This window comes from Callithrix jacchus, chromosome 7, assembly GCF_049354715.1.
Source record: "Callithrix jacchus isolate 240 chromosome 7, calJac240_pri, whole genome shotgun sequence".
Classification (NCBI taxonomy): Eukaryota; Metazoa; Chordata; class Mammalia; order Primates; family Cebidae; genus Callithrix; species Callithrix jacchus.
This window is the reverse complement of record NC_133508.1, coordinates 97986792-98058880: the sequence shown is the minus strand read 5'-3', so window position 1 is coordinate 98058880 and position 72089 is coordinate 97986792. Positions and strand designations below refer to the sequence as shown.

Genomic DNA, 72089 nt, shown 5'->3' with positions numbered 1-72089 from the left:
CCAGCTTGGATTCATTCTCTTCATCATATTCAGGTACACCTATCAAATGTAAATTAGGTCTTTTAACATAGTCCCATATTTCTTGGAGACATTGCTCATTCCTTTTTATCCTTTTTTCTCTATTCTTGTCTTCTCGTTTTATTTCATTAAGTTGGTGTTCGACCTCTGATATCCTTTCTTCTGCTTGATCAATTCAGCTGTTAAAACTTGTGCATATTTCGCTAAGTTCTTGTGTTGTGTTTTTCAACTCTGTTAATTCACTTATATTCCTCTCTATATTGTCTATTCTTGTTAGCATTTTGTCAAACCTTTTTTCAAAGTTCTTAGTTTCTTTGCATTGGGTTAGAACAAGTTCTTTTAACTCCCAGAAGTTTCTTATCATCCACCTTCTGAAGCCTACTTCTGTTAATGGAACATAGTCTTTCTCCATTAGGCTTTGTTCCATTGCTGATGATTAACTGTAATCCCCTGTAGAGGGAGAGGCATTCTGATTTTGGGTATTCTCAGCCTTTTTAGGCTGGTTTCTTCCCATTGTTATAAATTTATTCATCTGTCATCTTTGTAATTATCGTTTTTCTAATTAGGTTTCTGAGTGGACGTCCAATTTATTGATTCCCAGCGCCGGAATCTGAGCAACCCACTGCGCTGGCTAAAACAGCGGCATTAAGATTCATGGTGCTTTTATGCCCGGGAATCTCTGGTCTGGCTTCCTTCTTGAGTTCGTCCTTCAATCAGCTGAATAGGCAACTCTGCCTTCCCGGAGCTCCAAACGTCAGCCAAAAGGGGAACCAGTCCCGTTTATTCTGCACCAAGAACTGCCACGCTTGCCACAAGAGTTGCGCTGGTGACCTGTGGGGCTCCTCCACTGGGAATCTCTTGGTCCGTGAGCAACAAAAATTCGTCTGAAAGTGTGGTGTCCTCTCATTCCCTGCACTTTCACTGGGAGTTACAATCCCGACCTGTTAGCGATCAGCCATCTTGGATCGATTTTTTTTTTTTTTTTTAATCTTAGACTAGTCTCTACTTTTCCTAAGACCCCTCTGAAGTTAGGCTATTATCTTCATAGTACAGATGAGGACACTGACGTGTAAGCAACTTTGCTAAGGTTGCAGAGCTACTGAGAAATGGAGACCAAATTTGAACCTGACAGTCTGGCTCTACTGTCTGTGTTCATGATCACTATGCCGTAAGGAATAATAACACAACCCCAAAGACAGTAGTAATGGACATTTACCCTGTGAGGTAGGTACTATTATTTTCCTATCCATTTTGTAGATGAGAAAGCTGAGGCTTACAAGAGGATAGGACTTGCAGAAGATCAGGTGGGTAGCAAGTGGCACGGCTGGAATTTAAACTCAAGCGATGTGACTTAAGAGCTTGTCTTGCTAAATGTGAATGTGGTGAGTGAATCTCTTGTTCTCTTTGGAAAGAAAGTGATAAAAAGAGGGCTGGGAGTGGTGGCTCACCCCTGTAATCCCAGCATTTTGGGAGGCCAAGGCAGGTGAATCACCTGATGTTGGAAGTTTGGGACCAGCCTGACCAACATGGAGAAACCCCATCTCTACTAAAAATATAAAATTAGCTGGGTGTAAAATTGAGTGGAGCATGCCTGTAATCCCAGCTACTCGGGAGGCTGAGGCAGGAGAATCACTTGAACCTGGGAGGTGGAGTTTGCCATGAGTTGAGATCATGCCATTTCACTTTAGCCTGGGCAACAGGAGTGAAACTCCATCTCAAAAAAAAAAAAAAAAGATAAAAAGAGAGAGAAACCTTTAAGGGTAAATGTGGAAATAAACCTAGTTATTTTAGCTCCTGCCATGGGATAGCCCTGTCAGATGCTGTAGGAGGCTCATTTCAGTGAGGTGGGGATGAGGGCTGACCAGGATACTGTGGAAAGTGTTCAATGTCATGGTCGACCAGGCTCCCTGCACTTTGTTCTCTTCAACAGGGGCATTTGGTTTCCTTTCTATCCATTACCTCTTTCTAGCGAAATAGCTCCTTCAGCCACCAGAAATCATTCGTCTTGAAGTCTTCTGTCTTGCCCAACTCTTATCCTCCAGTTACTGTACCTGAGTCCTTGACTTCCTCCTTGTCCTTAATAGTTCAATTTAATGACCTGTCCATGTCCTATTTCCCACAAGACCAGCCCCTGTTTTGCTTTCTCCAGCTTCCCAAATGCTGGAGGTTTGTCTCAGACCTCCAGGCCTGTGAATGTGGCTTGCTGTCAAACTTGCCATGTTGACAGAACACCTGCTTTTATTCCTTCACTCATTTGATGCACATGTATGGAGCCAAGAGAACACCTATCATGTGCCAGGTCCTGCGTTAGATGCTGGGGATACAGACACCCACAAGAATCAGTCCCTGTCAGCAAAGAGCTTGTGATCCAGTGGGAGAAAGGAAATCAGCAATTACAGTATAGTGGATGAAACGGCAGGAATGTTGTAGACACGAAGCACTATAGGAGCAGAGAGGAGGACGATCTTAAATCAGATGGGGTGTATGCAGGTGTGTGTGCCCATGTGTGTATTGTGAGGGAGGGAGCAGGGGGTTGGTGGAGAAGGGTTCAGCCTTGACATAGGTGAGTTTTGAATGTTGAGAGAATGGGTGAAGAAGGAGAAGGGATCAGTGTTTGCGCAAAGGAAGAAGCAAAAGCAAAGGTCCTCAAGTTTGGAACAACATGGTCAGATTGAGTAAATTTTAGCAGCCTGGTACGACTAGAATAAGGAGACAATGAGGGGACATAGGAAGGTGTGGTGGCCAGAGCTGGAGGGGAGATGAGAGAGGAGGATGGGCCTTGTGCACTGAGCTAGGGAATCAGAAGTTTGTTTTGTAGGTGACGGAAAGCCAATAGAAGAAGTTTTTTTTTGAGATGGCGTCTCGCCCTGTCACCCAGGCTGAAGTGCCATGGCGTGATCTTGGCTCACTGCAACCTCTGCCTCCTGCGTTCAAGCAATTCTCCTGCCTCAGCCTCCCAAGTAGCTGAGACTACAGGTGCGCACCACCAAATCCAGCTAATTTTTTGTATCTTTAGTAGACATGAGGTTTCACCCTGGGGCCAGTAGAATATTTTAAACAGTGGCATGCTCATGTTTAAGTCACCTTTTCAGATTGCCCTCTTTACTCAGGCTGTCCACAATTTGCCGAGACATGCAACTTGTGCCCAATCTTTCTGCTCCCACCAAAGGCCCCATATTATTGCTCTCCATCTATTCCAGAGGAACTGGGCTCCACCCACTAGGTTGGATGCCCAGGAGCTGGGTCAGGTGCCTGCTCCATCATAGCCCTTCCCCCAGTCTGGTGACCGTGGTGGACTCCCATACCAGTACTTCTGGGCTGTCTAGGGAATAGCAAGGAAGCCAGTGGGACTGGCACAGAGAGTGGGAGGGGAAGAGTTAAAAATAGCACAAGGTCAAGTCCTGACACTGACCCCATAGTGCCCTTACAGTGTGTTCTTTGTTACCTTCCTAATGGAGATTAGTGGAAGGGCTTGATCTGGTACTTTTACTGAGATGGAGAACCACCCACTGGCGGGTTTAAGCATAGATATGACATGATTTGATTGACATTTCAATAGGATGATGACAGCTACAGTGTTGAGGGAAAAAACTGTAGTGTGGCAAGAATGAAAGCAGAAGCCTAGTTCAGAGGCTGTTGCCTGATCCAGATGAGCGAGGAGGGCAGCTTGGGTGAGGACGGGAGTAGTGAAAATGCTTGGATTCTGGGGACCTTTGGGAGCTAGAGTTAATAGAGTTTCCTGCTGTATTGAATGTGGATTGTGAGAACAGAGAAGTCAAGGGTGACTCCCAGGTTTATGGCCTGTGCAAGTGGGATGATGGGATGCCATCGCCTGAGACGGACAAGACACCGAGTATAAAACCTTTCATTCAGTGTCCCCGACAGATTTTGCATGAGTGTGATGTGACCAGGAGACCAAACGAGAGGCCTTGAAGATCACAGAGGTCTCTCAGAAAGTGACGTCTTGGCTGTGTGGCTTCCACTGCAGGGTCCAAGGTTTGGAATTTCATTATGGGAAATGTTTATTTCTGGAAAATACAAGTAACTTAGTCACTTCAGTCTGTTTTCAATATTGACATATTTCCAGGCACCTGTGTGCTACATCTGCAGTTGCGCCGTGTCCTTCAGAGGTGCTGTCTTCCTTAGCCTCTTGCCAGGTGACAGGATTTATGGTGGCCTCTTGTGTCAGGCTCTGTGATGTCAACTTCGGCCAAGCAGAATGTCCGGTGCAGGGACTCAGACGTGAATGGGTCTTCCCACAAGCCCGGTACATTTAATAACGGCCCAGTTATCCCCAAGTGATTTCCATGGGAGTGAACCAGAAATTGCCTACCAGTCCAAATGAAGAATGCCACCACGTCTTCTACTTTCCAGTTACTCTCTTATTTCCACACCACAGATCCTAGCTCCACCAGGGGAGACTCTGCCAGTATCATCATGAAGGATTTTGTCTTCCTGTGATGTGTAACTCATCGTCTCATGATCCTATCCCAGCTTAGGAGCTAAAAGAAGCACTTGCCAGTGTAGCAGTATCTCTGGCCTGAGACATAAGATGTGCTGCCCCACTTATATCTAGATTTTGGACCCATCGACGGGTCTTGCTCTGTTACCCAAGCTAGAGTGCAGTGGCCACATAATTACTTTGTGTGCATGTATTATGTTTGGCATCAGGGTCAATTCCACCCAGGCAGGTTATGTGGAAAGAAAAGGGGCCTCTGCATCAAAAAGAACTGGGCTCAAATCTTAGCTTTATTACATACTAAGCTGGTGACTTTAGGTAAGTTAATTATGTCAATTATGTGTTTTGGTTTTCTCCAGCAGTAAAATGGCTATGGCATCTGCCTCATAGGATTGTCATGTGGAATAGGAGGGCATAGAGGAGGCATGAGGAAGGGGTGGGCTCATACTACTTCTTAGTTGCCTCATCTGGTCTTACAGGTGGAGTCTCGAGAGTTTCCTTGTCTGCAAATGGAGAGAAGCTAAACATTACTAGAGGTCAAGTGCTTTGGTGCCAGGACACTTAGGTCTGAGTCTTAGTTCTGCCTCTTACTAGTTGTGTGGTGTTCAGAAACTACTTAATCTCATTGTACTCAGCACCTCATTTGAAAAATGGATAATAAGAACATTAGCTTTCAAAGACTGTTGTATGTATTAGGTGAGATAGTTATTTCATGGAAAACTTTTAGAACAGTGCTGGACCCAGAGTAAGATCTCTACAATTGTTAGCTATCCATCATTCTGTAAGGTTCCTTTTCCATTAAGGACATGTTTAGTTTATAGTTAACAAATCCCTTTATCAACTTTGGAGTCAACTCAGATACTTGATTTCATTTGATTCTCATAATCCTGAGATGTAGGAAAAGAACCTCTTTAAAAAAATTTTTTTTAAAGAGGACGCCACACTTTCAGATGAATTTTCATCACTCACGGACCAGCAGATTTCTAGTGGAGGAGCCCCATGGGTCACCAGTGCTACTCTTATGGCTGGCGCAGCAGTTTTGCCGGCGCCTTGGCGCGGCAGCTCTTCATGCAGAGTAAACGGGACTGGTTCCCTTACTGACCAGTGTTTGGAGCTCCAGGAAGGCAGAGCCACTTGTTGCGGACTCAAGAAGGAAGCCAGACTAGACATTCCTGGGCAGAAGAGCACCATCAGTCTTATCGCTGCTATTTTGGCCAGCGCAGTGGGTTGCTTGAATCTCAGCACTGGGAATCAATAAATTGGACATCGACTCAGAAACCTAATTAGAAAGGCGGTAATTGTAAAGATGACAGATGGATAAATTTATAACAAAGGGAAAAAACCAGCCTAAGAAGGCCGAGCATACCCAAAATCAGAACCCCTTCTCCTCTACAGGGGATTGCAGTTCCTCATCAGCAAGGAAACAAGCCCTGAAGGAAAAGGACTGTGTTCCATTATCTGAAGTAGGCTTCAGAAGGCGGATGATAAGAAACTTCTGAGAATTAAAAGAACTTGTTCTAACCCGATGTAAAGAAACTAAGAACTTTGAAAAAAGGTTTGATGAAATGCTGAAAAGAATAGACAATATAGAGAGGAATATAAATGAACTAACGGAGTTGAAAAATACAAGACGAGAACTTAGTGAAATATGCACAAGTTTAAATAGCAGAATGGATCAAGCAGAAGAAAGGATATCAGAGGTCGAAGACCAACTTAATGAAATAAAACAACAAGACAAGAATAGAGAAAAAAGGATGAAAAGGAATGAGCAAAGTCTCCAAGAAATATGGGACTATGTGAAAAGACCCAATCTATGTTTGATTGGTGTACCTGAATGTGATGGAGAGAATGAATCCAAGCTGGAAAATACTTTTCAGGATATTATCCAGGAAAAATTTCCCAATCTAGCAAAGCAGGACACTATTCAACCCCAGGTAATACAGAGAACACCACAAAGATATTCCTCAAGAAGAGCAACCCCAAGGCACATAATCGTTAGATTCACCAGGATTGAAACAAAGGAGAAAATACTAAGGGCAGCCAGAGAGAAAGGCCAGGTTACCTACAAAGGGAAGCCTATTTGACTTACAGCAGATCTCTCAGCGGAAACCCTACAAGCCAGAAGAGAGTGGGGGCCAATATTCAACATACTTAAAGAACAGAACTTTCAGCCTAGAATCTCATATCCTGCCAAACTAAGCTTCACAATTGAAGGAAAAATAAAATCTTTTATGAACAAGCAAGTACTCAGAGATTTTATTACCACCAGGCCTGCTTTACAAGAACTTCTGAAAGAAGCATTATACATAGAAAGGAACAACAAGTATGAGCCTTTCTAAAAATATACCAAAAAGTAAAGAGCATCAACATAAAGAAGAATTTACATCAACGAATGGATAAAATAGCCAGTTAACATCAAATGGCAGTAACCCTAAATTTAAATCAACTAAATCCCCCAATCAAAAGATATAGCCAAAACCTAATGGTATATCCAAAGATACACAAAGACTCAAAACAACGGTTGGAGAAAAATTTGCCAACCAGATGGAGAGCAAAAATAAATAAATAAACAAAAAGCAGGAGTTGCAATTCTCACATTTGATAAAATATATTTCAAAGCAACAAAGATACAGTGGTAAAAGGATCAATGCAACAATGTGAGATCTTAATACCCAGATACATAAGACCCATAATGAGATTTAGACTCAATGAGACAGAAAATTAATAGGGATATCCAGGACTTCAACTCAGATCCGGAACAAGTAAACTCAATAAATATTTATAGAGTTCTCCATTTTAAATACAGAAAATGTTGATCAGCCATTATTAATACCCATTTTTAGAATGAAGCAATATTCCTGTTCTCTCTCCCTCTTTTTCTTCCTCTTTCTTCCTCTCCTTCTCTCCTTTTTTTACTTTTCAACATCCTAGTTCCTCACCTCTACTCAATACATTCCTCTGAACACCTGATTCCTTGTGATTCTCCCGTCTCACTGAAACCTCCAAAAAAAAAAAAAAATTTGAGACAGGGTCTTGCTTTGTTACCCAAGCTAGAGTGCAGTGGCAGAATCACAGCTTACTACAGCCTTCACCCCTGGGGCTCAAGTGATCCTCCCACCTCAGACTCCCAAGTAGCTGGGACTACAGGTGCATGCCACCATGTGTAGCTATATTTTTTCTTTTTGTAGAGGTGGGATCTCACTCTGTGGCTAGGCTAGTCTTGGACTCCTGGGCTCAAGCAATCTTCCCACCTTAGCCTCCCAAAGTGCTGGGATTACAGACATGAGCTCCCATGTAGTTTTTTTTTTTTTTTTTTTTTTTTTTTTAACTGCTATCTAACATACAGATAACTGAAACACAGAGCAAGAAGGTAAATTGCTCCAGGTCACAGACTAAGTTAGTAGCAAAGCCCAAGTTAGAACCTGTTCTCTCAGCCCCTATTCCCAATTCTTCTCCAGTGTGTGGTACTGACTCCCATCAACAGCAGGGTAAAGGGTTGGAGCAGTGTGGGATCTGGTGACCCATGATACTCTTGGATCTGTGACCCTATCCTCCTTTTTAATAAGAACATCATGGTTCATTCATTGAGCATGCCTCTTGTGTCAGGTACTTTACATATATTACCTTGTTAACCCCACATCTATCCAGATTAGGTAATAACATTCCTATTTTATAAAGAGGAAGTGGCGGTCCAAGGGGAATTAGCAACTAGCCCAAGGTGAAGCAGTTGAGTGGCGGCTCTGGGATTTGAACCAGAGTATATCAGGCTATTCCAAAGCCCATGCTTTTTAGAATGTGCCATGCTGCATTCTTCAGTGCCCAAACCAAGCACTTCCGTGGGCCACATGGACCTCCTTCTGCTACCTGTGTCTTTGAGAAATAACACTGGGTCCATTTCCAGATTTAGCACATATTATTAAGTTGGTACAAAAGCAAATGCGTTTTTTGTTGTAGCTACACAATTTTGAGCAAGTCATGTAACCTCTCTGAGCCTAAATTTCTTCATCTTTAGAGTGGGGATTACACATGCCACACCTGATCGGCAAGAGCAAACCTCATAAGACTCCTACATCTATCTGGGGTGCTGGGGGAGGACTAAGTATGACAACTATATAGAAAGATTTCACAGACAGAATCATGATTTTCTATTCTACTTATTTGCAATATAACTCACATACCATAACATTTAGCCTTTGATGCCTTTTTTTGTTGTGATGGGGTCTCACTATGTTGCCCAGGCTGGTCCTGAATTTGGGCTCAAGTGATACTCCTGCCTCAGCCTCCTGAGTAGTAAGGACTACAGGTCACCATGCCTGGCCAAATGTAGCCTTTTAAAATGTATAATTTGGTGATTTTTAGTATATCTGTGAGGTTATGCAACTATTACCAGTATCGAATTCTAGAACATTTTTATCATCCCCTAAAGAAAACCTGTAACTATTAGCAGTCATTCTCAGATTTTGGCAGTCACGAATCTACTTTCTGTCTCTGTGGATATGTCTATTCTGGACATGTTATATGCATAGAATCATTTGTGACTGGCTTCCATCATTTGGAAGAATTGTTCAAGGCTTATCTATATTGTCCAAGTATCAGCACTTCAGTCCTTTTTCTGGCTGAATAATCTCCATTGTATGGATACCACCTTTTCTTTATCCACTCACCAGCTGTTACACATTTGGGTTGTCTCCACATTTTGGTTATTATGAATAATACTGCAATGAACATTCACACGTGTGTGTGTGTGTGTGTTTTAATATGAGTATTTCTTTTTTGAGACAGTCTCACTCTGTCACCCAGGCTGGAGTGCAGTGGCACGATCTCAACTCACTGCAACCTTCACCTCCTAGGTTTAGCGATTCGCATGCCTCAGCCTCTGGAATAGCTGGGATTACAGGCATGTGCCACCACACCTGGCTAATTGTTGTATTTTTTAGTAGAGACAGCGTTTTTCCATGTTGGTCAGGCTGGTCTCAAACTCCTGACCTCAGGTGATCCATCTGCCCCAGCCTCCCAAAGTGCTGGGATTACAGGCATAAGCCACCGTGCCTGGCTGAGTATGTTTTTTAAATTCTCTTGGGTATATACCTAGAGTGGAATTGCTGGGCATTTGATAACTCAATGTTAACTTTTTGAGGAACAGCTAAACTGTTTTCCAAAGTGGCTGAACCAGTATATATTCCCATCAGTAATATATGAGGTTTTGGTTTCTCCACATTCTCACTAACAGTTGTTATTGTCTGTAAGGCATTAATTTTACAAAGGCTATATCTTTATTTTGAATACTTATTTTTTTATCATTTAAAAGACTACACTACTCAGTCAAATAGATGAAAAGATTTTCAAAATTCATGAGTTCAAGAGAAAAAAATAAGTTTGCTTTCTTTTATTTGTAAGATAGCTTTAATGGGAAAGAACATGTAATTATTGGCTTTCATATCCCTCCCTTTTTTTTTTAACCATTTATTACTAACATGTATTCTTATTTACGATTTGTTCTTAACATTTTCTTTATATTCTCTTGTTTTAAGGAATCACTACAAGAATCTTGGAAGAGACTATGTTATATGACCTTAGGTCTGTAAGAGCTGCTGTTGTGCTGGCAGCAGCAGTAGTGAGTATGTATCTCTACTGTGTGTTTGGCAGTGTTCTAAGTGCATTATGCATATTAACACATTTAACCTTTACAACCACCTTATGAGATGGCTACTATTAAAGTCTCCATTATGCACTGAGGAAATTGATGTACAGAGAAATTAAGTGACTTTCTCAAGGACACACAGCAAGTAAGTGGCAGAGTAGAAACCTAAACCTACAGTCCATGCATTTAATCACTTTCTGCAGTGGTACTAATTTTTTTTTTTTGAGACAGAGTCTTGCTCTGTTGCCCAGGCTGGGGTGCAGTGGCACGATCTTGGCTCACTGCAACCTCTGCTTCCTGGGTTCAAGTGATTCGTCTGCCTCAGCCTTCCACATAGCTGGGATTACAGGCACCCACCACCATGCCCAGCTAATTTTTGTATTTTTAGTAGAGACGGGATTTCACCATGTTGGACAGGCCGGTCTCAAACTCCTGACCTCAGGTGATCCACCTGCCTTGGTCTCCCAAAGTGCTGGGATTGCAGGTGTGAGCCACTGTGCCTGACGGTACAAATTTTTATAAACTTTATCTGAGGTTTCAACTTATTCTGGGCTAAAACACTCTCAGATTCCAAGATCTCTTGGCAAAGCCTAGACTTGTTGAAGTAGGGTTTTACAGTACCAAGGTCATACTAAGGGACTATGTGTGTAATACTATGAATAGAAACAGCAAATAGAGAAAATTCCAAGATTCTACATCCTCCTCTTCTAAGATTTCCTCAATCCCCTCATTCAGAATTATCTCTTATTCCTCATTCATTCTTGTTATGACAATTCAATTCAAGAAATATTTTTGTGCCAGACACAGTAATAGATACTGAGATGCAGAGATAATAAGAAACAGTTCCTTTAGCACCTACAATAGTTTGGCTTGTAGTAATTATTTATGCATTTCTCTGTCTCTTCCTTAACTTTCGCTATACTATTCCTTTCCCCAGGTGAATAAAATTGAAAATAAAATCTAAGCTTTAGGGTGAGGCTTTATGAACTTCTTATATTTCTGTGATAAAGATTCCCCTCATTTTTCTAGGAGGAGAAGGTATGTGTTATATGGTCTGACTTTTGTTTTTCCCCCAGATCCGTATGTTGAAATCCTAACACTCAAGGTGATGGTATTGCGGGGAGGGCCCTTGGGAGATGATTAGGGCATAAGGGTGGAGACCTGATGAATGTGCTTAGTGTCCATATACAAGAGGCTTGGAGGAAGCTCTTCACCCCTTCTATCATGTGAGGACTCGGTGAGAAGGTGCCCTCTATGAACCAGGAGGTAGGCTCTCACCAGACACCACATCTGCTGGCACCTTGATCCTGGACTTTCCAGATTCTGGAACTGTGAGGAATAAATTTCTGTTGTTCATAAGCCACCCAGTTTATGGGATTTTTTTTTGTTATAGCAAATGGATGAAGACAGTAAGGGGTCCTCATTTCTTGTCTTCCCTCTCAAAGAGAGATTGACCTGATTGGAAAGATCAAGAGAAGGAAGAGGGCATGCTGGTCTCAGCTTGCTGCTCTCTACCAAGCCTATCATGATGCTCTACAAATCCGGTGCCTCCTCTAGGAAGGCAAGGAAATGGCACCAATATCCACCCACTTGCTCAGGTCCCAGACCTAATAGTGTCCCCGATTCCTCTCTCTTCCTCATTCACAACTTTGAATTATATGTAAATTATGTCATGTCATTCTCCAAAAAATCATCCCACATCTGTCCACCTCCCGCCACCTCCAGTTTCCCCTGGTCCAAGGACTTTCTGCCATCATCTCTCACCTAGACCACTGCCGTTAGCTCCACTCTTGTCTCCTGCAATCCTTTACACAGCAGCCAGGACGATGCTGTTCAAACATAAATCAGATTACAATACCCTGTTGCTCAAAATGGCAATGGCTTTTCATTGCACAGAATAAAATCCAAATTCCTAACCACGGATAAGGCTCTCTGTAATTTTGCTTCTGGCCACATCTCCTACCTCTTTTCCTTCTTGTCTTCCCCTGCTCCCCCTTAATATTCTTTTAATACTTCTTAAATGGCAAGATGATTTTGTCTCGGGCTCTTTGTATTTTCTGTTGCTTCTGCTAAAATGCTTCTAACCACCTCTTCTCCTGAAAACTTGGCGTGGCTCATCCCCTCTCTACATCTGGGCTTCTGTAGAAATGTGACTTCCTGAGTATGGCCTTCCCTGACTCGATCTAACAGTGAACCTTTCTCCCTACTCCCACCTCTGTTATTCTGTAACCCTTCTTATCCTGTTTAGTTTATATAAGCAGCATCTTACATGTTTAATGGACTGTGTCTGTCTCCTTTGTTAGATATATTCACCATGAGTTTTGTTTACAGCCTGAGTGCTTAGAGCAGCCAGCCACATAGTAGATCTCAATACGTATTCCTTGAATGAAAGGAAGAACCAAGCATGTGCAGCTCTGTTCCTTTCCCCCTGCCCATTTCCTTTTTCTGAATGTCCTATTCTCAGAATGCACGCAAGCTTCACTCCTATACAGGTAAGCTGACAGGTAGTTAGCTTATTATTATTATTATTATTATCTTATTATTAGTTATCTTTTTCCTGCCAAGGTCTACCAGGGAGCAAATAGTCATGTGTTAGGTCTCAACTGAAATGTGAATGCTTCAGGAGTGCCTTCTTGGCTACTCTATCCAAAGTAGATCACCTTCAATGAAGTTGTTCTTTTTCAGCATCCTTCGGTTTCTTTCTTCATAGGGCTTATCTTTTATTTACTTCTTACTCTAGCCCCTGCTACAATTACAAAACTTCCTTGGGCCAAGAACCTTGCCAGACTCTTGGAGATACGACATGGTCACTGTATGCAAATAGCCTTCACTCTAGTTGGAAAGCTGAGGAAGCAGAGCAGACAGACATCGTTTTGTCTGCTGCGGAATTCTAAACTGTAGAATACGAGGGCGGGGATGTTTGTTGGGGTTGTTGCTTATAAGCTAAGCCAAATTCACTTGCAATGGAAAGACATGACCCTTCCAAAGACTTACTATGTAATCTGTTTCCTTGCCTATAGTAACACCAGTAACACCCACCCTATTGGAATAAGGGTGAAATGAAACTGTATATACCTATAAAGTGCTGTCAAGATGTAAGATAACATGCTAACTTACAATGCTTGGTGTTGAAAAACAAAAATGCTTGCAACTTCAAACCAAAGACCATTTGATTCCTTCCCTTTCTGTTATTGGCGCTGATAGCTTGGTATGTATTGCAGCAGATTCTCATGTGTGTAAGCCAGTTGGTTATGAAGGCCAGTGGTGCACAGGTTTTTTTCTTTCCTTTCCCGCCAGCACTTGTCCCGTAACTTGCCCTGGTATGTTGGACAGCTGGCCCAACTGTGTCCCTTGGCAGAGCCAGATGTCCCAGGCAGAGCCAATAGAACAATAAAACTGAGACCAAATATGGTGCATGCTATTCTGGAGAGCACGTAGATTGATCAAATCCAGCAAACCACCCAAGCTTGATGCAAGATTTTCCAGAAAAATGATTGGAGAAGTCAGGGAACATTGTTAGTAATTCAGTATCTAAATGGTCGCATCAATGAGAACTCTAGTCAGATAGAAATCGAATTTTCATTCCAGTTTGGCAAATACTGTGTGTGTGCTCCAGGCTGGGCCCTCTTGTAAGAACTGGAGTAAAGAAAAGAGGCTCAAATCCTGTCGTTAAGGACCATACATTCTAGCAGAGGGGAGATGGATGGTAAACATGATGAGTACGTTAGGTGGCCATGATGCAATTTTAAATAGAGCAGACAAGCAAAGTGAGGCCTGAGCAAAAAGTAGAGGAAGATGAGCAAGTCACGTGTGAGTCTAGGTGAAATGCATTCCAGGCCAAGGGCAGGAGTGCGCCCTACAGGTGCGAGGGGCAACAAAGAGACTGGTGTGGCTGGAGGAGACTGGGCAAGGGGCAGAGCAGCAAGGCACAGATGGGCTCCAGGTACTGCAGGGTTGTCTCATAGGTGATCTTGAGATTGGGCTTTTATCCCTGCGAAATGGGGAACCATTGGAGGGTTTTGATCAGAAGAGTGGCCTGACATATTTAAAAGAAACTGGATTATGGAGGAGGAGTCACTCGTGGACAGAAAGACTGATTTGAGGACTATTCCAATAATCCAGGTGAAAGATGATGCTGGATTGGGCCTGGATGGGTGAGAAGTAGACAAGGTCTAGATGTGTTTGGAGCACAGAGCCAACGGATTTTCTTAAAATTATTGTGGACAAATCAAACAGAGTTAATGTGCTTAAGAATGCTGTCTCTTTCTGTAAGTCTGTAAACGTTTCAGTGTATTACCTCATGTGATTCTTATGACAATGTTGCAATGAGGGAGGGGCCAGCAGCCCCATTCCCAGCACAGAGGTGAACTGATTCTCCCAGGTCCACACAGCCTGGAAAGTGGCTGAGGCACTCAGCACCTCAGTCCTCTGACTCCTTTTCTAGTCTTTCCTTCTTGTCCACTTGCTGCCTTTGGACCTGGGCTCTTTTAAGAATCTCACTATTTTCTGAGCTACTGATGAACCATCCACATCTTTAATGGCTTTACTCATATCCATCCAAACCTCAAAACACAGTGATTTAACAAGGACAAATGGGAAAGTCCGCAGTGCTGGAGGGAAGACTTTTCTGGCTCCCAGGCCCTGAACCCCCTCCCTCTGCCTGTCCCCTCCCACTCCACTTCTCTGCTCCCTCCGACCCTGTGAGTCTGGACTGAATTCAATTATTCCTCGCACTCTCATTACAGTCTGACCAAGATTTATGAGTTGATAATTGTCCGAAAGTAAGACCACAAAGTATCATTTGTGTTTGGGGCTAACCTTCCCGGTGACCTTTAGGATTAAAGGCAAAATGAAAAGTGTGATTTCTGCAGAGCCAAACAGGGTAACGTGATCCAACCTGGCTAATAATCCAAAGCCTCGGATTTCCCTGGTTGAGGACATATTAAAGCTGGGCACAAAAGCGAACAACTAATCCTGCAGGTTCATTTCACAAATTAATTTTTTTAAGGCATCACAACCTCCTTCCCTCACTTTAGGGTGCATTCTGAGTGACGTTTTCCAAACAGGATGATGACAACAGCTCACACCTCTGAGGCCTTTATTGGATTATTTTTACAGGCCATTTAAAAACACTTTTTTGAGAGGTCCTAATTGAAAACAGACCTCTCCCCTTGCTTGGGTTAGCGAACAGAGCATCACTGGGGGTGAGAGGAAAATGAATTCATGGAAACTTTCCCAGATTGGTGGGTGAGACTTGACACTCACTTCCCTGAAGCACGGCACAGGCACAATAATGGCCCTTCCTGATAGCTCTTCCTCACGTGCACCAGCTATTCAAAGACAAAACTGCAAAGAAAACACTCACTCCTTGAGACTCAGTATAAAGCTTCCAGCCAGCCTGAAACATTTGTGAGGCATTTGTGGTTCCCTGTTGGGAATGTGTAATACTGTGTCATTCTGAGTTAGAAGGCCACTTCCTAAGGGAAGGGGGGCTGTTGGCCTGTGTCCCATGCAGTGAATCATAAAATGAAAAGGCCTAGTAAATATGAAACTGTGATAATGTCTTCCCTCTGCTCAGGCAGCCTCGATTTTTAGTTTAATACCTATCTATTGCACCAAGCACTGTGCTGGGTCCTCTGGAAAAAAAAAATCCCGTAAAACCTCAAGGAGCTCACGGGCTGGAATGTTTTTTCATAGGGAAGCCAGGACCCAGAGCTGTGCTCAAGCTGGGCTACAGGGGCTAGACCAGGGGCTGGGGTTGGGCGTAGGTTGGGCTGACTTGCAGTTGCTGGCCTTGAAGAAAGGAGAAGCAAAGTTACTGTGATTGGAGGAAGGAGATTCAGGAAGCAAGGATAGCTCTTAATATCAGTTCCAATGAGTTGGATATACGAAAGAGGGAGTCAAAACTGGGGCTTCAAGAAAGCGGGGACTGTATTTGTATTTTCTCCCAGTGTATTCGCAGTGCATCTGGTTCACCAAAGGTAAGATCAACCCTTGCTTAACTCAACAAACTGCTTTCTCCCTTTATAGGTGATTGTAGTGATATCTCTAGATGCATATATTATTTTACACCAACTATTTGAGCATTGCCTGGGAAACATGTATTTATTCCACATTGAAGTATTTCTTCATGTATTGTTTTCCTTCTCTATGACATTTGAAACGAGCCCAACACACACATGTACCTGTACCGCATAGCAGGTACAACCACAGGCTCCTCTGGAGTTAGGCTGCCTGCTGCATCTGTAAAATGGAGCTGCCAGTAGTGAGATCAACTACGTAAAGCACTTAAAACTGCACCTGGTCTACGTTACGTGCTCAATAAACTTGAGCAATTATCGTGATTAGTCACTAACACATGTGAGCAGTGTAGGTCTCACGGATATCTGTGACACATTCCAAAACCCTCTTCACTTGTTCCTGACCTATTCTTTTTTAAAACAGGACCTGGTCCCAGCCCTGTTCTGATCTGCACCTCCTTTGTGAAGTCTACCTTCGGTTCTTTTGGTCTGGTGTTAGGACTTTACCTCCTATGTGTCCGGCTTGCAGCTCTCTGTAAATATTGGCTTGGCCTACTCCTGTATTTCTTACCATTCCAGATGGCTTCAAGTAAGCTGTCAATTCGCATCTGGCCTCTTGAATTGCCACCTGGAATCCCTATTCCGACACTAGTGCACTGGTCAGCCCTCTGTCCAGGTGAGGTCCACCCAGTGGTGCACTGGAGTGGATTGCAATTGCCCATGAGAGCTAACTGTTAAAAGTTGCAGAGATTTTGTAAGCTGGTTGTCAAACATAGCCATTATGAAAAATTAAATGGTGTCAATTCTCAATTAAATAAAATATATTTTAAACAGAGTTAATAAATACACAAAAAACATTGGCTCCAAATTATTTTATTTTATTTTGAGACAGAGTCTTGCTCTGTCACCAGGCTGGAGTCAGTGGTGCGGTCTTGGCTCACTGCAACCTATGCCTCCCAGGTTCAAGCAATCCTCCTGCCTCAGCCTCCAGAGTAGCTGGGAATACAGGGACACACCATCATACCTGGCTAATTTTTGTATTTTTAGCAGAGACAGGGTTTCACCACATTGGCCAGGCTGGTCTCAAATTCCTGACCTTGTGATCCTCCCACCTTGGCCTCCCAGAGTGCTGCGATTACAGGTGTAAGCCGCCGCACCCAGACTGTTTTATTATATTTTACCAGGATCTATACTCTGGAGGTGATTTTATCGATGGCAGCTGTGTGGCAGAAGTACTTCGGAACGGCGAGCTACTTGTGCATCTCTTCCGTTCCGTGAAGTCATGTTGGCAGCTTGAAACTGATCAAGTGGGAAGCGTTTACATCACAGAAATTGGTAAGAACTGCAAATTAGGGCTTCCCCTGAACAGCTGGTTATCAAACACTGAACAGCACACCCCCGGTTCAGCTCTCCCAACGTGGCATAGGAGGCTGCTCAAGCTTCAGACAAACACAGTGGCTGCAATTAGTGGTGTAGCAGAGTGTCCCTTACTGGAATGTGACCAGGTTGAGGGTGGAGGACCAACATTTATTCATCTTGGGTCCAAACTTCCTCTTTCTCTATGCTGCCCTGTCCCCAGCCTATTTGTAGAATAAAACTCTGGATGTGAGTTTACAAAGAAAATGGCCTCTGGTAACCTCTGCCAAGATCCCTTTCTTGGGATCTTAACAGTGTGACAGGTAGAGAAAGGGTGAATGACAGGAAAGACTGTCATCCCATCCTCACCCCTGGAACTGGAGGGAGCTGGTTGGGGTGGAGTTTTCCAGGACATGTAGGGACTAATCTACACCCACACATCTTGTGCCAGGCAATTTCCATCAGCAAGAATTATCTTTTTGAAATGGAGTAGGGGTGAGAGAGAGAGAGAAAAAAAAAGAGAAAGAGAGAGAGAGTGTGTGTTAGTTGCGCAGACAGAAAAAAGACTCATATTGTTGGACTGTAGGAGGGAGAAGGTCAAGGAAGGATAGACTAGCTGTTTAAATATTGCTTAAGGATGCTAAACACGTCTCAAAGTTAGAGTTTTTGGTGATCAGACTATCAATATAAATGTTTGCATTTAAAGCTTTTGCCTGATGCCTGCGTTGGAATGTCTAAATAGTGCACACCAGCTCCTCGTAACTGGAAATTGTAGAGGCGCCTAGGAAATAATAAATAGCCCTGGGTTTGGTGCATTTATAAATTTCATATAATGATAACTAGTTAACACTTTTCAAAAGGTCCGAGGAAACAGCCAGGATGACCCTTCACATTTAAAGCTCAGCTTCCCACATTTTATAATTAAACTGCCTTCCAGGTGACTTATGACCTGGGATTTTTCTTTTTTCCTAATAGACTGCCTTGGCATCTTGTAGGGCTTGACTGTTAACCTGGGTGTCTGCCTTTTGGGAATAATCTCAAGTTCTGGAGAATAAAAAGCCATCGCCTGTGCTTATGCAAAAGCAGACTTTCAAATGGGAGACTCTGGCCACCTCACTCCCCAGTAACCTGAGCTACATCATTAGGAACAGCTCTGTTAGGAATGTCACAGGCTGAAGTTTGTGACTCTGGGCACATTAAGACACCAGCAGAGATGAAACTGCTCTTCAGTTGGAAAGTTGTCTTCTAACATGCAGTTTGGGACAACTGGGATCTTTAGGGCAATTGATCTGAATTTGTTTTAAAAATTGCCTCAAGCATGCTGTTGGCTTTATTTCTAAAATAGTCAATTGAATTATGTAGCTACAGACTGTGGACACATGTCCTGTGTCTGTAGGTTTCCTTGCTAAGTCAGAACTAGGCAGTAAAGTACCTTAATGAAAATTAATGCACATTTACTGTTATTTCTGTTTAAAATAATAATGATGTGAGCAGACATGATTTTGTGTATTATATATATTATATACTTATTATGGTACACTGTTATAAACCAGGCAGCCAGGCATACTCTAAAAATTTAATATGTATAATATCATTTAGTCCTACATAAGCTGAGTGTTGTTACTATCATTCTCTTTTTTTTTTTTTTTTTTCATTTTTATCAGGGAGGAAAACGGAGGCTTAGTGAGGTTGAGTAACTCACCCAAGATCACACAGCTACTAAGTAGCTAAGTCAGTCTTGAAACCATGGCAGGGTGGTGAGGGAAGAGGGTAGATGTGGAAGGAGAAGCAGAAGACACCCAGCACAAAGTACATTGCCTAAAAGAAGAGCAGACACTGTTTTCAGGAAACTTGTGTTTCAATTCTATGTACATACATTTGTATGTATTGGGTTACTACATAAAATGTATTTCTTACTGTGAATAGCAGTAAAAAAAGTTTGAAGAACAATTTTAAAGCCAGCAGGGACTGACAGGGGTGGGGTTGTTTAAGGAGACAAATGACTAGGTGACTAGATCACACCTGCAGATGTGTCATATAGGATGATCAGCTGACTGCTTTGTATAAGTGGGTTGAAGATGGGTATGGGATGGAACCAAGGCCAGGCAGGTGAGTTAGGAGTGGCTGCAGTTGTCCAAATGGTGGTTGATTTCTTTCCAGTCACGAGAATAGCAGCAGCATGTCTGCTGTGCATTTAAAAATTCTGGTCGATTCCAGGCTGGGTGCGGTGGCTCATGACTGTGATCCGAGCACTTTGGGAGGCCAAGGCGGGTAGATTACCTGAGGTCAGGAGTTTGAGGCCAGCCTGGCCATCATGGCAATACGCCATCTCTACTAAAAATACAAAAATGAACTGGGTATGGTTGTGTGCACCTGTAGACTCAGCTGCTTGGGAGGCTGAGGCAAGAGAATTGCTTGAACTTAGGAGGCAGAGGTTGCAATGAGCTGAGATCAAGCCTCTCCACTACTCCAGCTTGGGTGACAAAGTGAGACTCTGTCTTAAGAAAGAAAAATATCTGGCCTACTCTGTTCTGCTGAGAGGCAGGATGGCATGAGGAACAGGTGGTCCTGAGCAAGGTCTCTAACTTCTGCCTGTCCTAGTTTCCTCATCTGCATGATGGGGATAATCATAGTACCTGCTTGTGGGCTTATTGTGAAGATTAATCGAGTCTGAACATTTAAGCCCCTAGACCAGGCTCACTACACATTGCCTAATATAATTTTGAGATTGACAGGAATATGGCCATGTTACAATTATGGATACATCTATTTGTTGCCTATTCAGAAGCTATTTACTGAATGCCCATAGTGAGCCTGGAATTTTGCCAGGCCGGGAGATACAGGCCAATGGAGGAGACAAATGGTGATGCTATAACAATAATAAAACTAAAATAACATAAGGACCACTGATATTTGTGCAGGGTCACTAGATTGTTAGCTCCATGAGGAAGTGGATTTTTACTTGCTGTTTTCATTCATTGCTCTAGTTTTAGCAATTAGAGCAGTGCCTGGCACATGGTAAACATTTATTGTTAGATAAATATGCCAGCCACTATTCTAAACAGATGTATATGTAACAATCACCCCATTTCACAACTACCCTATGCAGTACAGACTGTTATATTCCTATTGTGGAACTGAGATAGGTGAGCCCAAAGTCACTCATTTAGTAAGAGTTGACCCACAGCAGCTGATGGCCAAGATTCCTGCTCTATGCAGAAGAAATACTGCCTTAAATACCTGAAGATGTCCCGTGGCACCTATTTAGGGCACAGCTGTTACACAGAAGGGCTCCACTCTGTGTTACTGTGTTTGGATCTGAGCTACAGCAATTGGGGAGGATCCCAACACACAGTTCCACTCTGGGTTGTCTGCCTTTGAGACAAAATAAACATCTCAGGGCTATCTTTTTGTACACACCTCCTTTCCAAAGCGCTCCAATCAATCAAACGATGTATCAGACATTTACCATGCACCTTGCACTGTGCCAAAAGCTGTGGGAGAACGGGAAGATGAGATGGAGTTTGTGCTTTCCGATTCCACAGAATCTATCTGAGGAGAAAGGGCTCGCCTGCAAGGGGAGACTAAGAAAGACATTAGGGGGTTTGTGAAGAGCTGTAGGAGCTCCGAAGTGGAGAGGCCAGGGCCACCTGGGAGGTAGGTGAAGGTCTGAGACAGAGCTTGGAATCGTAAGTCTTCAATGGGGCCAAGTTATGCATGAAGCTGGGGGCAGTGGCTCACGCCTGTAATCTCAGCACTTTGGGAGGACAAAGCAGGTGGATCATGAGGTCCAGAGTTCAAGACCAGCCTGACCAACATGGTTAAACTCCATCTCTACTAAAAATACAAAAATTAGCTGGGTGTGGTGGCTCATGCCTGTTTAATTCCAGCTACTCGGGAGGCTGAGAGAGAAGAATTGCTTGAACCAGGACCCACAAGGTGGAGGTTGCAATGAGTCAAGATCGCACCACTGCACTCCAGCCTGGGCTACAGAGCAAGACTCCATCTCAAAAAAAAAAAAGAGATGCATGAAACCCCCTCTTTACACAAGCTCATCGAGCAGTTGCCTGTTCTCCTCCTAGCCACTGGTCTCTACTTCCCTGAAATCCTCATGTCATCTCTGCAGGCTTTGCCTCCTCAAAAGTTCTTTCTTACCAGCTGCAACCTGCTCTCTGGTAGGTTTTGGTTGACAGGATGACTTAGAATAGGAATAGAGGAAGAGAAGCTGGCACGGAGGTAGAAGGCTGGAGGGACAGCAGAATTTGATGGCTGTGAACCCTCATTGACTGAGGAGTGGATTTCCCGGATGATAGCAAATGTGAGCTAATGTCTGCACTAAGCCATGTGTCTTTGAAAAAGAACTGTTAAGGATGTTTTCCTTTCTTATTACACACACTAATTTCCTCACCAAAATAACAAGTCCTGATGGCTTGCATCTGCTGGGAAACTATATCCTCTGTGACCGCGTTCTGATGGAAGTTCATCTGGAGTTTGCCCTGCGCTAGGGAAGCCTGCCTCTTCTCAATTCTTTGTGTTTTTCCTGGACAGAGGAGAGACCTGTCTTTGCTCCTTTTTAAGTCTGAGAAGCCCCCCTCATGGCTCAGGCCCCAGCTTGACATTTTGCTGGGTGGGGGACTCACCTGAGATGTCTTCTTCTCCCGTGAACCCTGGGAAGCCCCAGCTGTGCTGAGAGCAAGTTGCTGAGTGGTTTGTTTTGGTTCATGGAGCTGACCCACCAGTCATCGGGCCCTGTGATTGATGTAGGGCCCGAGCTCTGGGTTATGTGAACTCGGAGTGTTTTCAAGGGAAAATTTTGGTCATAAGGCAAAGCCTAGCCAGGTTTGAGATAAGTGTGAAAAACACATTACAAAGGAAACAGACTTGAAGTTTCCTGACAAGGGAAACATTTAACCCTATGTTTAAGGAGTGTGAGAAGCACACACTTAGAAACCACGCACGTCTGTGTGTGCCCATGTCCCTGCGGAGAGAACGGCTGAGTGTGTGTGATGGAAAGTGTGTGAGCCTGTGGTGTGGGTGTGCACGTGTCAGGAAGAGAAAGAGAAAGAGAGAGAACAGACGTGCCTGAGGAAGGCAGGGACATTAATCATGCTAAAAGCAATCTGGCCCCACGGGATTTATAAGGATCTCACTAAAATCAATGGGAAGTTTTATGAGACAATTTTCTTCTCGCTGGCTCTGGGGATTGTTGGAACTCTCATGGAGCTTAGGGCGGCACTGGCTCAGAGCTCCTCCCGTCCTCACACCTTGCACGAGACAATGTGCATTCTCTACATCAGCAGCTCTCAGCCGATCATCTCCAAGGACTGCCATGGAGGGGCCCTGGCCTGCTGACTGCCTGGCTCTCTAGCTCAGACCTGCAGCTTCCAGTTAGAGGTCTGGAGGTCTGTGAGTGAGGGAGAGGGGTGGGGGGCAGTCAGTGCACTTTGTCTGTGTTTTCCTGATAAATGTGAGAGGCCAGAAAGATGCTCACAGGCCTGCAGGCCTTGAATAGCTCTAGTGGTTCCCTGTGAGCGTCAGAATATAGTCCAGAGACCTTGGTATGGCTGCTTCCTACTTAGCCTCTCTTATTCTCTTTTGCGCCCAGGCATCCCGGGTCAAAGCGATGCTATGGGCCACTCCTCAGATGGGGTGCTTTCATAATTCTGTGCTCCTGATGATGTTCCCTAAGCCTGGAAGGCCTGCTCCTCTCCATTTCTCGCTGATGTGAGTCTTCTAGTTTCAACAGCATTAAATTTGAACTCTTTTAAACTTCTGTCCAGAAAAGTACAAAAAATATTTACCAGAAACTCATATAGCCATCACTCGGCTTAAAGAGATGTTGATAATTTGCTAAGGCCCTTTTCCCTTTTCCTTCTCCAGAGGTGAGTCAGGATGTAACCATTGCCAATGCACTTTTACTATATTTAAATATAGTCACAAGCAATACATAGCATTAAGTGCCCTTATATTTCATATAGTGGTGTTAATCAGCCATGGCTCCTGTGGGGAATCCTTTGGCAATGCCTGTCAAGGAACATACACCAGAATTCCACTTGTGATTGTTCATGTTAGTAAAAGATCCTGCATGTGTCTGAAACATGTCCATGGACGGTATCAATCTAACACTGTAAAAGTGGTAACAACTTAATTACCCCTTAGTAGACAAATGAAGATAAGCTGTAGTTTAATAAAATGTGATACTATAGGGTAGTTAAAATAGAGAAGACCTACTTGCATTATAAACATAATATGTGGAAAAAAGCAAGCTGAAAAATTGTCGGCTCATTTTTTATGGCTAAGTTAAAAATGTAATCCTTCTCTTTAATGAAGCATTCTATGAAAAATCTTGCCATCTAAATGTAATTAATTGCTCTTTTTTTCCATAGAATTTTATAACTTTATTTGTTTAAGGATTACTTCTTACTCTTCACTTTCCATCACACATACATTATGAGCTTCTTACATAATGGGTCTCAGTCATATTTGTATCCCCAGTGTCCCAGCCTGAGAGCTTGCTTACAGTTGATACTCAATAAGCAGTTACACAGAGAGAAAAACGCATACGTGTGTGTCTTCAAGTACTCCCGGGTGTCTCAGGTCACGAGAGCTTTATTATCCCCATGTTTCTGATGAGGAAACGGATTGAAGTGCATTACATCAAATGATTTCCCTTCTGTCACTGATGGCAGTTAAGGATGAAATCCAGGTGTCCTGTCTCTTGGTCACTGAGGGCAGTGGGAATATGAGGATCCAGGTGATCTGGCTCTTGTACTGTTGCTCTTGCATGACATTGCCTTGTAATCAATTTCAAGACAGAGGGATGATTTAAATTTTATGTCACTGACCTGATATATTTGGAAAGGATGGTAGAAGACTTCCTGGAAATCAGGAGAGCAATACATGAACAACCTTAGAGATCGAGTGAGAAAACTGAGGCCCAGAGAAGGAGAGTGATTTCATTTCAAGTCAGCATAATTGAATAAATATATTTGAATATGCATTATGTGCCAGGTGATTGCCTAAGCCCATCCAGGTAGAACAAATGGAGAAATCACTGGAAAAGTGCCTAGCAGAGCACTGGAACAGAGTAGGTTTCAATAAATGTTAATTCCCCCCCTTTTTATTCTTTAAGGGCAGAGCCAGGATAAGAACCCAGATTTCCAGATTCCAAGTCCACCATCTTTTCAGCTCTCTCATTGTCATCCAGAGGTACAACCAGAAAAGAGTCTGTAGGGAGATCTTGCCTGTAGTATTCTTGCTGGTTAAAAAGAATATCATGGATTTTCTGACAGCTCTTTTGCTGTGTCACATCAGCTCCCTGTCTGATTTTATGCTCACATGGCCATTACTCTCTATTAGCATACTAATAAATGTTTATGAGATTATGCTGTATAAACTATAAACTTTTACATATTATTAATTAACCTCATACATTGGATTGGGAGCTTCTGAACATTTACTGACTTGTAAAACAGGATAGTGGCGTACAGGGAGCCGTGTCTGCAAAACCGGTCTTATTTGCTCTATCTGGAGGAAAGGTTGCATTTTCATTTGTGTGACTCTTAAGTGCAAGCCACAGACATCATAGTATTTGAAAAGAGAAGACCTGGGGTCTTGCCTCTTCCCAGCTGTGACCTTAGGTAAATTTTGTAAGCTCTCAAAGGCCCAGTTTCCAAAATGGGCATAATAGTTCCTATCTGTGGGGGTCCTTGGCACATGGCAGGTACCTAATAAACTTTGAAATGAAATTAAACCAATGCAGGGCAATGAGTGGAAATGACAGGAAGTCAGTTTGATTTGTTACTGATGAAAAGATCTAAGATAGGGATTTCCAGGAATGGATGGTCTGCATTCCTGTGTGGGAAATAACATGTTCTCACTGGAGGTGTGTAAGAAGTTGGACAAGGGGATTCTGCAAGGAATTGGGAGGGTTTCCTCCATTCCTACAATCTAAGGATTCTATGACTCTTTTTTTAAAAAATTTTTTGAGATGCAGTCTTGCTCTGTTGCCCAGGCTGGAGTCCAGTGGTGTGATCTTGGCTCATTGCAACCTCCACCTCCCGGGTTCAAGCAATTCTCCTACCTCGGCCTCCCAAGTAGCTGGAATTACAGGCACCTGCCACTATGCCTGGCTAATTTTTTGTATTTTTAGTAGAGATGGGGTTTCATCATATTGGCCAGGCTGGTTTTGAACTTTTGACCTCAGGTGATCTGCTCATTTCAGCCTCCCAAAGTGCTGGGGTTACAGGCGTGAGCCACCACGCCCAGCCAACTCTCATTTTTTATGGCCAAAGAGGAGGCAAAGCAAGAGTGGTGCTTCAGAAGTCTTAGATTCTAGTTTTAACTTAGTTGCTGACTAGTTTTACAACTTAGTCTAGACTCTGGACACTTCAATCCTGTCTCTCTCTTTCTCTTTTTTCTTTTTTTTTTTTTGAGGTGGAGTCTCACACTCTGTCATCAGGCTGGAGTGCAGTGGTGTGATGTCAGCTCAGAGCAACCTCTGCCTCCCGGGTTCAAGTGATTCTCCTGCCTCAGCCTCCTGAATACCTGGGACTATAGACATGTGCCATATTCCTTTATCTATAAAAGAGCTACACAAATTTGATGTAGTGATCAGAGGACAGAATAGCTAAGAAAGCACTTTCAATAATACAAGATTGATCTTTAGAAAAATATTAAGTTTAGCAGTTAGGTTCATTTCACCATTTTTGATGTTGATAGCTGAACATTCCTGCATTGAATCTTCTGCAATTAAAATGTTATGGGAAGAACCCAGACCTGGGAGTCAAGCGACCGGGTCTAGGCTCTGTCACTAAGCTATGAGACTTTGGTGGAGTATTTCTGTCCTTTGCATCCCAAGTAACTGATCTCATGTCTGTAAAATGAAACTAACAAATCTGCTGTGCCAACATCACGGGGGTGTCCTGAGAGTCAAATAAGGTAATGGATGTGATTTAGTGCTTTGAAGTCAGCTCTCATTGTAACTATTTCAAATCAGCTGTGTTCTCATTTTCTACCCTACAAGGCTGTAAGACTTGTAAGTAGAAAGCTGTTTTTTTAAGATCTTCATATTTTCCAGTGCCTAGCAAATAATTCATTGATCCTGTACACATTCACAAAATGCCATTTGGGCCTGGGATAGTGGTAAGTTTTGGGGTTAGGGATAAAAAAAGACATGGCCTCTACCCCCAAGGAGCTTGCTTTGCAATAGAGGAGTGAACTATAAACATATCCAAGAATAAAGTTAAAGCAAACTGATACGGAGATCTAGTCTTTAAGGGGGCTCCTGTGCATGAGTGTTGCCACCTCCAGGGCAGGACAAGTTTCGCCCCCTTTCTACTATCTTGCAAAGAACTGACAGGCACCAACTTCTGCATTTTTGTTGGCTGCCTCTGTGTTTCTGATGGCCACGTAGGTTTTGGGTCTGTGTGTTTCCCTGTCCTTGGACACATTCTGATGGAGTACAAAGTGGTAACTGACTCCTGGGGTCTACTCAAGGTGGCTGGATGTAAAAGATTGGTGAAATGATTTAAAGCTTACAGAGATGGGTAAGTCCCCAGGGGCTAGCAGGTACTTTCCAGGGAGGAAGAGGATGCCTCTTATAAATACAATTACTATCGATTACTGTCAGATTCTTTTATCTGATTCCTGCCCATTAGGCCCTCACTTTGTTGCTTGAAGCTCTCACTTGCCCTCTGTCCCATCTTACCTCTAGAAGTGCTTCTTAAATGAGTCCTGCAGAATCCTAGTGATCCTTGAATAGCTCATAGGTGCTAAGAGTGCATTCAGAAGATTACTTCAAAGCTTGACAATAAATAACCATTTTATGATTATGACATAAGTGGAAAGAAGGGCCAGACCATCTCAGAATGATGGCAACAACAGCAAGGTCAGTTAATCTCCATCCAGCTGATTAGCAGCAAGAGGCTTTGAGTGGCACCCTGACAGTGGGAGTGTGCTTAAGGGGCACCTGTAGACTTTGCACCCAAGGTATCTTCCCTTAGCTCTGACAACAGTACCCTATTTTTGCTTTGGGAGAACCGCCACTCCCAGAATACATCATACATCCAAGGAGTTGAGCACTTGACATAGGCATAAAGCAATTTATAAATTTTGGTTTCTGATCATAGGAATAACCGTATATTCCAGTTAAGACCAGTGAGCGAGAGAGAGTGGTGGTCCTAGGCTTATGGAAGAACCTACTGGAAGAGACAGTGCTGCGTAGTGTGATGTGTATCTGAAGCCACTGGGGCAGGGAGGAGCCTACAGCATGAGTCTGAGAATGGGGCCATTTCCCGAAGAGCTGAGTCAAGATTTGGATCCTGGAGACATTAACTGAGCCTGGATCAAGCTGTGTCTGAAGCCAGTCTGCTCACAGATTTTCCAAGATATTCCTTTACCTAGTTTGAGACAGTGCAGGTAGAATTTTCTGTCATTTGCATCCAAAATATTTCTAATATTATACAATATGTGATGGTTTACTTCATTTTTGTAACATGTTTGGCTAAACAATAATATATTACATTATAATGATATGTAATAATATGTTGCATTCCTTTATTTAATCATGATGCAAAGTTAAGAAGTAAAATTTGTGATTGAATGTATACATTAAAATACTGAGTCTCAGAGAGAATGAGTGACTCGCCTGACGGAACACAGCTGATAAGTGATTGAGAAAGGACAAGAGTGTAGGGCTCCTGACCACAATGATTACTAAAGATGCATTTTCCCCAAACCAGCTACTTACGAAAAGCAAATATAAAAGATATGCAAAGTAAACCACAGGTAACGCTGGTTACCACAATATATTTTTCGTTGGGATGTTTCATTCAAAATACATGGTTCCATCCTCAGCCATATTTCCTATGGCCAGAGCCTTGGTCCAGCAGGCCTTCATCATTTCTCACCAAGTTGATGCCAACATTTTTCTAGGTGGTCTTTTTGCCTCCAGTCTCACTCTCCTACTATCCACCCCTCACAGTAGGACAAGCTGGATTACAGCATTATTTGCTTACAACCTTTCAACTGTTCGCATAGCTTTTAAGTACCAATTCAGCTTTGCACGTGAGACGCTTCCTGATCTGACTCTGTTCTCTTCAGCTTCATCTCCTCATTCCTCTAGTAATAATGAATGACCCCAGGTTCTCTGAGACTGATCCATTGCTCTACTTTTGTGCACAGTATTCTAGCTGTGGGGAGCCTGTTCTTTCTTTTGCCCAGCAAACCCCTCTTATCCTTAAAATCTTCATCCTGACTGGGCACAGTGGCTCACGCCTGTAATCCCAGCACTTTGGGAGGCCAAGGCGGGCAGATCATGAAGTCAAGAGATCAAGATCATCATGGCCAACATTGTGAAACTCTGTCTCTACTAAAATACAAAAATTAGCTCAGTGTGGTGGCGTGCGCCTGTAGTCCCAGCTACTTGGGAGGCTGAGGCAGGTGAATTGCTTGAATCCAGGAGGAGGAGGTGGCAGTGAGCCGAGATCATGGCATTGCACTCCAGCCTGGCTCCTGGCGACAGAGCGGGACTCTGTCCCCCCCACCAAAAAAAAATCTCCTTCATCCTTCAGATGTTGTTTTCTCTGGGAAGCCTTTTGTGATTGATTAGATCCTTTTGTGATTTGGATGTTTCTTCTCTGTGCCCGCGCTAGTCTATCTCTTCTTGCACCCTCACACTGTAGAGTAACTGTGTATTCATGGCAATGTCTTCTCTAGATTGTGGGAAGCAACTGCGCCCTACGCCATTTTACATCAAGGAGCCTAGCAGACAGTTAGGCACGTAATAATCAGTGAATGTTTGGTGTATGGATGAAAAAGGAAAGGGAGGAAATAGGCCAGGCATGGTGGCTTATGCCCGTAATCCCAGCGCCTTGAAAGGATGACGCGGAAGGATCACTTGAGGTCAGGAGATTGAGATTGGCCTGAGCAATGTAGCAAGGCACAGTCTCTAAAAAACTAAAACATAATATTTTTTTAAAGGGAGGAAGGAAAGATCAGTACTTTCTCTTTTGTTTGACACTTTTGTTTAAAGTATTATACACTGATGTTATATTTTTTTTATTAAATTCAGATATTATGTTCTTCCTAGCTTTAATATTTGAATAAATTCCTTTGCTTTTTTTTAAAGAAAGACTTCATGGTGTTACAAGTTAAGTAAACAGTGTTTATTTTTTATGACTTTGAAACACTTAGAAAATATTGCATGATGAAGTGAGGAAGAGGGGTGGTGAGGGTTTTGTGAATGGTGAGTGAGAAAGCGGACGTTTGGAAGCTGAGAGCTAGGTCTCCTGGTCCCATTGCTAGCTGAAGTCTCTGGCAGAATGAAAATGATTTATGTTAGGAATCTAAGAGTAGCTAACTTCAGTTTTTGTGGACAGAAACATTCTCTCCCCAACATGTCAAGTAGAGGGTCTTGTATTTACTGAGTCTGACAGTTGGTAAGGAATCTTGTCTCCAAGGACCTTATCTTAAATTTGTCCCTAAAAACTTCCAGGGGAATGCCTTTTGTTCCTTGGGGTTATGCATTAATTAGCGTTCTTTCTAATTAAGTTGCTTACCTGCTGTTTCTGGTGAGTTAAGTGTGTATGTGCTGAGCAGTAATTTTCCATGGTAGGTCTATTATTTTATGAAACTGATCCTTTATTATCAGCTCTCACATATTTGTAGAAAGTTTAGCTTCCATAACTGACTTGACAAATTCATGCTTCACCAGAGCATTTTATACTTGCCCCAATATGTGAAATAAGCTTTTGGCAAGTTGATTTCTTGATTGGGTCACCTAACTGGAACCATCCTTCACTCCATCTATCCCTCTATTTATCCACCCACTTATCCATCCCTCAATCTGTTCGATCCATAACCACTTTCTGAAATGTGATGCTTTTCTCTGTACTTCTTCTGCAGGAATAATGAGAAGGGACACCTAAACCCAGGTGGTGGGTGGGTGGAAGACAGGGCCAGAAAAATCTTCCTGGAGGAATAGGTATCTGAGATGAATGATAAGAGAATGGGCTTAGCTTAGCTAGGTTGGTGGATGGAAAGCAGAAAGGGAGATTATTTCAAGCAGATGGACCAACAAGAGCCAGTGCCCAGAGGTATGAGAGGGCATGATGAGTTCTAGGGACTGCAAGTCATCAAAACAAATACTTACTGAGCACTTTACTTGTGCCAGGTGCTGCACTGAGATCTTCTGGAATGAGCTTTGCTGCATGAATACAACAGTGAAAGCCTAATGCTGAAGCAATTGCTAAGTATTAGGGTGAGTGGAACATGTGCTAAATAAATTTGATCTAGATGGAAAAGGCAATGGAGGAGCACGAGAGACAAGGAACTACATTGTATTTATTGTCTGCTGTATGCTAGAAGCATTACATTCACATTCTCTGTGATGTTCCATGTACCACTGTGGAAAGAATCCCCATTCGAGATGAAAGCCACAGAAATGGCACCTCACAGAAAAAAGCAAACAAACACTGCCAGCTTTGGGGACTAAAAACACCCATAATTTTTCTACTGTACCCATTCTATCTATCATCAAGAAAGGTCTTCCCTTTGACAAATGGCTTCCAGGATTAGAATCTCCCTCATTTTTCCCTATGGCATTTGGAAACAGAGCTTAATCATGCAAGCTATGACAGCAGGGAGTCTTTTCTGAAAGGAGGCCTCCTAGCAGGGAAACGGAATAGAAAGAATAGAAAGCGGATGTCAGGGAGACATTTGAGTTTGGTGCTGTGGACCAAACCATCTTTCAAGACTCATCTTAAATCCTCTTTCCTTTGACAAGACTTCCCTGACCAGCCCAGACTCTGCCCACCTCCCTCTGCTCTGCTCTAATTTAGGAGATAGGACTGTGCAATAGACTTAGCAATTGATCATACCTGCCCTTGTGTCACCTACTGTACTGTTGCCTTAAACTGATACTTCACTCTGGCCTTATCATTCATCTTTGTGCATGTACACTTTCCCCCAACGAGATTATAAGCACCTTGAGGGCAGAGATTTTTGTCAAACATATCTTAAATCTGTAATTCCTCCCCAACACCTCATACAATTCTGTCCACATAGTAAAGGCTCAACAAATGTTTCCTAGTTTCATATAAAAGGCCCTGCGAGGATTTCTGAACCAAAAATATGATAGAAATTAAATAAATTAGTTTGAGGAGCAGGTGATTTAGATTTATTTCTCATGGTAGAATGCAAAAATTCCCACAATAATTGAAAGTAATTCTTATTAAGAGGCAGAGTCTATTTCTTCCTTCCTTGAATCTGGGCTGGCCTTGTGATTTGTTTCGACCAGTTGAATGTAATGAGCATAATGTTGTGTGAGGTCTGAGCCCGGGCCTCAAGAACCCAGCAGAAGAACTGCACAGCCGCGACTAGCCCAAATCACAAACCCACAGGACTGTGAGTTAAACAAATGGTTTTTATTATAAATCACTAAGTTTTGGTATGATATGTTAGGCACCAAAAGCTAACTGATGCATGATCTTCTTTAATTATCAGGATAAGCCCATGAGATGCATGTTAGCCTCTTACTTTATGAGCTAGGAAGCAAGCATTCAGGAGCAATATGTTGTGGAATGATCATAATGAGCATCATTTGGAGCTGTTGTTAGTGTCTTTTAGCAAATGTTACCTGGATGGGGAAACATACCAGGAGGCACATGTCTCAGCAGGCGCTGGTCTGTTTGATGGGGAGGGGGACAAAGGAGTGTTTGTTGGCAGGAGTCAAGAAAAGTTCAGATCATGGAGACTTCAACAATGTGTTGAAGGAACAGGCAAGACAGAGCTTGAGGGCTCTTGGGTCCATGAGTTCAGGCTGAAATGATGTAACTTGGGAGTCTATAAAGAGGGAAATGATAATAACAGTGACTAATAAATTCACTGAACATTTTTCATGTGCCAGAAGCTGTGCTATGTCTCTCATCTTCACATATGTCCTAGGTGAGGCTGAGATAAAATAAATAGATCATATAACTTGTAAGTGATTAAATTGCCATCGAAACGTAAATGTGTCTAGCTCCAAAGGGAAATAACTAACAGCTAAAGAAAAAGTGCCCTTTTCATTATATCGTCTGGTCTGTAACATCAATTTCTTCCTAACTTTCAACAAACTGCGTGGGCACCTATATGTCATTTCAGGCAAAACTCTTCAGATGCCTTGGAACAAAGCCATACAGAGCTGAAAACTCATGACTTGTCCCATATTGGGCACTAAAGGTGGTTTCTCCAGCTTGATCAGATCAGGAGGGCCCCTCTGCAACATGCTTTTGTGATAACATGATCTGGTTTAGCAACAGTTCTACAAATAGGGCCCCTTGGAAGGGAACTGTCCCTTCTGCTTTTGAAGTAGGATGACCACAGCCCTCGAGCAGAGAACTTCAGATATCCTCAGGCAGTGGTTTCATCTAGACTAAACTAGTTATAAACCCTTCCATTTATCTAATAGTTTATGCACTGTGTACACATACATCTTGCTGAATTGAGTAGCACAGCTTTGTGGGATTCACTGGGCAGCATATGCGATTCCCGTTTTATAAAGTGAGAAAACTGAGACTCAGAAGTTAACGGACATGCTCAAGGTCATAAAGTTAATTTGTGTTGAGCTAGGACTGGACTTGGTCTGTTTGACTCCTCCTCCTATGTTCCTGACTGAGTCAATACAAAAGCATTCCCTACGTATGAGGCATAGGGAGTACAGAGATGTTTTAGGCTGGGCTCCTATACCTGGTAACAGCAAATCCCTGCTCTAAATGCTTTACTTTGATAAACTAATTTAATTCTTATAACAACCCTATGAGGGAGTACACTTTTTACTCTCGTTTTGTGCATACGAAACACATACAAGTTGTGTTCACATACAAGTTGTCTATGGGGAGGCTTTTGACTTAGCCACAGCGCTACACTGCTCTATGCTCAGGGAGGCTACTGGGGAGAGGAGTGAGATGCTGAATAACAAGGAGGCCTATGACAGCCCCATAACAATAGGTCATCCCTGTTTGGGTTCAAATACTTGGCCCAGTGCTTAAAGCTGTTTGGCCTTGGATAAGTTATTTGTGTGTGTGTGTGTGTGTGTATCAGTTTTTCATCTGTAAAATGAGATTTTGATATTGCTCACTTCATAGAGAGGTATTATGAGACTGTAACAATTATGTATGTATGTATATGTGTGTATGTGCATGCATATGTTCAAGTGTGTCTGTGTGTGTGTGTAGATAAGAATAATCCCTGGTCCTTCAGTTAGTATGATTTGAGTATTTGCCGTCATCATCATTACAAGGCCATGAAGTGGACTAATTTTCAGACACATAGCATAGACAAGAGTTATTGAGAAGAGGGAGAATTTATTATCAGCAGGAATGCTCAGGACAGGCTTCAATGAGGAGGTAAGATGTTAAGTGGATCTCAAAGGATAGAATCACAGACTTGGGAGTTGGAGGGACTTTAACATTCATGCGATCATATGACTTTACTCAAAGAAGAAATCTAGGACCACAAGAGAGAAGTGATTATGCCACGTTTGTTTATCCAGCTAGTTGGGGTCAAGACCTCAACTGGAACCCTGGTCTCCTCCAAACCACGCCTGTCTGAATTTTCCTAGGCTAGATAAATTAGAAACCCTGCATCTCCAGTGTATACTCGTGCTTCCTCTTGCAGTCCTCACTTCAGTCTGAGGGCCCTTTACCACCTTTCCTCTGCCATCCCTTTGGGAGAGATGCAACTGAGCAATGAATTTGACAGGGATAGGAAAGACCTTCTCCAGACTTGATAATCTACAAACAGTTTCTGGGTCAAGACCATGAATGTGTATTGAGCACCTACTATCAGGTGCTTACTGAATTTTCTCAATCTCCACAGTATTTCATTCTTTGAATAAATAAAAAACCAAAAGTCTTAATTTTGTAGTATCTTAGTTTTGGTAATTTTCCCAAGGTCTCACAAAAATAAAATGTTTGAGCCGGGATCTGAAAAATGGTCTTTAAGATTCTTCCACCCACCCACCCATCCATCTAACCACCCATCCATGCGCACACCTATCCATCCACCCACCCATGCATGCACACACCCATCCATCCACCCATCATCCATCTATCTGTTCATTCATCTTTCCATCCAGGAATCCGTTATTGAGAGTGTGTTCCACGTAAGGCAGTGTGCTAGGTGGTATGGAGCTAAGGAGACACATAAGCCCCCTTTCCTCATAGAGCTGAGTGGGGGCCTCCTCAGGGGATGCTGTTGGGCTAGTGTTAGAGAGGAGAGTGATGAGGAAATGGTTTATTTGGAGACTTGGCACTTGGGAAGACCATGACTAGAGGATCAGCGGGTTGCTCCCCTACTCCTGCTTCTGAGGTTGCAGATGAGTGCCCAGCTGGCCAGCTAGCCACTGGCATCATCTGCCTCTTTGTGTAAAAACTAGTGGAATCACATATGTGCTGCTCCCAGATGCAGCCTCGGCACCAGCACCTTCCAAGCAGGAGGTTCTGTCATGGTACTGCTTGCCAAGCCTTGTCCAGAGGACTGAGGCCACTTGGCCAGTTGCACTGGGCTCTGTGCCTGTGCAGGGACTGCCTCACCACAGTGGCTGGGGCGGCAGAGAAGGGCAAGAGCTGTGTGTGTGTGTGTGTGTGTGTGTGTGTGTGTTTAAGCTGGAACGAAGCCCTTTTTACTGTGCTCTGTACTTGAGATATTTGACTGGGTGGGAGACAAAGAGGCTTTGTGTGCGCTTCAAAGTGCTCTCTGCTGACTGTGATACACATCCAGGAAAAACCCAGACCAAAGCCATGAAGTCACCCCAAGTTCAAACCCAAAATGCAGTTTGCAGGGGTTAGAAATGACAAAAGGATGGGCAGTAGGATCCAGAGTAAAAAACCCAGTGAAACCCAATGGACCTTAAATAGAGCTGAGGGCACTGATTTTCTTATTTTGGGTGAAATCTTTAAGAAAATCTTGTCAGATTCTTCACAGAAAAATTGTCAGAGCCTATATTCCATCGCCTGCCTGGCAAAGGTAAGGCCCACTTTAATTTTCTTTGAAGGTAATTGTTGTTTTTATTCTTGGGGTCTCTGTTAGGGAGAGGAGCAGGGAGGTGGTCTGTCAGATGGTGTTCTTTCCTTGTTAAGCTTCACCTGTTCTTAAGAGCAACTTGCACTTTGTCAGCCACAGAACAGTGCCTGCCGTTCAGGCTAGTGTTTTAGCTATAATTGAATTGCTGGGACACGTTAAACATCACAGGGTTTTTAGCGGAGAAATAATTTAATGATGTGGCCTTTAGGATTGTTAATTAGCACTGTCTGTATGAACATGTAACAATAACACCACCTACCGTAAAAGCGAATGTTCTACACTTCAGAACACTCATTTCTTTAGGGCTTCCCGCAGAGAAGCAGTCATTAACTCTTTTTTTGACAAATGCTTTTAGACATGCTCTGTAGGGCCGTGAATTTACCATTCCCTCCAATCCTGAATCCTTCTCTGCATTTATCCACTAGGCAAGCTGGCAAACAGGGAAACAAGAACTGTGTGCTCAGCCCTCCAGAGTGGAATGGATTATGAGGAGGTGATGGTCCTTCCCTGCCAAGCTCCTGAGACACTGTCACTCCGGAATCCAAAAAGAGATTCAGGCAAGGATGTGGGAAAATTGGAACCCTGCACGCTGTTGGTGGGAATGCCAAATGGTGCAGCTGCTATGGAAAACAGTATGGAGGTTCCTCAAAAAATTAAAAATAGAATTACATATGATCCAGCGATCCCACAGGGTATTTATCCAAAATAACTGAAATGAGGATCTTGAAGAGATATTAGCACGCCCCCGTTCACTGCAGCACTATTCACAATAGCTGAGATGTAGAAACAAATGAAATCTCCAACAACAGATGAATGGATAAAGAAAATGTGGTGAACACACATGCACACACACACGCACACATACACACACGCATGCACACCACCCCCCCCAGATTATTACTTAGCCTTAAAAAAGAAACTCTAAAATATGTGGCAACATGGATGAATCTTGAGGACGTTATACTAAATGAAATAAACCAGTCGGAGAAAGACAAAACTGCATGATTCCACTTATGTGAGGTATCTACAATTACCGAATTCATAGCATCAAAGAGTGGAACGGTGGTTGCCAGGAGCTAGGTGAAGTGGGAAATGAGCAGTTGTGAATCAATGGGCATGCGGCTTTAGTTAAGCAAGATTAATGAGTTGTAGAGATCTGCTGTACAACACTTTACCTATGGTCAATCATCCTGTATTGTGCACTTAAAATTTTGCTAAGAAGGTGGCCCTCATGTTAAGTGTTCTTACAAAGCTGGAAAAGAAAGAAGTAACGGGATTGGCTCACTGGAGGTAGGGCTGTTGGCTTGTATTCTGCCTGCCCCGCTGAAGGGGCTGGTTTCTCTGCCGGAATTCAGGTGGGTCTGTCTGAGCCATGGGGCTGGAGGAGGCCTGCATAGGCAGCATGCCACAGGTTTCTCTGGCTTCTTGAGAACAGAGCCTGATGATGGTGGAGAAATGAGAGCTTCCCATTTCTTCTTCTGTTTACATTAGAACAGCCAAGTGCTTCTTCAACCATCCACCATTCCCTTATGTCATATGTTTTCTGAAGACATTTTACTGCTTCAGTGAGACAAGAGCAGCAGCATGAAGGCATTTGAACACTAGATTGTGCATTGTTCTTCAGCCACGTTCTAGGCCTTGATGTCTCCAGTGAAAATCCAGCTGTGGAAACCGCACCTTCCAACACCTCACTCTCTGGCCACAGCTGCCTGTCCTACCTCTCTTACTCCTCTCCTCTCACAGCTTCATCTGGTCTCTGGTCCAGAGACGGCAAATACCTGGTGTGATTACTGCCACTCTTCCCAGCTCATGAGAACCTCACAGACTGATCACGCCATGCTCTTCTATTAAGCCCAGAGGTTGCTTTGGAATCCTTCTCAGCACACGTGCCATCAACTGGAGCTGACATGTGCGATGAAAACTATCTGCCATTCCAGCTCCAATTCCTTGACTCACTTTCTCTTAGCCCATCAGGCAGGGCAGACCCCACATACTCGCACGTGAACTCTTTATGGCACCCTCCCCTTCCCTTGAATACGCACGTGCCGTGTCTGTCCAATGATGTGTTCTCTCCACTCTCATGCCCAGACCACTAAGGATTGTTGAAGAATTTTACCTTATGATGTGTATTTACTTTTAATGCCACAAAAAATCTACTTTGGTTTCTACTTTGGAAACGTCTTTTACTTGTTCTTTATTAGTATCTTCTTGCATTTCCCAGAGAAGCCTTCCAGAGCCTATCCTGCCTTTCAGTCCCCCAAACCTTCCCTCCTTGTCTGTCAACCTCACCTCTTATTTCCCTGAGAAGACTGGCAGAGGCTCCCTGTGCCTCTGCCCCTGCCTCATCCCCCACCCTCTGCCCACATGCACCCTGTCTCTCCCTTTCAGAATCTTTGTAATCATTCTGCTTAGAGTGCTGTGGCCTCCATCTGCTCCCGAGATGTTCCCTTTTCTTCCACACTCAGCAAAGTGTCATTTCCTTGACAAAACCTTCCTTTGCTAACTGACTCTCAACCCAGGCAGTCTGGGTAGTTCCCTCCTCTCTTCCCTCTGTATCTCATACATACCTATATTAATGTATTAATTCCGGGGAATTGTCATCTATCTCTTTTCTAGTCTACTTTCCATCCCTGACTCTAACAGTATCTGGACTAGGGCAATGATTCAAGTTGTATTTATTGAGTGACTGAATGAATGCATTGAGAAATTGAGGCAGAGAATAGATTTGGCCCATCTCCTGGAATTGGTCATCCTCACATCCTTCCTGTTAAATTTTACTACCTGCACTTCTCTTTTTAAAAAAGGATCTAGAAATAGAAATTCCATTTGACCCAGCAATTCCATTACTGGGTATATACCCAAAGGACTGTAAATCATTCTATTATTAAGACACATGCACATGCATGTTCATCGCACTGTTTACAATAGCAAAGACCTGGAACCAACCCAAATGCCCATCAATGATAGACTGGACAGGGAAAATGTGGCACATATACACCATGGAATACTATGCAGTCATAAAAAATGATAAGTTTGTGTCCTTTGTAGAGACATGGATGAACCTGGAAACCATCATTCTCAGCAAACTGACATAAGAACAGAAAATCAAACACCACGTGTTCTTACTCACAGGTAGTAATTGAACAATGAGAACACTTGGACACAAATAGGGGAGCATCACACACTGGGGTCCATTGAAGGGAGCTATGGGGGGTTAGTGGGAGGGAGGGTGAGGGAGGGATAACATTGGGAGAAATGTCAGGTATAGGTGATGGGGGTATGGTGTCAACAAACCACCTTGCTATGAATGTACCTATGCAACAATCTTGCATGATCTGCACATGTACCCCAGAATCTAAAGTACAAAAAATAAATTAAAAATAAAAATGAAAAAATGGTATTTATCATTTTCTATTATTCATATTGCTTGTCTATATGCACATTTTATCATTCCTACCACACTGCAGCTTCCTTGAGAGCATTATTTAGATCAAAATCAACTATGTTTGTCTCAAACATAGTCACACATATTCTTTTATTAATATAAGTTGGTGAATGATTCTTAAGTTGTCCTTTTATTACTTAGAATAAGGGCCCAATGCAGGCTTGCTGAATTAAATGGAATTTAATCCCTTGTCACAGATATGCTGATGTGGTTTGTGTGTCCCTACCCAGATCTCATCTTGAATTGTAGTTCCCATAATACCCACATGGAGGTTGTGGGAGGGACCCATTGAGATGTGATTGAATCTTGGGGCTGATTAGTCACATGCTGCTGTTCTCGTGATAGTGAGTGAGTTCTCATGAGATCTAGTGGTTTTATAAGGGGCTTTTCCCCATTTTGCTCTACACTTCCCCTTCCTGCCATCATGTGAAGAAGATGCGTTTGCTTCTTCTTCCACCATGACTGTAAGTTTCTTGAGGCCTGCCTGGCCATGCAGAACTGTGAGTCAATTAAACCTCTTTCATTTATAAATTACCCAGTCTCAGGTTGCCCTTTATAGCAGCCTGAGAATGGACTAATACAGTATATTGATACTGTGTATGGGGTGTTGCTGTAAAGATACTTGAAAATGTGGAGGTAACTTTCAAACTGGGTTAACAGCAGATGGTGGAACCATCTGGAGGACTCAGAAGAGGACAGGAAGATGTGGGAAAGTTTAGAACTTCCTAAAGACTGTTGAATGACTTTGACCAAAATGCTGATAGTGATATGGACAATGAAGTCCAGGTTGAGGTGGTCTCAGATGGAGATGAGGAACTTATTGGGAACTTGAACAAAAGTGATTCTTACTATCCTATAGAAAAGAGACTGGTGGCACTTTGCCTCTGCCCTAGAGAGTTGTAAAACATTCAATCTGAGAGAGACAATTTAAGGTATCTGGCAAAAGAGCCCTAACCCCTAAGCAAGGTGTTCAAGAGGTGATTTGGGGCTGGAGATGGTGGCTCATGCCTGTAATCCCAGTACTTTGGAGGGGTCAAGGCAGGCAGATTACTTGAGGTCAGGAGTTCTGAGACCAGCCTGGCCAACAAAGTGAAACCCTGTCTCTACTAAAAATATAAAAATTATCTGGGTGTGGTGGTGCATGTCTGTAATCCCAGCTACTCAGGAGGCTGAGGCAGGAGAATGGCTTGAAACTGGGAGGGAGAGGCTGCAGTGAGCTGAGATCATCCCACTGTACTCCAGCCTAGGTGACAGAGTAAGACTCAAAAAAATAAAATAAATCAATAAATAAACGGTGTGACATGGGTGCTGTTAAAAGCATTCAATTTTATGTATTCACAAATATATTGTTTGGAAATTGAACTTATATTTGAAAGGGAAGCAGAGCATAAAAGTTTGGAAAATTTGCAGGCTGACAATGTGATAGAAAAGATTTTCTGAGGAGAAATTAAAGCCAGCTGCAAAAATTTGCATAGGTTAAGGAGCCAAATGTTAATTGCCAAGACAATGGGGAAAAATGTCCCTAGGACATGTCAGAGACCTTCAAAGCAGTCCCTCCCATCACAGACCAGGAGGCCTAGGAGAAAAATATGGTTTTGTGGGCCAAGCCCAGGGACTTGCTGCTTTGTGTGGTCTTGGGACTTGATGCTATGCATCCCAGCCATGGCTAAAAGGGGTCAAGGTACATCTGGGACTGCGACTTCAGAGGGTGCAAGCTTCTAACCTCAGCAGTTTCTATATGGTGTTTAGCCTGTGGGTGCACAGAAGTCAAGAATTGAGGTTTGGGAACTACTCCCTAGAATTCAGAGGATGTATGGAAATGCCTGTTGTTCAGGCAGAAGTTTGCCGTAGGGATGGAGCCCTCATGGAGAACCTCTGCTAGCACAGTATGGAAGGGAAATGTGGGGTTGGAGCCTCCACACAGAGTCCCTACTGGGGCACTTCCTAGTGGAGCTGTGAGAAGAGGCCACTGTCCTACAGACCCCAGAATGGTAGATCCACCAACAGCTTGAACCACGCACCTGGAAAAGCTTAAGACATTCACTGCCAGCCCATGAAGGAAGCTTGGAGGGGGGGCTGAACCCTGAAAAGCCGCAAGGGCAGAGTTGCCCAAGAGCATGCGAGCCCACCTCTTGCATCAGTGTGACCTCGATGTGAGACATAGAGTCAAAGGAGACCATTTTGCAGCTTTAAGATTTGATGGTCCTGCTGGATTTTGGACTTGCATGGGGCCTGTTTCCCTTCATTTTGGCCAATTTCTCCCATTTGGAACAGGCATATTTACCCAGTGCCTGTACCCCATTGTATGTAGGAAGTAATTAACTTGCTTTCAATTTTACAGGTTCATAGGTGGAAGGATTTGCCTTGTCTCAGATGAGACTTTGGACTTCAACTTTTGGGTTAATGCTGGAATGAGTTAAGACTCTGAGGGACTGTTGGGAAGGCATGATTATGTTTTGAAATGATGTGAGGACATAATATTTGGGAGGGGCTGGAAAGAAATAATATGGTGTGGCTGTGTCCCCACTCAAATCTCACCTTGAGTTGTAGTTCTCATAATCCCCATGTGTCATGGGAGGGACCCAGTAGGAGGTAATTGAATTATGGGGGTGGTTACCACCATGCCACTGTTCTTGTGATTGTGAGTGGGTCTGCATGAGTTCTGACAGTTTTGTAAAGGACCTTCCCCCTTTTGTATGGCACTTCTCCTTCCTGCCATCATGTGAAGAAGGATATGTTTTCTTCCCCTTCTGCCATGATTGTAAGTTTCCTGGGGCCTTACCAGCCATGTGGAACTGTGAGTCATTTAAACCTTTTTCTTTGTAAATTACCCAATCTTGGGCAGTCCTTTATAGCAGTGTGAGAAAAGACTAACACATATGCCTAAATATCTAAAAAGGCCTGAAAGCTGACTGAATTGTTAAGTTCATGAGGGCAGGGATGGTGTGCCTATCTTGTTTAATATTGTTCCTAGCAGAATGACAAATACTAAATAACTATTAGTTGATGAAACAATGGACATCTTTTACCCTACCCTTTGGAAGTAGCAAACTCAAGTAGCTGAGAATAATTTTAGAACCACTTTTTATGAAGTTCTCCAGAGTGGACAGCATTTTTTCCCTGAGTACATCTAACAAACCAAATGTCAGGAGGGGAGGTTGTCATAAGCCATCACTCCTTTCTTTTGTTCATTTGCTGAATAAAATTCCCTTTTATTTAGGATAGACATAGTTTTGTTTTTAATCCTGAGACTCTGACATGGTGTTTGAGTCCCCAGAATCACTAGCTCAGACTGACAGACATGTTATCTTTCCTGCTTAAACACATTCCTTAATAGATGGCATCTGGTGCCCTTAAATGCAAGTGCATTCCCACACGGGAGAGTGGCTGTATTTCAGCTGTAATGATGGGGTGGGCAGTGCTCTGTCAGATCAATTATGTACAAGGCTCATCTTCTCTAAGGTTCTCTCAATTTTTTTTTCTCCTGACAGTTCACCTTGTTCCCAACCTTCTGTCTCCCCGAGTCAGACCTGCAGACAATTGCATGCCACCGGCTGTCTTCCCTCCTGAGAACATGACACAAAGGAACGCTTCCCTGTCAAATTCTTCATTATTCATCTGATGAATTTCCCCTGATTTAAACAAGTTGGTGATAGCCAGATCTTTCTCACATTTTCACAGACATGCCAGGAAGAAACCCAGTGTTTCTCAGTTGCCTTTAAATACAAGAGGTGGTATCTCATTGTGACCTCAGTTTTCTTCTAGTTCACCTCATTTTCTATTTCTTCTGAAGTAGAAATGCCACTTTGACCACAGTGAACAGGGCAAACCACCCCTGGGGTTGTTTATAAGAGCAGGGAGCTCTCTGCCAGTGGCTTCTCTCTTCTGTCTGGGTCATCCAGGGCAGTGGTCAGGGGAGATGTCAGCCTTCCTAGCAGGCATTGTTGTTTGTGAAACTTTATAAAACCCTCTCCTGGTGTGCACAGAGGAGATGATGGCATTGCATTCTGTTATTTCAGTCAAGTTTTTGTAGTCTGACTTGGCAGAAGCTGGTCAAGACATAATGAAAGCAGCTGGCAGGGGGCACCATGTGGGGGTATCAGAATGGCAGCATCTCCTGTCCACTTCCAAGAGTGCAAAATGGCAAGTGAGGGCAGTAATTTCCCCAATTATAGTCAGGATGTGGCCACTTCTTCATATTGCTCACTTATACATGATCTGAGCCAACATTATTGCTCCATCTGATGTCCTGCAGTGGCCTCCCCTCTTGTCTCCCTGCATCCTCTTGTCCCCTCCAAACAGCAGTCAAAATTATGTTTTTAAAATGCAAATCATCAAAAACACTTAAAATGCTTCCATGGCTTCCTCTCCTAATTGGAATGAAACCCAATTTCATGTGATGGCCTGCCAGGCCCCCGGGGCCTTGCTACCCCTCCTTTCAGATCTCCTCTTCCACCATTCCCTCATTCATCACTGCAACCTCCCCCTCTTCTGTGGAGGTATTAAGTCCATCCCTGCCTTACAACCCTGGCACTTGCTGTTTTTCCTGCTTAAAAGGTGTTTCAGCCAAATCTTTGCAAGGTTAGAACCTTCTTGTCCTTGAAGCCTCTGCTTACAGGCAACTTTCCTGGGGGAAACCTACCTGACCACGCAACATAAAGCAGACTCACCCATTTTGCCCTGGTTTATTTTCTTCATTGTACTTATCTCTTGCAGGACTCTTCTTATTTTTATGTTCCTCATTTATTATCTGCTGTCTCCAAAAGAAATTAGTCCCATGACAGCCTTTTTTTTTTTTGAATATTACTCTATCCTCAGGGTTAAAGAAAAATGCTTACGGTACAGTAAGACCTTAATAGATTTTTGTTGACTATTTGAATGAATGGCTCAAGTCTTTGCATTCTCCTGTGTCTTCTTAGCCTGCCACCTATATCTTTCATTTATACTTTCTTTAAGATGTTGTGGATTAGAGATTAGAACCTGGACTCTGACAACTTCGTGTTCAGGGTCCCATTTTGCTTCATATTAACTGAAGAACCCTGGGGCAAGTTCACTCTCCAAACCTCAGTTAATAATGGGGATAATAATCACAGGGCCGACTCCTAAGCTGGTTGTGAAGATCAAATGGTATAATACTTGAGTGGCACCTGACACACAGCAATTACTGATTAAAAATCAAAATTTGGCCAGTTTATGCAGGATAGAGTGGATTCAACTCGAAGCCTTGAGAGGAAAAATAAATGCCAGCAGAAAATTTTTAATCATAGGCCTTGGTGCCAGAGATAACTGGATTCTTTTTTTTTTTTTTTTAATTCATTTTATTACAGGGTTTCACTGTGTCACCCAGGCTGGGGTGTAACCATGGCTCCCTGAAGCCTTGAGCTCTTGGACTGAAGCAATCCTCCCACGTCACCCTCCTGAGCAGCAAGGACTACAGGTGCATGCCGCCATGCCCAGCTAATTTTCTTTTTCTTTGTTGTGGTTTTTGTAGAGACAGGATTTTGCCATGTTGCCCAGGCTGGTCTCGCCCTTCTGGGCTCAAGTGGTCCTCCCACCTCAGCCTCCCAAATTGCTAGGATTACAGGAGTGAGTCACCAGACCCAGCCAAGATCTGAGTTCTAATCCTGGTGCCACTGTTTGAATGTCTTCTTTAGTGTTTGTTTCTTTCTTTGTAAGGCGGAGAAAATTATACACTCCTTGTAGGGTGAGGTGAAGATTAGGGGTAATCCCTACCAAAAGGCCAAGCTGGTGCCTGGTTTTGGGTGCAGTGAGCAGCAGCCACTCTGACTGCGTCCTGTCTTCCTGGGTGGTGAGGTCTGCAGTGTGGTGAGGAAGAGAAGGGAAGCAGACAATCTAGCAATCTGTGGAAAATTCTTTTCGAAGGCTTTGATAAGCTCAGGCCCAGGGGCTGTCTCATTTGACTTCCTGTTACTCACCTTCCTGTCTGGTTGGCAGTCACCAGGCTAGAGGCCATGCCGTGGCCCCTCACTGGTGGGTTAGCATGTTTTATTTCCCCTCAGTCCTCTCTAATGAAAAGCACTCACATCCAGTAAATCTTTCCTTTGCTCTTATTAAAGCACTTGATGTTGGTTATCGAGGTCTGTTCCAAGCTAGGTGAGAATCAATAAGGTGATCCACTTAATCACTTTAGCAATCAACAAGCTATTTTTTTAGCTTGCGCTCTGGCCACTGCCTACAGCAATCCAAGGGCTTATCAGGCCCTTGTAACCCAGGGAGCTGCCTGAAGACTTTCCCTTTCATTTCCCTCCTCCCTGTCAACCTCAGGGAGTCCCAAGTGCTCTGGAACAGCCCTGCTCTCTGCTTGGTCTCAGGGCTGTGTTGGGTAAGATAATGACAACGCTGTGCTTCTGTTTGTATTCCTACAGTAAGGGCTCCGACACTCTGGGCTGTGGGCAGTCAATACCTGATTACAGATAGTCTCATTTTGGTCATTATGCCTTTGCACACTTGGGCAGAGTAACTGCTTAGAATGAGGGTGACCCTGTTTCTTTTTGTTTTGTTTTTTTTTTTTGAAATGGAATCTTGCTCTGTCACCAGGCTAGAGTGCAGTGGTGCAATCTCGGCTCACTGTAACCTCCGCCTCCCGTGTTCAAGCGATTCTTCTGCCTCAGCCTCCCGAGTAGCTGGCACCACAGGCGCGTGCCACAGTACCTGGCTAATTCTTTGCATTTTTAGTAGAGATGGGGTTTCACCGTGTTGGCCAGGATGGTCTCGAGCTCTTGACCTCGTGATCTGCCCTCGGCCTCCCAAAGTGCTGGGATTACAGGTGTGAACCACCGCACCCAGCCAGAGGGTGACCCTATTTCTACTGGGCCAGGCCTTTCTCCCATCTCAATATTCAAATTTCACTTTTGCTGGGAAACCTTTCGCAACTCCCAGAAAAAGGATCAGTTGCTTGCTCCTTGTAATGTTGTGAACATAGGTTTACTCTAAGGCATGTTGTGCCATATTCAGGCTTTGTTCTGTTTTCCAGACAGTCTGTGATCTCCTTAAAGACTGGAGCTGTATCTTAGTCATCTCTGCATTATCAGGACCACCCCAATGCCTGACCTGGAGGAGCTCAGTTGTACTTATTGAAAAGAAAGAAGGAAGGAAGGACAGTAAGAAAGAAAGAAAGAATGAATTATTTTTTTATAGTCCTAGAAAACAGCATGATTTCAAGTCCTGGCATTGCCAATAATTGCTGGGTTCCAGCCTCAATTTCCTTATCCGTCAGTGAATTAGATAATCCCAAAATTCTTTCCAGCTCAAACATTTTGTAATCTTATGCCTGTAAACCTATGGTTGTCAACTCTTTCATGCCCAAAGCCACTTTATATAATAACTATTTTGAAATCGCCTTTTGCCAACATGAAATGAAATGATTCAATATTACAACCTACCTTTATCCAATTAGGAAAAAATGCTCTAACTGTAATTTAAAGGGGAATTAAAAGGAAAACAATTTATGATAAAATAATACATATTCCTGTATGTCAAAGTATGGCTAGTACCAGAAGATATGATGAAGGAGTCAGAGCCTTGCACTACCATGCTGAATCACTCTGAATGATGTGATAGCTACAAATGCAGAGTGATGCAGGTGGGTTACATTGGTGCCTCATATGCCACGAGAAGTACTGATGTCATTAAAGTTCTAAACAAGCAGCACACAGCCTTTCCAGAATTGACACGGTAGTCACATTCCTGGGAAATTCAAGATATGTAAAGCAAAGGTAGATTTTAAGCTTAGATAATTAAAAGCAGGCTTTTCAGCCTTTGGTGGAACATTCCAAAGCTCTCTGGGCAGCAGGAAGATTCTTCACAGTTCAGAACTGTCCCTGCATTGAACATTTCTGGAATCCTTGGCTCCTGCTTACTCTGAATCAGCAGGGCCTCCTTGTACCAACCAAGAACCTGCTCACCTCCCAATATGAAAAATGCTGTCCATGGGATGGTATCATTTCTTCGAGGAGCTAGTGCTCTAAGCTTTAAATGTTCCTTGCAGAGCAGGTTTCATGGACAAACAATCTGTGCAGTCATCAGGGCTCCCTGCTCGTTGAAGGACCCTGTGCTTGAATAGTCTGTTGTCACTCTCCTGAATCTCTTAATGATTTTTACATAAGGGACCTTACATGTTCAGTTTACATCAGGCCATGCAAATTGTGTGGCCGGTCCTGACTAAGTATTATGAGAAGATTGCTCTGTTCCTAAGCTCCTGAGAGAGGTTTAGTGTTGAAATGAGTATTTTGCCTTGCTTAGTAGTGCTCTCTTTTAATTAAATAGGATATCCTTATTTATTTAATTGATTGATTGATTTAATTAATTCGTTCATTTGTTAAACTAATACTTACTGAGCTTCTATTATACATCAGGTCGACTCTGGAGTCAGACCTGAACTGCGATCCCAAAAGAGCTTACAGATTCTTGGATTCTTTGACTTTCACGTGGAATTATTAATAATAAGACTTTACTTACTATATGTAATAACTGTGAATTTAAAAAAGATATAGCATTTGCAAGTAAATTGTACACGATGACATAAATGTCAGTTGCTAATTTTATTATTGTGTTACTCTTCATTTCGGGAGTAAAGTTTTCTCTTTTTTCAGTTAGATATCACGGAACATGATGCTCTTGGCAGGACACCAGCTATCAACTTCTCTACAAAAATCAGAAAACAGAGTAATTGGGTTCAGCAAAATCTTTCAATTTGGTTGTTACAACTTTAGACTCAAATAATTTTATCAAATTTAAAAAAAGATATGTTAAATTGAGTTTGTCATGTAATCATGGAAGTTTTGGGCTGATACAGACTTCAAAAAGTTCTCCAGTGATTAAATCTGTTATACTATCCCTATTGAGTATTTACAGAGCCAGCTTTGGTTAACTCCTGTGATGCATCCTTTGGAAGCATGTGTGCCCTATACTAGGAATGTTTAAAAAGCAATTCAGCAACCTTGGTCTGTGAATTGCAAATTATTCTCATCTACTCATTAAAGCAGGGCTAGGGCAGCATGCCTTCTGCTAGATAATACTTAATTTAGATGTATTTTATCAAAATTTTTCTGAAAAGATATAATTTATAATTCACATTTTTCACAAATTCAGCTCACCCCTAAGCACCTAATTTTTTAATGGTATGGTATTACCATATTAAGAAGAAATAACATGTAGGGACTGACTTTCACAAGTATTAGAATCTACTGGGATATAGTTAATTGGTTCAGGGATTATTAAGCAGCAACAATTTGTGCTTGGGAGGAAGATAAAATCTGGTCTTGCCTTAATTTGTTGGAGTCACAGGCTGAGTCACAGTGAGGTCCAGGCATGGGGTCATGTCAAGGCATGGTCTTAGCTCTGTTATCTACAGGAAGAGAAGGGGCCATTGTACTTAGAGACTGGGGTTCTTTCTTTTGTGGTAGCTTTATGAAGATAGAATTGAGAAGAGTCACATTTTCATGTGGACTGCTGGCTGTATGTAGTTTGTACATGAGAATCTGAAAATTGATATATTTTGACAACATTAAGAAAATGACAGATCGGCTGGGTGTGGTGGCTTACGCCTGTAATTCCAGCACTTTGGGAGGCTCAGGCGGGCAAATTATGAGGTCAGGAGTTCGAGACCAGCCTGGCCAGCATGGTGAAATCCCATCTCTACTAAAAATACAAAAAATTAGCGGGTGTGGTGACACATGCCTGTAGTCCCAGCTACTTGGGAGGCTGAGGCAGAAGAATCACTTGAACCTGGGAGGCAGAGGTTGCAGTGAGCCGAGATTGTGCCATAGCACTCCAGCCTGGGCAACAGAGCAAGACTCCGTCTCAAAAAAAAAAAGAAAATGACCGATTTTATTTAGATAGTTTTATATGCAGACCTACTTACATGCATATGGATGTGTGAGCGAACATATATGTGTTGTAATAGGGGGCATAAAGAGGTAAAACAGTCATGCCCTTTGATAATACCAAGTGGGATGGACTAGTCAATGGTTTCTTGTTGGAAAAGCTCAAGCACCTTGCAAGCAGAAAGTGACTCTCCCTGTCCACAGGGGTGTGAAACTTCTCCCACTGCTAAAGCTCACAGGATAGAGAAATGATACAGCTCTCTGAAAAAGTGGCACAGCAGGGGGTTCAGGTTAGGGAACAGGAGCTATGGGAAAATGCTGATGGTGTTTTTAGAGTATATTGGTGAGAATCAGAGTTTTCCCCAGAAATAAATTATTTAACGCCTGGGACCTAGAGTTTAAAGACTGAGCTCTAAGAAAGTGTGCAGGCAGACTAAGAATTGTGAAGCAAGAAATGAGCATTCCTGTGTGGAAAGCTTAGGACAGGAGACTCGGGGGCCACAGGAAACACAGAGAGACTGTTCTGTAGTCTCATTAGTTGCACGATTCTTCCACCAACCCGAATTGGACTCACCGCGGAGCTCATTAAAAATGCTAATTCCTCAGCCCCACTTCAGGTCTGATGATTTTGGAACACATAGTTTAAACAAGCTTCCTGGATGATTTTTAATCATACTGAAGGCTGACAATGAGGAGGAATGGATTAATTACTGGTATAATGCCTGTCTGCTCTCTATGTCTTCTATAAGAACAAGGACCAGGTCTTGCTCTGCAGTGTTTCTCTGGCACCTCGTTCAGCCCATCGACAATCAAAGCCATCCAATAAATAGTTTTTAAATAATCAGATGAAATGAGTGAATAAAAGGAACTATAAACTGATATGACAGTCCACTCTGTACCTTTTGTAGTTCTTTGTATTTTGATAGTAAAGGCCACAGGTTCTAGTTTGTATTTAAGAACAGGGTTAGACATTTTCAATGAAATCCATTTAATGCTTTAAAAAATCCTGCCTTTAAGAACTTTAAAGTATTGTTATATATAGGCATCTTGATTTGGTGAATTCTTGCTGATTATTACAGTACAGATGCTGGCACTCAGAGCAGAGAACTCCAGGTGTGTGCCATATTAAGAACTCTTTGTTAATTAAATTTGTTTCTGTCTCTGCTGTCTATTGCACACCTAGCTAGAGGGATTTCAGAGAAACATATATGAACTTGTTTAACTTACAGTTAAAATCTGGGAGAAAGAGTTCAAAGACAGAGCACATCATATTGTGGTGCTTTGAACATCTTTCAACACCCTCCCTGTTACGCAACTAAAGGATACAGTGGAGCTGCAACCTAACCCCAAGCCCTTCTTCCCCAGACAGAGGTTTTTTTCATAAAATCCACTCAGGCCCTTCTTCTCAAGTTCTCCATACACTTCTCACCAGAAAAAAGAAATCATTCATATCTAACAAAGGGTCTTGGATTCTTCAGATAGTTTCCATTATAAGTTTTTGGCATCGTTATTACCCTCAGCTCAAGTTACCTTTCTGATCCCTCTTCTTTCATCTGCTGAAAATGGATTATTTCCTTATTAGCTCGAAACCGTTACTGTTCACTGGAAGCAGGCCTGTGGATGAACAATGCTACCCCTGGCATATTCCTGAAGATCCCCAGTTGTTCAGAAACTTGCCCTTACAGCAAGCTTTCCTGAGAGTAGAATGGCAGTGTCTTTTCAGGAAAGAGCTGTTATTGCCAGAAAACTTTCTAGACCCTTGCTTTGAGAAAGCTGAGCACTGCCGACAGTGCTGGGAAATCATAACAAAGTATTTTCTGCAAAGGAGATGTCTTATGGGTTGGCTCCGCTGGGGGGTTTGCGGGTCAAAGAGGCACAATAAGGAGACTTGAGAGTCCATCCTATACAGCTTCAGCCAGAATTCTTCTGCTTTGAACGATTTTCTGCTTCTTGGTTCATTTGGGGGAAAAAAAAAGGATCTCATTCCTAAATATTTTATAAATTACTTTATAGACAGTCTCAAATTTGAAATATTTCCTGAGGTTTTTAACCATAGTTCATGGATACTATCGAGGGATATGTGAATTTGGGTGAGAAAAAAAGTTACACCTTTATGTTTACTAATCTCTAACAGAAATTTGTCATGTCTCCTAATTATGATATACAGCAAGTCACAGTAGCATTAGCAAAAGCCATGACTGTCTTCACTAGAAATCACAGATGTCTAGTGAAGTTGTTAAAGTTGTTGAAGATGAAACATTATTTGCATTTTCCGCTACCTTAAAATTCTGGTACATTTTAGTCCCTCTAATAGAGCTTGCTTTTTGATGCGTGAATACAGAAGCACTTGTCTTGCCATAGCTCAATATTTGAAATCTTTTGATACATAGATATGATAGTGATATATTTGATAATGTGTGTATATTTGATCACAACATACTTAGTAACTTGAGTAGCTCAATGGACTTTCTTTTATGTATTCAAAAACTATTCTGAGAAAAGGTTCATGATTCACCAGACAGTTGAATGGGTCCATAGTGTAAAGAAGTTCAGAACTCCTGAAAGCAACTCAGGGTCTGCATTTTGTGGTTGTAGTAGCTAATGAGTTGTGAGAAGTAAAAAGAGGCCTAGACCTGAAATCAGAAGGCCTATGTTTGAGTCTAAGCTCTGCCACTTATCAGCTAAAGAGCAAGTCCTGGGCTTCTTCCAGCCCCAGTTTCCTTACTGTTATAGGGAAATAGAAACAATAGCTACCTCATGGGGTAATTGGCAGGGTGAGATCAGTAGCACAGGATCTCTCCATCTCTGGTCTTCCCTAACTCAATTTTTAAACATTGTACACATGCACACATTTTTCTTCTAAAATGGAGTCCTGATGATATTATTCCACCCCTTCCTATAGGATATAGTCCAGCTTCTCAGCCCACTACAAAGTTCTGGAACTGTCTCCAACAGTGCTCCCTGCTCAACCACTTCAGCCATGAGGAGCTTTTTTTCATTTCCTTATTACATCATCTTTTTCCTTCCATTAAGAACTTTGTCCATGCAATTGCCTGTCCTTGGAATGACTGTTTCAGCGTTTCCATTCAGAAAATGTCTACTCAAATCGTGCCCTTCTCTCTGCAGCTCTTCCCCCGGTTCTCTCAGCAGACTCCCTCCTCCTCCGCACTCACAGGATGCACTCTGCTTCTCTATTGTAACATTTGACATGTGCTTATATTAATTCATTTTTACCATGTTTGATCTCTCATTCTCATTTATATTATGATGTTTTTCAAGCTTGGGATATGAAGCTGTGTTAGGGAGAAAGCTTGCACAGCTTAAAAAAGAATGTTGATATTATCATCACACTGACTGGATATTGGTCATTGTATTTCTTTTATTTTGGAATTCCAGATACCATGAAAGGATTTGAGTTTTCTTTTTTTTTAATGTGAATCCAAAGGTGGCATTTACAAAAGGTGGAGAAGGAGTTCTCTACTGAGGGACATGGATACAAAAAGCAGATGACAACACAGGTGAGTATTTTCCACGTACATTCTGGGGAGGCACAAGCAGAGGGGCCTAAACGGCGGGTGGGCATCTTCCTTCGGAAATTACGAAAAGCCTTTGTAACAGCCCGTAGAGTTCCCCGGGAGGAATGAGCCCAGATTCTTGACCTGTAGAGGTGGTTTACTGGCTGGAGAAGTCACTGGCTAGTGACTGTCCACCTCGCTGTGGGCTCCGAGATCACCATTGCCATGGGCGGGGGGCTGTGGGTGGGTTTGCTGGGGTGACAGGCTAGCCATGCTCCCATAGCAGAGGTGGGAGAACGGAATCACATCTGGAGAGCTGCTACGTCATGCCAGGCACTGTGATCTCAAACCTTGTGACAAACGTGTAAGGTATTTTTTTGTATTACAAATGAAGGAACCAGGCTCAGAACCAGGCTACATCATTTGCCCAAATTGCAGCAGTAATGCAGGGATTTGAATCCAGGTTAATCTGACTCCACAACTCATTTTATTTTCACTATATTCCCATATCCTTGTTCCCCCTACTGTCTTCACTGGTCAGGGTGAGCTTGGACTTCCACAAACAGGCTAGAAAAGCATGCTTACTTATCTTTAGCTTTATGCTTTTAAGCCAATTCTTAAAAATCTTCTCTGGATAAGTCAAAGACAATGGGAATGTGTATTTCTAATACATTAATTATAATACATTATTGGTTTACACAATGCCGTCACCTTGTCATCTTCTTTGACACCACATCCCCCATCCCCGCTAGTTTATAAATGAGGACGTTGAGGCACTAAGTGGTTAAGTGACTTGCCCAAGGGGGAGATTTGTCGAATCATCAAGATGGGCCTGAACTTTTTCTTCTTTGCGTTCTGACTTGAAAGGCAGGAAACATATGCTCAAGAGAGAGATCTCACAAAATTTCATGTCAGATTGTTCTCTTGCTAATTTAATCCTGTCATTCCTGGTTATATCCCTTTGGAAAAACCACCACCAATGCTTTCTCTTTTGATATATTTACAGTAAAAATATTCCCTCTACAAACCGCCTCACTCTTTCACAAGGAATTGGCTTGGCCCTCTGAAATGGGTTGCGCATTCACCCAGCCCACCCCCAGCTCACTCCAGCTCCCTTCCAGTTAGAATTTATTCAGACCCTCCCTTTTTAGGAGGGAGCAAGGGGGCGGGCGCTTATCTTCATGGACTCATGTCCTCCTGGACGCTTTGTCCTTGTGGTCATGTTCCAAACAGAGTTGAGGGCTCCCCAAAGGGGAAAGATTATTTAAGTTTTGTAAATGCCGCCCTCCAGAAACCACTCCACATAAATGTTTCACGCCTTAGCCTCTGTGAGGCCAGGGCTGGAACATTCAGCTGTGAGGGTGTTTATATTTGTGGAACTCTCTTGAACATTTGCTGCAGGTTTTAAACAGCTGCTATGCTGAAGCTCTGGGGATAGGAAGATCATGAATATTCAGGTGAAGCCACCAGAATGAACAGCCGTTAATAGAATAAATGCCTAAACAGTTGTGTAAGGCTTATTAAGACCTATTGGGGCTGAGATAATAAATTCCCACTCTGACATGTTGCAACTACTGTCGCTTAAACACTTTGGACCACCTCTTCTGAACTGAAGGAAAAAATGATGTTAGTTCTCTGTGCGAACACAAAGAAACACCTGGAAGCCTTGGCAAGGGGATGAGATTTGGCAGAGATCTTGATGTGTACCGATGCGTCCTCAGGAAAATGATGTGCCGTTCATTGTTCCTGTTGTCAAGGTTATCGCAATCGACTCCAGGCTAGAATGGGCTTTGCTCTTGCATTGAAGGAAGTCTTTCCTGACCCCCTCAGATTGCCTCCACATCCTCCAAGAGTCACTGTGAACCTCTGGGGCACTGAGCCTGGCCACCAGCACCCCCACCCCAGCCCGTAGGGCCTGGTCTTTCCCCTTGGTAAGCATCCTCCAACAGGGTGTCAGAGGAGCCAAATACACATTGACACTGGACGCTTGCTTTTCATTCGCTTGCTCCGTAATCCATAGCGGGGAACACAATGCAAAGACTGCAAATGTAAAAGTGACCTTCCCAAGTGGCAACACCTGGTGTGTTAAAAAGTCCATTGCGACTGGGTTTGCAACGTGCATGCTGTAAACACGGGGAATGTGGAAAACAGTGGAGAGGGGCTGTTTTCTCCTTTGGACGTTAGCTGTCACATTGTGTTAGGCTGAGCCAGACTCCTCGGTTCTGGCTTCCACCGTCACAAGGCATTAACCAAGGGTATACAGAGGAACTCACCCAGGTTTACACTTAGAGGAAGACTCAGTAATATTTGATCAGCAACCTGCTGTCAATGCAGATAAACGGCATTTGACTTCAAATAAAGGTGACTAACTCAATGAAGGAAGCCTGTGCACAGAAGGCAATGCCCGCTTCTCCTAAGCTGTTGGGGAGAGTTTGCCCACCCTAGCAGTGGTCGCTTATTTTCCCCATGTCTGAAGACATGATGGGGTCCTACCAAGGACTCTGAGCCATCGGAATTCTGGAAGAAACAAACTCACAACAAAGAAATGCACGTGTCAGTGTGGCTTGGGAGGAATAGCAGATTTTAGAGTGATGCTGACCTTAGTTTGAATTGTGCTCTGCCACTCAAGGTCTGGGTGACCGAAAGCAAGTGATTCCACTTCTCTGTGGTGTAGCTGTCTTGCCTGCAACACAGGCATTATTCTACCTACTCACAAACTTGTTCTGAAAGTTCAAAAACACATAAACCACCTGGTCACGGAGCTGGCTCGTGGTCAGCACTGGATTAGTGTGTTCACTCATTTACTCCACATGAATCAGGAACAGTTAGTCATTTGTTTACTTCTCTTCCCCCTCATTCTTTCTACCAATGACTTGAACAGGGTAAGTTTTTAAAAAATTCCCTTGTGATGCAGAGATTATCTTTTTCTGTATGCAGTTTCAGATGTCTCCCTGCCTTTAATGGACTGGATAAATCAGAGATTTGCCTAAAAGCCAGGTTCACATAGGGGGACAAAACTGATAACTGTCCTTTCCTTCAGCCCGCCATACTCTACTCTCCATCCACTATGGGTGACCTGCTTACCAATATAAGAACCAAATCTGTTTCAGAACGTTTTGTGTCATGGTCAAAGTTCCAGAGGAAAGAACAGATGGAATAAATTAATTAGCCAGAACATGCTTAACTGGAAGGGCACTTATGTCCAAGAGTGGCCAAAGGGTAGCAGGACATGCAAGGGACAAGGAAGCAGAAGTGCCTCCAGGAGCCTGAGGGCATGGACTGGGCATTGTTCTTTATTTTGAATAAAGATGTATGGTTTTTGTTCCCATTAGTGAGTAAGTCAGGAGGGGTCTGATAGTCGTTGTTTTTCCAGAGATGGGTCAGAAAGTGACCCTGAACATCTGTCCAAATGGTAATACTCTTTCAGGAGGGGATGGGCAGGAAAGGCTTTCATGCGATCTCGATGGAGTTGATCAGACAGTCTTCTGTAATGATGCCTCTTGGCAGGAGCTCGCCTGGGGTTGGCTGGACAGCTGCCTTCGGGAAGCTCCTGGCAAAGCCCACTTGCTTGGCTAACAGCAGGGGCTCAGCTGATCAGAGCCCAGATCCTACCGCTTCTCTTTCTCTCCTTTTTTCCTCCTATCATGAGCTAATACTTATTCCATCATGTCCCTTCTCCCCGTACTTGGCACCCTTTGGTGTTGTCTGTCACTCCCTGGGTTCTCATTTGAAGAGTTCCACTCCAGGATGGAGGGCTCTAAGAATGCCATATTGTTATTTTTATCACACAACAGGTGTGTACTCTACTCCACACAGAGTAGAAGGCCCCTCAAAGCCCCAGACTGTGGATTTAATATGTTAAAAATACCTGTCCTCCCACCCAATTCCATCCCAGCTCTCTTTGTCACATGAAGTCACTCTCACCATCTCTCTTTCCCTCTGAACTTGAACAAACAGCAAACAACACATGCTTTTTATTGCTATTCTGGAAAAGAAGAGCTGTTTCCAATGGAAGCCCATGCCAAGCTGAGTCCCTCTTTTTCCAAGAGGTTTTGGGAATGAGTGAATTTATTTTCAGCCAACAAGTAGGAAAATAAGTGCCAAAGGGAGATTGCTTCATAGACAACCAATGCAGGAAGAGACCCGAGAGATATCGCACCTGACCAGCCAATGCCCAGAAGTCAAAAGATTGCCCCAGTGTTAGGGAAGATAGGAGACAGCCAATGCTCCTACTGGGAATAATAATAAGGATACATTACGTTTACTGAAGCCTTTGTTCTAGATTTGGGCTTTCTCTCATTACTCCTCAACAACCCTCTCACATTCAGGCAAGGAAACAGCACCACGGGTGGGAAGTTAGGTAACTTCCCCAGGGCCACACAGACAGCGAGTGGCAGAGCTAGGACACAGGCTTGGGCCAGTTTGGTTTCAAGGCTGATTGCTTCACCACAACTCACCCTCCACCACCTCCCATCACTCCCCACTTGCAAGAAGTCACTGAGTCCAGAATAGAACCAAGGATTCTGTGCCTGCTCTCAAGTGGAAACAATTGGATCAAACTTCCCACGTTCAGTTGCCCAGTTTTCCCGGGTAGAGCCAGAGTAGGGGACGTGGGCATGCAGATCTCCTGTGCTGAACCTTAGCAAGCAAGCCTATGCCACTGGCTTAACCTCCTGCGATCTGACTTTGCAGTTGTGGTTAGAGATAATTTTAAATATGTCCCAGATGTGACTGGGGGGTAGTGAGCAGGTCTCCGGCATGGGAGAGCTGGGCCATGTGTGCACCAGCACCTTGGGCTGGCTCAGGAAGTGGGTCTATCAGCTGAAAGGTAACAAACTTCCTTTTCCCTCTGGCCAGGGGAACCACAAGGTGGAATGGGAGAGGGATCTGCAGCTGGCTTGAGTTGAGTGGCTGGGAGGGGAAGGCAAACTCCCAAAGGAAAAGCAGCCTGATGTTCTGTCTCTGAGTGGTGTGCTGGGTATACATGGGTTTTGGAGTCGGGTAAATTTGGGCCGGCCACTTTATATCTGTAGCTTCTAAGCAGTTTAATTCCTCTAAGCCTCAGCATTCTCATCTGCGAAATAGATCTTTATTTGCCTCATAGGGTGGTTTTGAGCATTAGAGAGAAAGTATGTGAACGAGGAACAGAAAATCTTGACTATTTTGTTAGTATTTTGGGGCAGGAACAACAAATCAACCATGTTTAGATTTTTACTTTTCTCCAGCTCTCTCTCTTTTTGTTCAACCATTCCCAAATTTTAAAGAGAACGGATCCCAAGGAATAGTCTTAGGTTTCCTGAGTAGGGTTGATGGCTAGGGGTACCAGTTGCTTTACCGAAAGAGAGATACAGGGCATGGTAGCGGCGGCCACAGGAGAGGAACGAGTGTAGAGAAGTTGCTGGGAGGAGGAGAGAAGGAGGAGCGGCTATACAGGAAGGGGCTTTGGGAAGCCAGAGAGACCTCCAAGGATGAGTTAGAGGAGGTTTTGCTTTATAATATGAAATGTGAATCTCTCCCTCTGTCTCCATTAAGAAACTTTTGGTAAAACTTGCATTATGCTTCAATACTTTCGGAGTATGCTTTGTGATACCTCTTGCTAACGGGCTCCAGAATACCAGCCCTCAAAGTAACTCAGTTATACTCAAGCTACTTTCAACAGTCTGTGTGCCAGAAAGAGTTACTCTTTAGTCTCTGGCTAGTGCCTGGAGTGATCAGAAGGGGTGACAACATAGGTGCCATTATCAACTGACACTGGGGATGGGTCTTTGGCATTCAAAGAGCTTTTTTCCCCTTGGTAAACTCCGTGAATGGGATGATATTGGTGGTGGTATGTGTAGGTATATATTGATGAAGTTCAGTCTGGGGCACTCGAATCTGGAATTTTTGAAATACTTCAAGGAAGGGTCAGCATCTTTCTTTCTTTCTTTCTTTCTTTCTTTCTTTCTTTCTTTCTTTCTTTCTTTCTTTCTTTCTTTCTTTCCTTCCTTCCTTCCTTCTAGAAAAGTCTCACTCTGTTGCCCAGGCTGGAGTGCAGTGGCAGGAATCTCAGCTCACTGCAACCTCTGCCTCCTGGGTTCAAGCAATTCTCCTGCATTGTTGAAGATGTCTTCCTCAGTGGTATAGACAGGGTGAGGGTGTGTGAAGAAGGAATAACTCATGGGAGCTTTTTTGGTCCTGTAGTAAGTGACAGATAAGAATCCTGGTTGTCTGTGAGTAATGATAATCAATGGATCCTACCCTCTGGGGTCTTGGAAGGAGGCCCGCACAGGGTGGGGAGTGGAGAGAGAGTGCCCAGGCTGGGAGTCTCAGCTCTCCCACTCTCTTGTGACTATTGCCAAGTCATTTAACTTCTCAGGTCACTCTGCAGTATAGGGTATACATAGTGACCACCAAACTGGGTCCTTGGAAAGATTTAGTAGGTTATCGTGAATATGCATTGTTAACTACAAAGTAGTACACGAATATACAGTATACAATGATGAGGCTCTGGACTCAACCTTGGCTCTGACGCTTTCTACTTATGTGACCCTCTGCACCTTCTGTGACCTCTCTGAGCCTCAGTTTCTTTGAAGGAAAGGAGGGGCAGCAGCACAGACTCTGCTGGGTTGTCGTGGGGATTAGAAGAGCAATATTGGCAAATGTGTTTCATAAATGACACAGTACCATAAATGAAAAAGTCTCCTGCAACTGCTTTCACTGCTTACAAATTTTAGTATCAATCTCATGTAGATTAAAGGAAAAATGGAGCCTTTATATTAAATACTGAAGAGGACATAGAGCCCTTTAATGCCCTCTAACACTCATTTCCAGTAAGGGGACGACTGTAAGCCTTTCTGAAATGAAACACTCTTCCACAGCATTTTATTTGAACTTAATTTTACTATGCACCCAGTGTGGACAGACTTCCTCTATGGGTAATACATGACTCACTCCTTAAGCTTTTCCAACAACAGTGAAAAGTTATAGCTATTTGATTTCCCCAATAAAGAATTATTAGCAGTAATAATCTCAGAGAATATTAGGTTAGGCTCTGTGATCTCCACTCCCACGGGAGGCCCAGGCTTGAGTACAGTAAATATTTTATAATAATTCCCTGGCTAAACAAAACAGATGCAGAGACCTGGGACTCTGAGTCTGTATTATAGCTGCCTCAGTGAATCAAGCCTCTTGCCTCTGGCTTGGTCATTCTAGCCCGAGGGCTATGGATCCGAACTTCTAAAGGCTGCAGAACACAAGGCTCTGCAAACCCCCAAATTCAACATACCCCAAATCCAATAAAGCATCTATGCTTCAGACTTGACCCCACCAGCCTTCTAGTTTCTAAATTCAAGATTTCAGTGTCACAACCGATACCACCTTCTCACTGATTAAGGCCCATCAGGACTGGACTACGTCCAGCCAGGCAGATCACCTAGTCAGCATTTGCCATTCGTCATGGCCTTCCACCTTTGCACCCACTGTCCCGTTTCAAGCCTTCATTATTCTCAGGTGAATTGTGGCAGTTTTGCTTGCTTTTAACAATCTAATCTGGGGGCCGGGCACGGTGGCTCATGCCTGTCATCCCAGCACTTTGGGAGGCTGAGGCAGGTGGATCACAAGGTCAGGAGTTCCAGACCACTCTTGCCAATGTGGTGAAACCCCATCTCTACTAAAAATACAGAAATTAGCTAAGTGTGATGGTGGGTACCTGTAGTCTCAGCTGTTCGGGAGGCTGAGGCAGGAGAATCACTTAAACCTGGAGGTGGAGGTTGCAGTTAGCTGAGATCATGCCACTGCACTTCAGCCTGGGCAAAAGAGCAAGACTCTGTCTCAAAAAAAAGAAAGTAATCTCATCTGGATATCATTGTTCTACCCACTTTTAGTGTATGTATCCTTTGTACAATCACTCTCCACTCATGTGACATGATGAGTTTCTAGAGCACCAGTATGAGGATCCCACTACCCTGCTCATAAGCTAACCATGGCTCCCTAGTGCCTGTAGGGTAATTTTTACACTCCTTGGCCTGGCATTCTAAGACCTCCATAATCAGATCCCTATCATACTTTGTTCTTTAGCTATACTCCACTACTTGCTGTTTGCTAGGCACACTTTGCTTTCCTTCCTCTCTTCTTTTGTTCATGCAGTTTTCTTCACATATGAAATCTCTGTCCATCTTCAGGGGAGATATGAAGAAAGACACTTCCCTCAAAAAAGCATCTTTTCCATAAGGAATCCCTTAGCCAGAGGTGAATGTCTTTTTAACTTACATGCCCACAGAACTTCCTGCATTTTACACCAGCCCTTATAACGCACACTATAACATCAAAGAGTCACAGCTAGGAGGCAGCACAAAGGATACTTTCTTGTAAATGTCGCATCTGAACCCTCCCTTTAAAGAACCTTATCCCGTATTATTTTCTTGCATAGAATTTCATACTTTTTCTAGAAAACATGTAACTATGTTCATAATTTATATTTGTTCATATACCCATTATTTAATATTTGCCTTACCTATAGCACTGCAAACTCACTTTGGGAATGGACCATGCCTGTGTGTTTATGTCTGTCACCAGGGCTTAGCAAAAGTGCCTGGCTCATAGCATCTGTTACATAAATACTAGTTAAGTAAATAAACAAAGAGTGAAATGCCCGCAACTCTACCTAGATTGACAACTTCTTGTGGATGTCTTTTCACTTCACTACTTTATCTATCCCAGTCCTTTTGCTAGCAGATGCCCAACAAACGGTAACTGAATTGGATATTAACATTAAGTCTTCACTTCTTTCTATTGAGTGAGGAAATTATTGTGATCAACTTGTGGCCCTTTGGGTTTGTTCCTGAAAGCAAAGTCATCAAAAAGTAGGCAATAAGGTAGTCTTTGCTTGCATTCTGGCAGATTTATGTGTGGGAGGTTCCCAACATGCTTCCCAATAAAAAGCCTTTTCATGGTAACACAGATCTATAAAGCGGATGTTAGTTGCAAAAAGATAATTAACAAATCTCTGACATGAGTCTGTTTATACTGCTACTGTCAAGGGTAATCATGTTCGTTTAAGAAAGATATTTTGCCTTAAATCTAAGCATTCACACATGAAAATGTTGTCAGGTATGGGTTCTGGCTGTGAAATTAACACCTGTAGAAATTCATATATGTGTTCATATTGTGGATGACCCGTAACTTTAATGAGGGCGGAATATAATTCATGTGTGAATAAATTAATCAGGCAAATTGTTCAATCATTCTTCTATTTGCTACTATTTTGTACTTTAATCTTTCATTCATTCGTCTGCTCACTTGACAAGTACCAGAATGGTAATTGTGGGCTTAGTAGAGTGAAAGCTATAAGCTCACACAAGATGTACCAGCCCTCAGTGAGAGCTTAGTGTGCATAAAATGATCACAAAAGGTTTTATGGAGAAGTCAATACATAAAAAAAGCTTCTTCCCTTTAACAAACCAAGGGAAAAATGGGATCTTTGTTCAGTCATTTTATTTTATTTTATTTTGGAGAAGGAGTCTCACTCTGTCATCCAGGCTGGAGTACAGTGGCACTGCCTTGGCTCACTGCAACCTCTGCTTCCTGGTTTTAAGTGATTCTCCCACCTCAGTCTCCTGAATAGCTGGGATTACAAGCTCCCACCACCAAGCCTGGCTAATTTTGTATTTTTGGTAGACATAGAGTTTCGCCATGTTGGTCAGGCTGGTCTTGAACTCCTGACCTCAAGTGATCTGCCTGCCTCGGCCTCCCAAAGTGCTAGGATTACAGGCATGAGCCACCGTACCCGGCCTTTTGTTCAGTAATTATATATTTCTCTTTTCTGTTGGGCGCATTTGGTCATTAACCATATTGTGAGTGTATGTGTATACACTGTGTATGTTTGTATGTATACATTATGCATGTGTGTGTGCATTTAGATAGTAAACTAGCCAGCCTAAATTCTGGCTGTGAAGGAAAAATGGAGGAAATTAAAATTTCTAATTTTCAAAATCCATTATTTATGAAATTCTTTTAAAACTGTAGCACTCATCATTAAAATATCTACTGTGCGGTGAGCCAGTACAGTATATAGTCAGGTGGAAACACTGGTGGGAAATGAGGGTAGGAGGCACAGCGTGGGTCATTCAACTGTCTGCCTCTAGGGAGCGTCCAGGGCTTTGAGTTATGTGATATAAAAATCGCTTGCTTAGATTTATCTCTGTTGCCTTTCTTTCATTGTTTTCCTTTGATTTTCAAAATTTTGGGTTTACTAGATACATGTATTTAGTATACCAAGAAGCAATCAGAATACAATTAGCAGCAGACATTACCCTGCATACATAAAATCCCTTCAGATATACAAGAATCTACCAGCACCCACGTGAAGAAGAAACACTTGTTACTTGCTGACGGGTGTCCTGGAACCTTTGCTCGAGATCACAGTTAGTGAGCAGAGCCCTAAAGGGATCTATGTCTGAAACATTTCTGGCCCATCACACAGTGTATAAAATGGTGAACATTTATGTTCCACCACCAGCAAAGAATAAAACCCCATAATTATAATGGAAGGTCTCTACCATTTCTTTAATTACATTTCTTCTGCCCTCATTGCCCCCAGCCCCTTTGAGGTAACCATTCTTCCAGATTTGCAGACCTGCCCTTATTTTCTGAATGCCATAGAGTGCAATTGGATTTGTATGAACTCTAGATTCAGTTACTCAGCAAGAAGAATTTCCAATTCTTTTCGATTTTCTGGCTTATACTAAATTCATTTTTTATTAGTTGATCTGATCCCCTGAAGATAATTTAAATTTGACTGGGGTATTTAAGTGTGTGGATTCAACTTGAGTAAATTGTTCCACAGAGACCATGGTCAAGCCCTCCATTAATTCAGTTCAGTTATGGTGAACAGCAGTAATACTGGGAGGAACCAGGAGGATGTAAAAATGGAAAATGAAGGGAATTCTAAGGGGAGGTTAATGAGAAATTTTGGGAACATAATTGTCATCTAACTATTTTAGGGACTGTCATTCTCCTTCGTACTCCTGACATGTAATGTGTCATCAAGTGTTCTCTGTTCTACTTCCTAAATATACCTCAGCTCTGTCTCTTCCCCTCCATCTGTGTACACAGTGCCTTAGTGTATCCAGGCCCCTGTCACTGTGGCCCGTTCTACTGTAATAAGTCCTTCTCATTTCCCGACTCTACTCTCTGCCCTCTTCATTCATTCCTTTCACTGAACCCAGTAAGATCTTTCTAAAACACATATCAGAGTAGGTTACACCGTTTTGCTTGACACCTGTCAGTGGCTCCCCATGGAGGTCAGGATATAATCCAGTCTTCATAGTCAAGGTCCCTGCCTACCTCTGCAGCTTCCTGGATCAGTTTTCTCTACTGCTCACCCCTGCTCCAATTATGCTGAGCTCCACTGAGTGTCCTCCTCTCATGTAGATGTGCCTATGGCTGCTGTTAGCTCCTGCTCATCCTTCAAGGCTTAGGTATAGTGTCATTTTTTTCTGGGAAGCTTTCCTTGATCACCTCTTTTCGGGTTCTCATGACACATGCAGATTCTTCCATCTTTGCACTTGATAAACTGCCCTGTGAGGTTTTACTAGTTTGTCTCTTCCCCTTGACTGTAGGTTCCTTAGAAGGTAGGGACTGTGGTGTTTATTTCTGAACCACGGTACCCTCTACCATGCCTGGTCCAATCCCTGCTTGTGAAACAGGTGAATGCATGCATGCATCAGTGAAACTAGTGAAACACAATTGAGGGTTATTCTCCCACTTGCATGTAAGCTCCAAGAAGGAGGAGGTTTTTGACTGTTTCATTCCTTGTTTAGCCTCTGCACCAAGAAGAGTGTATGGCACACAACTGGTACTCGATAAACAGTTAATGAGAGAGTGAACTATGACTTTTTCTGTGTAACTCCAAAACTGTGACTTTTTCTTGGAGACAGTGGATAGCAATTCCAGGGAGACTGTCTGAGACACCCATTCCTGCCCTATTACTCACCACCAGGAGGCTCAGACCTGTGCATGCCTCAAGCTCACTGATCAGGTCTGACGACATGATTGACATTTTCTCTCTCCACTGGACATTTTCAGTAAATCTCTGCTTTCGTTGCTTCATTCTTTCCTTGCTTTGTGCATTTTGTCCAATCCTTTGTTGGTCCAATCTTTGCCAACAGGAATCCTTTGTTCAAGATACTGAATACCCTCCACGGGTAACAAGTATGGCTTTATTTTTAGCAGGACCCTTTAAGTTTTAAGTTAAGAATCTTGAGATGAGATCATCCTGGCATCTCTGGGCAGGGTGAAAGTCCAATGATAAGTGTCCTCATAGGAAGAAAAGATACACAAAGAGGAGAAGGTGGTGTGAAGATGGAAGCCAAGGCTGGTGATACCAGTTGGAGAGCACCGACGACTACCCGCAGCCACCTGAAGCTAGGAGAGAGGCATAGGATTGTTTTCCTTCAGACCCTCTGGAAAGACCAGACCTTCCCACGCCTTGATTTCAGACTTTGGCATCCCACATTGTGAGAGAATAAAATTTTGTTTTTGAAGCCAACCGGTCTGTGGTAATTTGTTACGGCATTCCCAGGAAATGAATACACTGTATTTTGGACCCAGTATCTCCCAGTCACTACCATATCAGTCTCATCAGGCTAGAATTATCCTGAACTTCAGGCCTCCTGCTATAGTGAGAGGGGTTTTACTCCAGACTACGCTGGGCGCCAGGGCCTTTGGGGACAACCACGGTCACCTTCTGATGAAGAAAATGGAAAACTAGCCAACATTTGCTGGTCACTTGTTATTCGTCAGGTGTGCTAAGAGATTTACATGCATTATCTTAATCTTCACAGTAGACCTATGTGTGAAGTCGGGTCTGTGATTTTCTTCCATTTTTGAAATAAGCAAACAGAGCCTCAGGGGATTTCTCATGTATGAATTTAGGTGATCATACCAATAATACTGTGGAGGGTAGGGCTGAATTCCTAACCTGGATCAGCCTCACACCAAAACCTTTTCTCCATATCACAGGAGTTATGGGGAAAACAAAGGGAACCTCTTGAAGTCCAGAGCCATATAAGCAGATCTTTGACATTCATGAATGCGTTCTTAGAGATCCGTGTGACTTCTTAGATGTTAGAAATCTCTTTACTTGAGAAGGGGACAGTGGGCTAACTCATGAAAGAACTCTCAGGATGGATGACTTAAATCTGATTCTTATTTAATCCCCCAAACAGGATTATGTGATAACCATTATTAACACTATTACAAGGTGCTGCAGGTCCTGAGATACAGAGCTTGCTCATGATCGGAAGAAACCACCATCACAGTTCAGAATCCATTTAGTTTGTGAATCACTTTACATTTTAAAATGTACCTTTATCCTAGGAAAAAATGTTGGTGAATATCTCTCTAATCTCTGTGTAAAAAGGAATTTTTTAAATGCTTAAAGTTAATGGAAGGAATCACAAAGTAAAATTTAGATAAGTTTCACTTCATAAAAATTAACTGCCTGGCCGAAAGTATGTTAAACAAAGTTAAAGGGCAGACAAACACCTGGGAGAACACTTGCAGCAAACATAAACAAAGATGTAGTAATAATATAGCATGACTTCATGCATACTGATAGGACAAACAATACTATTCTCCAGTAGATAAACGGAGCAGGATGTTCACTATCTCAATGGTTTTTAGAAAGTGTATTCAGCCACAGAAAGATGCATCATAAAAGGCTAAATCCACAAGGTAAGCTATAAAATCATGTTCAATATACGAATGAAAGGTAACATTTATTCAGGGCTCATCACATACCAAGCACTGCATTGAGTGCTTCCCATGCCTTATCTCCTTGAGTCCCCAAGATAACCTAATGGGATATGCACTGTTAGCATTTCCATTTGATATAGGAGGAACCTGAGGCTCAGAGCAGTGGAGTGACTTACTCAATGTCATCCAACACATTCCTAGCACAGCTGGGACTCCAACTCAGATCTTTCTCTGAAGTTATAACTTCTCGTTTCCAATGGCTTACTATGTTATGTCACCAGGTGCTGGGCCCCTGCCTTTTGCTCTTTATACCTCTTATAGTATCTTGCAAATCGTTCGGCCTTCTGAATTGTGGGAGGCAGAGTACTTTATTGCTTAAGATAATGGTTTTAGGACCAGAAGGCTCTGGGTGGCCCTGGACAATGTAAGTGCTCTCATCTTCAGTTTCTCAAAAGGATTCAGTGAATTTGCGTGCTTGGAGGGCTCAGGACATTTCCTAGGACATAGAAGATGATGAGAGAATGGCAGGGAATACTGATTGGAATGGCATCATACCTCTTTGTGTGTAACAGGGCAAAATTATTCATTCCTTTAACAGTTTGGCACTAACAATATTTTTGTGGGGGGGGGGAGGGGTAGGAAACTGTCTTTGAGGGAAAAAACCCTGATGACTCACTAAAGGTATTGGAGATCTGAGGGTATGAGTGTTGTAAACCCAACCTTCAGAAACCATCATCACTCCTCTCCCACCTCCCTTCCGAAAAAGGGATTGCTTTAAACAGTTGCATCTGAGAATATGAGATATGGTTTTTTTCCTCTTGAGAGGGAAGAGAAAAGTACAAAGGGATAGAGAATGATGTGGGGTGAAGCTGAGCTGGTGGGAAGGAAGGACGTGGGCTAACAGATGTCTGAGTGACGGGCCACTTGCAATCTTCTGCTTTTAAGATGGTGCCACCTTTTACATTTAGTGTTTAACATGATGTGTGGCCACATCATTGCTCCCTCTTTGTGCCTCTGCATCGCAGAGGCATCTGTCAAAGAGCTACTCAACTCACCAATGCTTTGCGGGCTTTGGTATAAATAGTAACGACCTCTCTCATGGACAGGTGGACATGGGCCGAGGCAGAGATGGTACTTAGAAAAGGACCTTGTAAACCTGGCTGAACTTAAGAAGACAAGGATCGTCAGAAATCTTAAGATGTCAGTGGAATAAGTGGGAAGTCACACTGATTAGAAAGAGCAGGGGCACCTCTACTCATATTTGGTTCACCTTTGTTGCCTTCCTGTTCTTTGCACATATTAAATGCTCAGCAGAGTTTCTTGAATAATGGAGAACAACAAAAAAGCATATCTATGTGGCCCAGACTCTAATGACACTGGAGTTCGCAGACAGGAGAGGCTCATGTGCTAGTGGAAGCAGGGAAACCTTTGTTCAGAAGGTGTCACTCCTGACACCATGGAGAGCTGACCCAACAGTGAGTTTTTCTGTTGTCTCTGTGTCATTAGGAGCAGATGAATGGAGAGTACTGGTGAAGCCAGCCAGCTCTGTCCCTGGTTATAATCCGGTATTGGCTATTTTGAACATCTCTGGAGGATACTTGGATATAGTAAGTGTGGTCGGGAGTGGATGGTGCTGTTGCCATCACAAAGGAAAAAGGACCAGTGAGTCCATTTTGGATGGGAGCAGACAACTCCAGGATCCCGTGCACGTAGTGTGGGCACAACGGAAGAGGCGGAGGATTGCCCTTGCACATAGACAGGACAGAATTTAGCCACAGAACGGTCACCTTGCCCGTTGCCTAGGAAAGGGCACTTCGGCTGCCTCTCAGTTGGAAGATATTATCTCCAGATGGAGTCCTCTGCCTGCTGGCAAAGTCAACAGCATTATTTGGTAATATTTTGATGTGCTATTTATGTGGAAAGGGGGCTTATTGGCATATCTTCCACATCATGCACAAATAGCTTTAACTTTTCCTTCTGAAAGGGACTGTTGCAATGAAGATGATAAATCTCAGAAGAGCATGGGGGAGCAGCAAACATGGGTAGGGCATGGGCTTGTGCCCGACACCATGTGTCCTGCCTGGCCAGAGTGTCCAGGGCCCAGGTTTGATTTGCATTCAGGCTGCATCTCTGGTTGGTGAAGCTGGACTCGCCTGTCATTCTGACGAATCTGGCAAAAGCTCCAGACAAGAGGTTTCAATGAAGGGAAAACACATTGGAGGGCTGGAATGGGAAGGGAGGGCTTGGGAGAATTACGGGTTGTGGAGGGGTGGTTCATGTCATGTATTTGCATGTTCATTGTCTCCAATTGGGAAACAACAACTTAAGAAGAGCAAGCAAAGAGGTTCACATTATTTTAGTGACCCTGAAAAACTTGTGCATTTCTGCTGGGAAATGTGTGCCTTCCCTCCATGCAGCATTTGTTTTAAGCATGTAGCTTCTCTACACATTTGTAAGTTCACTGGCCGGTTCTCTCTCCCTCCCTCCCTCCCTCCCTCTCTCTCTCTCTCGCTTTCTCTCTCCCTCTCTGTCTTTCAGTTACTTTAGTCAGCACAAATTTGGAGGCAGAACCAAACCTAGTAATAGCATATCTCATGTTGCTATCAATTTTTCGCCAGGAGAACATTTCGGGACACAAAGTCCTTTGTCTATTTCCAGAAGCTCGATTCAATGACATTACATAAATGACTACAACACTATAGCATGTTCTGCACCGTTTCAGATTGTAACCTAAAAAAGGGAAGAACCTGGATCGCAGCCAGGGTGTAATGATTTCAGTTCTTAAGAAAATCCAGCAACCATTACACTACATTCAATATTTTCTTGCTGTGAAAATTTAAGAATCGACTCTAATCAAATAGCAGCCCCTACCTCCTCGCCCTCCATTTTGCTATGGTTCCTGTTGCTAACTGGCCTCCCACGTCTGTTTTGGCTTAAAAAAATAAATACGTTTACAATACGTTTTAAAAATCGGGCTGAATCAGACAATTGTATATTTTAGAAAATGAAGGCAAAATGTAAAACAGGCTAATCATGATTCCAAATTCAATCTTCAGGATCCTAATTGATCCCATCCCAAAGGTAACATTCTATCTTAATTGACGTGCTGAGATGGTTACAATTATGTAAAATAAAACTGGGCTGGTTGGAAACCCCATGTCTTCTTGTAGAACAGGAGATGGCCAGCTTTTATAATAGTTGATTGCAAAAGGATGCAACCACTTTGCTCATATTTCCTATTTTGGTTTGGCCCTTGTACATGTGCAGCGAGCCTCCCCCACCCACCTTTAATGGACCGCAAGGGGAATTTGATGTCATTGTATTTTCCTTGGGGTTGGGGGAGGGCACCTTAGAAAGGGTCAACATTTTCACTGTCCATTTTTTAAGTCAGTTGAGAGAGAGAGAGAGAGAGAGAGAGAGAGAGAGAGAGAGAGAGAGAATGAAGCTGACATTTCCATATTTGTTAGCCGAGTGATTTTTCTGTGTGATTGTGACCACACGCACGAGCTTGTGTTCAGCCTCGATAGGAAACAGATGGCAGTGAGTGTGGAGCTTACACGATGCCGGGCCCACAGGATGGACCCACAGCCCTTCCAGAATCCCCATAAGGAGGCTTCACCCTCTTACAGATCCCGCCAGACCTTCTGCCTCCCTGCTGAGAGCACCCTGAATGGGAGGCCAGGGTTTCCTGGGGTGATGCTGGATGCCGAGGAGGCAGGAAGGCAGGAGGCCTGTTTATGCAATCAAGAGAGGCAGAGGCCTCCTTCGATGGCAGGGAACACCTGTGCCTCTTGGCATCTTGCCTCCCTGGATGGGCGAACGAAGCAAGCCACGTGCATGGTGATTAGTATTATACACCCCCTCCTGCCAGCAACGCCAGCCATAGGAGTGTCGTGAACATCACATATCCATCTAGCTCACTCCTCTCTCTCTCAAGAAGTGGTCTGTGAGCATCCCCACTCACCCTGGTTTAATTCAGAGCCTCAACACGTCTCTCCCAGATTGTTGCAATGGATTTTTTTCATGGCCTGCTGTCTCAGCATTTCTAATTCATGTAGGAGCCAGAGTCGTACAAAGCTGACAATGTGACTTCCCTGCCTAAGCCTTTCCACAGCTCCCCAAGTGGCCCAATATAAAACACAACTGTTGTTACTTTTTTGTGTAGTTATTTGTTTAATGCCTATATTGGCTGCTGGTTTACTCCTATATCTGTGGCATGGAGCAACATTTACTGGGGCCTCAGTAAATGTTTGTTGACTGAATAAAAAGTCTTCCTTGAGAACTAAGGAAGACTGCACCTCTAGGGCATTATACGAGTGTGCTAATACATTTTTCCCTGAGCACCATATCAATGCTTGAATCAATATTTATCACCTCCTCTAGGCCCAACTAAACAGACAACACAGTGACAAAAGCCCCCTTTGGGCAATGAAGCCAGTCTGGACATGCTTCGTTCTTCAGGAAGACTTGGACAGTAATTAATGGAAAATATACTATTTCATGCTTACTTTTCCATATTTTAAGGACCTCAGGGCTGCATGGGTCTTAGACTACCTTGTTCAAAAAACTAATTTTCTGGAAGAGGAACCTGAACCCTGGAAAGGTTATGACTTCCTAGGTGACCTGTATTCAGTTCCGGGCAGGGCTGCCCTGAGAACCAGGGACTTCTTGTACCATATTGGGCAGGGGCCCCAGGTCAACTTGGGAAATAACCAAAATCTCTTCATGGTACCTCCTTCGATTCCATTTCACTTGTACACTCCTCCTCTGTTCATTTTCTATTCTTATGCTCAAGGCCCTCATGGGGCCTGTTAAGAAGTAGGCTGGGACAAAGGAAGGAGAGTGAACCCCTGCAGTCAGAAAGACCTGGGTTCAAATCCAAGCTCTACTACTTCCTCCCTTTATGAACTTAGACAATTTACTGAGTTCTCTGAGCCTCTGAGCCCCTGTTTTCTCATGATAATTTCACAGAGCTGTATGAGGACTGAATGAGGAAACATATGAAAAGCCGCTGCCATGTCATAGAAGCTTAATGAATATTCAGTGCCTTTTCCTTCCCACAATTCTTTACCCCATCAACACTCAGCCACGCTGAGTCTCTGTGCCCTACTTTCTGCCAAGTTACTTAGACTTTGCATTTCTTCCTTTCGTTGTTCCCTCTTTGCACATATCCCAAGATAATATGTACATTTCAACAGAATCTTTCTGGAATAATTTATAATAATTTCAGTTCTATAATAGATATAATTATATATCTGGTATATAGTATATAACAGATTTGTGTATAGTTACATATTTTTGGTCTATAAAATTTTTTTTGTCAAAAAGATAAATAGATTTCTTTGGTCCATAGGTGAGTAGAAAGGACATGACCTTCAGATTCAGACATGACTTTGAATCTCGTGTCTCAAATTAATCGTGACATACCTTGGGAGGGCTACTCTAACTTTTGAAAATTAGAATTTTTAAAATGGGGTTGATAGTTTCTGCCTTCCAAGCCTGAAGTGAGGATTAAATGGAATGGAGCCCCCATGCCTGGTACCGAGGAAATCCCCAGAAAATATAGGGTCCTTTCTACCACCTGGTGCAGTCTGGGGCCCAGAGGACATAATCCCAACAACTGGTTGGTGAGTTACATTAATTTCGAAACCCTAAAGGATTGATTTTAATGTAGGGGGCGGTGGAGGGGAAGAGGGGGGTTTCCAAACAAACATGTCCCAAGTTACACAATATGCTAGGAAGTAGAGATAATAAATATACTCACTGGGTCACTCTGATCCCTGGAGGAGTCACAGCTACCCACTGAATACATCCAGCATCCCTTATGGGATTTTCAGCCTAGGTGTCAACAGAATGTGTATATTTTATAGTAAGCAACATGACAAGGTGGTGTAGGCTTACAGCCACAAGAGTGCTCACAACGGACACATTCCCGAGGTGGAGTAGGAGTTTTTCTTTAAGGCAGGGCTTGTATGACATTCTTTCCAGGT

At 43.1% G+C, this 72089-nt stretch overlaps 1 long non-coding RNA gene across 1 annotated transcript; it reads left to right on the top strand.

The window, feature by feature from the left end:
- The first annotated feature begins 15985 nt into the window (after window positions 1–15985).
- Window positions 15986–38759, top strand: LOC128928179 (uncharacterized). The gene is made up of 3 exons (XR_008472958.2): window positions 15986–16099; window positions 17323–17473; window positions 35986–38759. It is a non-coding gene; the product is annotated as an uncharacterized LOC128928179 (long non-coding RNA).
- Window positions 38760–72089: the final 33330 nt, after the last annotated feature.